This window comes from Cenococcum geophilum (genome assembly GCF_001692895.1).
Source record: "Cenococcum geophilum 1.58 unplaced genomic scaffold K441scaffold_21, whole genome shotgun sequence".
Lineage (NCBI taxonomy): Eukaryota > Fungi > Ascomycota > Dothideomycetes > Gloniales > Gloniaceae > Cenococcum > Cenococcum geophilum.
Window position 1 is genome coordinate 272,239 of NW_027137579.1, and position 72,089 is coordinate 344,327.

Here is a 72,089-nt window from a genome sequence, read left to right on the forward strand (position 1 = left end):
AGCAGTTGGTCGGAGGCGGCTATTCGGAATAGCGGCGGCGGGGCAATCAAAACGGTAGGGTACGGCGGTCGGTAGAGCAACAGTAGAATAGTCGGAATAGCTGGACGACATAGTAGATCTAGTAGATCTAGTAGTAAAATAGATCTAGCGGTGGTATAGATCTAGAATAGTAGAGATAGAGTAGTCGGTCGAGATAGTAAGGACGAAATAGCTGAGCGGAATAGTGACAGCAGCAGCGGTGGCGGCAGGGCAGTCGATCAAGATAGCAGAGGCTTTGGCATCAGGCTCTACATCAAGGCTCTGTCCGTGGCTCTGCATCGGGTCCTACATTCGTCGAGCTCTACGTCCGCATCTAGCACTGCATCCGTGGCTTTATATCGTACAAGGCTTGCATCTGGCTGTGCATCAGCAGCTCTGTATTGCATATTCTGCGTCCGTGTCTGCGTCCGTGTCTGCGTGTATGCGTATATGGCTGCCTTGACTGCTGGCCGAAGACTATCTAATCGGTCGGCGACGACGTGCTGCAACTGATCGTTTGGTCGTTCGATTAAGGTAGAAAGTCGGCCCGGCCGAAGGCTCTGATTGTCCTAATTTGAATGCGGAGACGGCGTTCAACTGATCGAGATTTGATGAGGCCCTGGCTTAACTCAAGGTGTCTTCTGCTGCACGTACGACTGGGGCTTTGCATCCGTAGACAGTTGGTCAAAGCTTCTGTGTAGACGTCCGTTCGGTCAAGGCTCCGCATCTGCCGTTCGATCAAGGCTTCGCATATATAGGCGTCCAGTCAAGCTGCCGTACTGTTGTCCAATCAAGGCTCTGCACCTGTATGCTCCATATCCGTAGACTCCGTATACGACTCCGTGTGAGACTCCGTGTAAAGCTCCGTATCTATGTCTGCAGGAAAGATCATTCTCGTTAACCAATCCGTGAGCGTCGAGACGAGCGGCAATCGATCGATAAGGGGGGTCAAAGGGAGAGGCCCTCGCAGAGGCTCCAAGACGCTGATTGGCCGTGTTTCTGACGCTGTCGGCCGTATACTGATTTCCTGGTTAGGCCTAGTGCCTGTCTGTCTGCTTTGACTGCTGATTGAAGACGTCTAACAGCGACGGGTGACTGATTCGATTTGACTGTGACCGTACGATTAACTGACGTTCAAATAGGGTATTAGGTCGGCCCGACTGAAGGCTCTAATCTAACGACTTGACTTGTACAGGCGGCGTTCGACTGATCAGGATTTGACTGAGGCTCTGGCTTGACTCAAGGTGTCTTCTGCTGCACGTACGACCTGGGTTCTGCATCCGTAGGCTCTGCATCTGCGGACAATCGATCAAGACTCTGGCTGTGCAGTCGTTCTGTCAAAGCTCTGCATCCATGCAATCGATCAAGGCTTCGCATCGTATAATCAGGGCTCTCAGTGTCCACTAGACGTCCAATCCAGAGACCTGTCTTAAGACTTCCTTCTTTACAAGCACTAACGGTAGCTTCCTCTGAACCACTATAACAGGCCTAGCGCTTTTATAGGACGTCCTTGACAGCTGCTTTCTTCCTTTTCTGAACCGTCCTTGCTCTTAGCTTCTTCGGTGCATCCTTAGGCTTTTGCGGCTGCCTCTTTGTTCCCGCTGCTGGCAGTACACTCGCGTATCCTTGATCTTCTTCCGGCTTAAGAACCCTCTTAGGATTGTCTTCTGCTTCTGGTCTCTTTGTCGCTGTCCTGCTGACTCTATGCTTCGTCTGAGTCGTCCTTCGAAACCATCCGGTGGCAGCTTCTCGGCTGTTGTGACTACCTCCGTCGCATATCCCTTGGCCTTATGTCCACAATACAGCCCTTCGTCAGACAACCTCCAAGGAAAAGCGCTGGTTCCTGTACGTCCAATTCCTGTTCCCCTTGTAATCCTTGACAAGGCCCTTTACTAGCTTAGCCAGATACGGCTCGGTCCTGTCTTCAGTCGCATGAGGATGGCTTGGGTTTATCGTGGTCAGCTGTGCCCTATGTACGATCTCTTGCAAGGCATCTTTAGCAGTGTCTCTTCGTATGCTGCTTGTTTTCTAATATCATGCTACTGCCTTTGTACAGGTCTCTTCCTTGCCGCGGTGTCCGTTCTCGTTGTGCAGCTGGCGCAGTACTGAATTCGGATGGCAATGGCAGTCGTGCTGCAATCAGTCGTCGTTCGATTAAGGAATAAGGTCGGCCCGGTCGAAGGCTCTAATTTGACGACATTCGACTGATTTGATTCAGTGACGTGACGTGCTGGTATCGAGGCTCTGGCTTGATTCGTTCCCTCGACTAGTCGCGGCTTCTGCGCAGTCATTTGACTGATCAAGGTTTCCGTGCGGTCGTTCGATCAAGGCTCTGCGTCTGGCTCTGCATCGTACAATCGGCTCTGTATCCGTGCAATCAATTAAGGCTCTCGGTGCCGTTCTTATCGTGCAGCTGGCGCATTTCTAGGGGCGGTGTAGAGTTTTGCCGGCTTTACTGCTGAATGGACCAATCAGGATTTTCCGTGCCGGGCATGGAAAATCGCTATTGGCTCGGTGACAGGCGGTGAGCTGAGCTGACATCTTTGCAGCAGGTCGTCGCGACTGACGCGTCTTGACTAAGAAAGTAAATAAGAAAGGAGCTTTAGGAAATACAGTAATTAAGCAGACAAATAAAAATCTTTTTACGGCCGTCACCTACGTCCCCTCCCCCACCTTAGAACTTGACTGTCCCTTAGTCAAACATCCTATACCTGCTGCGGAGCCTGCTGCGGAGCCTGCTGGTTAAGCGTCCGTCTCCAAGATCGTCTCCAAGGGTCGAACGATTCATTCTCCTTCCTCGTTTCAGCTGTCTTATCCGTAGGCCGTAACCTAATCTGGACGTAATCTCCTGGTCGTACATTCTTCTCCTACGGCGGAGCCTGCGCCACCTGCTGCGGAGCTTGCGGCTCAACGGTTGTCCTGGTTGTTCGGCTGTCTCTAAGGGTCGGGCGAGCCTGCGGACGTTGCTGGCTGGGCGTTACTACTGAGTCTGTGGGCCATACTTGATAGTAGTCCTCCCAGTTCGGACGTATTTTGTCACTGTTCTTTAGCACTACTCCGTTATGGAAAGCAGTAAAATCCGTTTGTACTATAGGGGCCCGTTGCTATGTCTGTTTTTCCTTTGGCCTACCTAGGTCTGTTCCTCGGTACGTACGGAGCCAGTTCTTAATACCCTTTAATCGTCCTTTATTGCCGAGCCACGGAAGTTCAGGTCCAGGTTATTCGTGCGTCCCAGCTACTAGTCTTTCTTGGTTAGACAGATGTACAAGTCCTTGCTGAATAAGATCCTTTAAGCCTTAACACTCGTGCTTGGTGAAACGGTGACTTCCTCCGCATCCAGAGCAGGTCTGTTGGCCTTGTCTTCGCGTGCCTTGCTGACCCCACGCGTCCCACTGCGGCCGTCCAAAGGCAGTAGAATCTTGCGGATATTGGGAGTCTTGCGGATATTGGGAATCTCGCTGAGGTCGATAGCTTTGCGGAATAAAGGGAGCTCGGGTGCTGTTCCGCCAGTCTTCGTATCCTTGTGCTGGGCTTTGAACTGTAGCCTGATACGTGGTAGGTAACCCTCGGTAGTCAAGCTCATTCCTTTGCTGCCGTAGCTCTTGTATAAGCTGGACATTCTGGACATCTTCTGAAAGTATATCCATTCGCTCCGCACCCTCTATAGCCATTATTCTCGACTCTACGGCCTCCTTTAGTTCTTCAAACACAAGGGTACTGGACTCGTCTGCTACGGCCCCTGTCTTCTCCATTGCGTGCCTGCGGTATTTAATGGGGAGTCCTCGCATAAACCACCACCCCTTCTCTTGCTCAGTAAGGTTTCCTGCGGCTATTGCTTTAGCTGAGATACTAGTGAAATCTTGCATATAGTGACGCAGATCTCCTGGCTGCTCCGCTGACTTTCGAACGAAAGCTTCCACAAAGTCTCTTGTCTCCATGCGTCGGTAGTAGTCGTCCGCTTGATATTCAGCCCTAAGCTTTCTTACAAGCTCCGTCTAGTTACCAGCTGTAAATTTAGGCAAGCTTCGGATCCACATCCCTATCCAGTAATTGCAGTACTCCGGAAGGCCCTGGTGCTTCTCCTTACCTGTCGCGTGATGTCGGGTGCACAGCCGTTCGTACTGTTCGATAAACTGCGACACGTTCTGCCCTGCAAAGTAAGGAGTCCCAACAGTTCCTGGGGCTGGCATAGGCTGGGCTATGACGTAGATCTTGTCTTGAGCCGTTGACTGCTGGTTGCGTGCATCTAGAGCTTCCTTGGGAGCTTGCAAGTGGTCCTTACGGTTTATATCCTTCGTCTGCTGAGAGTCACCGGTCCTAGGGGTCACGGGTGAGCGCTGCGGTAGGTCTGCTTGCATGGCCGCGGTCTTGACAGAGGGTGTCCCAGATAGCTGTCCTAGTGGTACTTTGACAGGTGCATGCTTTAGCTGGTCTACTTATATAGCTATGTCCCTAACGAAGAGCTTCTTGACGCCTGAGGGGGGGTCTTCCTGGGAGAGCACGGAATCTTCATCATCTACTGCCACCGGGTCTCGGTACGTCCATCTGTTTTGGCCTGCCGTTGCTCCGCGCGGTAGGGTGCTACTGAGCCTTACGCTTCTGCTCACATCTACCTCTTCGCGGAACGCCTCTAGAGCTGCTGCTAACATAATCCGCATGACTCGAAAGAGGATAAAGCTAAGCTAGAATAGGAAGCTTTCAAGAACAGATCCGATCTCGTGTGCTTGCGACCTTGCTCGGTATTATCTCCTTTGTTCCCAAAGGGCAGTACCGACCTCCTTTACCGCCAGATGTCTTAGACCTCGTTTCCATCTAATTAATTAGCCCTTAGCTTGTCGTCTTTGCATCTTTAATAAAGGTCTGGCCATGCTCGGTAGTAGATCTTGGTAACTCTAACCGCCGGTTGAAGTTGTCTAATTGGCTCGCCAGTTCGCTTAACGTCCTTATACGTAACTTTTTAAGACCATCTGACCCATGCTCTTTTGCCTCTTATTGCCACTCTTTGGCCTATGTGTTGAGTCTGGCTGTCCTGTCTTTTTCCGGGACTGCCTGATTCCCCTTACTGTCCGATACTGCCTGGTTCTCTTCTGCCTCGTCCGTCCGGTGGCAGCTCTTTTATAGCTAGTCGTTCTTTTACAGCTAGCGGATCTTCTGTAGTCGTAGTATGTTTCTGCGTGTCTCCTGTGTATGTAGCACTAGACTTCTAATCTAAAGAGCTTGCCGTCGTCCCCACGTGGAATGCCATAAAATATGTGGGAGGGTACGACCTCTCTAAGATAGGAAAGTCACGGTGCTGTTAGTCTGTCTGTCTGTCTGTCTGTCGGTCGGTCGGTCGGTCGGTCGGTCAGTCAGTCAGTCATAATCAGTTAGTAAGAAAGAAAGAAAAGAGTGTATTTCTGGTAACTGGTAGAGTCGCGGTATATATATGATAGAGGGAAGGAAGGAAGGAAGCCGAAGGCTGTATAAATATAGGAAAATGCCAAGATACTAGGCGTCGTCCAATCTACACCACCACACTACTATAATTGGAGTGAAGAGAGGAATTAGCTAATAACACGTTGTTAGTATATACCTAGCAATATTATTAATATTATTACCTAAATTCCCGTCTAATTTCTTTTTTATAACTGCCGCTTTGCTTTAAATATGCGATTTAGTGATAATGATTCTTCCTTTAGCTTATTGTTTTTGTTATAATCGCCATACTGCAGAGGTTCGGTTCTATATTTATGGCTTTTAGTAAGCTGTTTAGATCCAGACATATCTTTTCTAAATAATAAACAGAAAAAAATTAATAAAACAGTTCTGTACTAGCGATAGGTGGTTAGTCAGTTATATATAGATACTAACTTAGCCTTTATCAATATGGTCAAAAATCTAAAACAGGATCCCTAAAGTACTTCCTAGATAAGGCGCCTAGATACTACTACTAGCAAGTTTTTAGGGCAAGACTATTCTTTACTACACTAATAGAAGAGATATATTTGCAAGTACGAATAATGTAAGACTTAAAGCAAAAGCTTAATAGCTCCCCTTTGTCCTGCGTAGTAGTGCTACTAAGGTGGCTAGTTAATCAATTAACTTAATTAACTTAAGGGCTCCGGTTAATTGAGTTGAAGGCTTAGTTAGCGAAGGTTTTAGTTAATTAAGTTGAGTTAAAGTTGATTGAGTTGGTGAAAACCAATATTAACTAGTTATGTATAGGGTGTATATACGTAAGAGGTTATAAAACACCGCGCTAAAACTGGTGATACATGCTAATAAAGCCGTCTACTAAGCTTTACAAGCTTAGAAGGTCTTAATGTTTACAAATCTTATTATATATAAAGACTCCTCTAAAAAAGCACCTTAGAAATAGGCTATAGAACCCTAGAACCCTAAGTTAGTAGGGTGCTAAGGTGTTAAACTATATTTTAATCAACTTAACTTAATAAGGCCTTTTAAGTTAATTGATTACTAATAACTGCAAGCTCTTGGTTAATTGAGTTAGTTACCAAGTCTTAACTTAACTTAATTAACGGCTGAAACTCGTTAATTGATTAGCCACCCTAAGTACTACGCTAGTGAAAATTGCATAAAGAACTCTTTATTACGCCGCTCTTTTTTTCCCATACGTTTCTTTGCATTGGTGTAAATAATACAATATAGGCAAATTAAAACCACTATGGCATCCCGTACAAATAATATCGACAACTAAGTACTTACTCTAAATATGTTCTCTAAGTAAAGTCCAGTCTTTAAAGGCTAGCTTGCCTTTATACTTATAGTATTAACACCTAGGTTTTTTAGGTTCCTTAAGTTTTATAGTATAAGGAGTAGTATTAGAAATCTAGAGGTTTAATAATATCTAAAAACATATCTTTATAATACCTTTTTATACTTATAGAGTATGGACTGCCCTATAATGCCGGAATTGGCACCTATAGGAGTTAATAGTAGACTTCTGCTAATGTTAACTGTAGCTAAGAAAGGGGTTGGGAAAAGGCACCGACGGATTTAGAGGCCAATTGTTAACCCGTTCTTAAGCCAATGTTAGGCTATAGAAAAAGGGCTAGAAAAGGCACTAAAGCTTTTAGGAGTGCTAAAGGGATATTTTTAGGACTAAAAAGCATCCTCCTAATATCTATCTCGGATTTAACCTTGCTAATGTTTCTCTCCCTAACGTATGTTTATTATATTAAGCTCTCTAATAAACGCAGCATAAGCTTTAAGGACACGGCACTATAGTCGTTGTTATTGTTATTGTTATTATTGTTGTTATTATTGTATTTCATTTACCCTAAACTCTCCCTTATTAGGAAATACAGGCTATAGCACTACTGTATCCTTATTATAGGCTAAGCCCTACTATTTATTTGTAACAGAAATGGTTCTAGAATTAGCTCTAGTAATGGTTCCTGTTAACTAGTTAATTTAAAAATAAAATACATTAAAGTCTAATCTAAGGAAAAGAAAATAAGTAATAGATATATGTTTTTATGTATATTAAAAATACCTCTAATAAATCTTAAGATAGTAGTAAGATAGTAGTAAGACAGCAGTAATATATAAATAATAAATCCTAATGCATAAGCTAATATACTAGCTGATAGTTTCACAACTTTAAATTTATTATAGTTCTTAGGAATCTAGGATTAGTTACTGGCTTTAAGTAAGAAATAGCTATAGTTACTAGCGAAACCGGCTTCCCCCTTTGTGTGCAGTTGCTAGAAGTTTTACGTCGCTTCTTAACTAGGCTTCTTACCTATAAAACTAATCCGGTTAAGCGTTAAGTACTTAACCTCCCCCCTAGTATTACGGAAAACCCACCGTGCCTTTAATACTTGGATTTATTAATATCTTATATTCTACTCCGTTCCTTTATAAACCTATAGTTAATATTAATATATTTTTAAGTCTCTGCTTTAAGTGATTCTTACTTATAAGGGCAAAAATATATATAACTTGGCTATCTTCTCAGTCAGTTCTTTTATAGTAGGGAGAGGTGCTAGAGCTATACTCCCCTACTATATTATGGATATTGGAAGCTCTTTGAATTTTAGGGCTATAAAATGGAAGTTCTGTCTAGAATAATTATCGCATTAGGCTTCGTTAATACTTAACCCTTAGTGACTAGCATTCTAAGAGTTCTGTTTAGAGGGAAAGCCGCCTAATAATCGTGTATAGAAGTTTATAGAAGGTGTATATGTAGGACTTATAATAGGTTTTCCGAATAGGGCAGGGATTTAATTAGCCGATGCTTCTTTTCTATATATAGGGCATTTTCTATTTACCCTAGGAGAGGTTAGACTGCTAATAGTTAGAAATTAGGCTATATATGAAAAATAATCTAACTAAGTTAACTTATAGTTAAAATATTTACGTATTAATATAGTTATATTAACGTACGTAGTTGCGTATTACCGTAAGTGGTTAAAGTAGCGTTAAGTAAGTACTAACCTCTGTGGCGGATTGCCTCCTACACTACATATATTATTTAATAATAGCTTAGAAGTATTATATGGAGCATTATATACTATAAATTACTTAGTTTTTTGTTTAGAATAGCGATAAGATAAGGGGGCCAACGTTAACTTAAAGAAGTTTGGTTGCGGCATTAAGGTATATAGCGCGCCAATTAAGTAAAAAGACGACTATACTTCTGTAATTTTAGGTGAAAAATTTATTAAATATTAAGGATTTACTATAGAGTATACTAATTATAGCACTTATAAAATATTAACGTCTGTGTAGGCTCTAAGTTATTTAAAAGTTAAAGTACCTTTAACTTTTTCCGGAATAGGGGGGTTTTTGTTATACTAGGGTTCCCATTAGTAATAAGGGAAGCTATATATTAGTAATAACGCTGGAGTCTTAGAGGATCTTAGCCTTCCATTAACCTAACCATTGAGCTATTAAAACGGTATTATTATAAACTCTCTAATATAAATAGTTCGATTAGATTAAGTAAGATAAAAGGAATAAATAGGGCGGAAGGGAGAAAGGATAAGTTACGCTTTCTTAGCCTATAGAGGGACGGATATTATAGATGTTAGAGTAAGCGCGAGGGGAACTAAGATATTAAGAGCTACTTAAGAAAGCTGGCTTTGTTAAAATAATCTTCTTATAGAACTAGAAATAAAATTAAATACTGCTTTATACCTGTTTTTGGCACTCTTTAACTATAGCTAGAGTTGTCTATATAGAGTTTTAAAGCTATTAGAGCCTGGCTAGAGGCAGATACCTTAGCTTTACTCTTAAAGAAGATTTAGAATTAACTGTTTTATAAGCTTAATACTGCGCGGAGAGCTAAGCTAGTCCTTTATTACTACCGGCATGCTCTTTTATATTACCCCCTTGTTACATTCTTAAGAAGCCCGCGTCGCCCCTTATATACCTTTTTACCGCCACTAAGATATATAATAGAGGAGGAAGCTATTCTATATTAAAGCCTAACGCTCGCCTTGTCTTCCAATTACTCCCTTTACCCAACCTATTTATAATGCTATTATAACTAGACCGTAGCTTGCTAAGTCGGCCGTATCTTAGCTATGCTGCCTAGCTAAAATGCCGACAAGTTTATAGGTGCTGTAGCTTCTTATAAGCTACTTAGATAGACTAACTAACTAACCTATTACTAATCCGTAACCTTGTTACGTTAGGGGGGCGTAGGGAATATAAGGTATTTAAGCTAATGTAACCCTCCTAAGGCTATTCCTACTTCTATATTCTAAGCCAACTAGCAAATTACGTATTGCCCGCGGCCTACGCTAGACGTTATAAAGTTTTGTATTCCTACATTAATAAAAGCTTCTCCTCCTCGCATAAATTAGCTCCTAGCGGAGATTTCTATAGTTAGGGGCCGCGCCAAGACTGGTGTGGGTATAATGCCTGAGCGTAGACGCATAGGATTACGCGGATTAATTATTACCTAGTGGCTCCTAGTCCCTAGCTACCTTAAAAGTTAGTCTAACGCCTCCTTTCTTCTAAGTTTGTAATAGCTGCTGCTTTGCTAACTATAGTTAGCTACGGTTATTTGTAGATTACTTCCTTATCCTAGCTTAAACTCGGCTTTATTACCGTATAGACGCGTAGTAATGCCTAAGTAGATTTGGAGACGGCCTAGTAGACGCTGTTTCTTATTAGGAAGGTTAAATCGAAGTCTACTACTTTATAAGTTTGGCTGCCTCCTAATATCGCTATAGGGTTATAGTCAGCCCGTAGAAATTGACCAATATCTATAATACGGTAGTTCTGTATAGCTGAGATATAATATATTAAGGCGCCTAATTACCTAATAATAGTATACTATGGTTGAGGAGGCTTGGCCAATCCCTTAATCTAACCCTAGCAGATTCGCCCCTTTTAAACGCCAGCTAAACCTAGAAATTTGCCAGTGTAACTTTGCTAGGCAGCCCTCTAGCCCTATCTTAATACCTAAGACTTTAGCCGCTAGCTTGATAATATTACCTATAGAGGGTGCTATAATCCCTAAGCTAATAGGCGTATAGCTTAGTAGAGCCGTGCTAGGGAACGGCTATTCTATAACGACTCCTGGATAATAGAAGCTATTCTATGCTATTTAGCCATAGGCTATAAGACCTAATTTTAGTATAAATTCGCAATATACTTTGTCTTAAATTAGCGTCGTAATAAGTCAAGTAGGCCTCCTTAATCTATAATTATCCTCTTAACTTTTTATAGCCGGCCACGCCGATTAAGCCTATCTCTGCCTTTATAACCTATTGATTTAGCCTAAGCTGACGTAAAATGACTAGAGTTTGTCTATAGGTCCCTACCTAGACCCTATTAGACTTTATATCGGCTAGGTACTTTTATCCTTCTAATTTATAGGATTAGAAAGCCGGATTTTAATTACCAATATTTACTAGTATATACTAGCTAAGCCTAAAGGAACAAACTTATTAACGCTTGGGAGGCAATAAAAGCAGATTAAGAGGCCAGCTGTAGGTATAGTTGGACGGCCAAGACACTAGCACTAGGCAGCTTATTATAGGGCGAAAATTAATATAGAACACTGCCTATAATTTATAGATAAGAAGAATGCTTCTAAATAAACTTAATAAAGAAGATTATAGTGATACGCTAACGTATATGTTGTAGGTGGCTTAGGTAAAGAGACTGGATTAGGGCATGTAAAGGAGGGGGTGTAAAAGCGGGCCTTTTTATATACTGGGCAAAACTGGCGAGGGCTAGAGCTATACCGGAAACTTTTCTAAAGAGGTAGCTGCTAAAAGCTACGGGATTTAGCGCAATATTTTATAACTTATTTGTATAAAAGAAGGGCAGCTATATATAAAGACGTAAACTATTTTTAGCAGCTTTTAAGACTAAGTTAGTTATATATAATAGATATAGCGACTAAGTTAATTTTTAGCTAATATTACCTTAAGAGGCTATTTTTGGACCATTTAGACCTTATGCTTAGATAATACCCGGGAATCTATTTCCCGGCACCCCTATTATCTAAAAAGTGCTCCTTATAAGGACTGGAAACTCCTCTAACCCTAATTATAAATTTAGAGGCTTTCCCTTAGTAGTAAAGCCTTATAAGGCTCCACTAAAGTACCTTTACTATCCTCCTTAAACTACGCGCTAGCCTTAACGCTGCTGATATTAACTATAAGTATTTAAATTTTTAAAATAGTGCTATAAAACGGAAGCTCTTAATGTAGTTAGATTCTTAGGGAGAGATTTACCAGTTAAAGAGTAAATTGGATTTATAATATTGCGATCTTAGTTTTTATAAAAGTCTAATAGGGTTACCTAACGCACTTTAAAACGGTAACTATTAGATTAGAGTATAGAGGGTAATATTCTGTTATATTAAATAATAGTGCGAAAGGCGTATAATACTTTTATATATAATACCGTAATACACAGTGGCCTTTATAGAGACGTTTGGTAGATAATATATTTAAATATAGTTAGCTAACGCTTATCTAAGTCTAGTAAGGGTGAACGCCTAGACTTAACCTAGCGTAGCTTAAGTAGCGCGCTAGAGACGCCGATTTTAAAAATAACTATATGCTAATAGAAAAGAATTGCTATCTCTATAAAGGAACTACTTATTAATAGGTAAGTGGACCCTTAAACGCTTAAATCTAGATTTAATTCCGAAATTTATTATTATAGAAGCTAAAATTGGACCCTTACTTTTTAGGGTCAACTGGATTCCCCTAACTAAAACCTCTAATATGTTCTACTCCTATTTTGCCTTACTCTCTCCTATTTTCCTTCTACTTTTATACATTTTATCTTTAATACGGCTAAAACTATACCATTATGCTATAGTGCAGACGTCCTTTACCCTACTTAAATCCATAGGCATCTATCTATATTGATAAGTAAGTAGCTATAATCTCCAACAGCTTAAGTAGTGTGGCAAATTCGGAACGTGTTTAACTATATAAATGCCCTCCTTTTCTATTACCTAATACGCTACGGATATATAAATTGTTAAGATATTTTAGGGTTATAGCAACTGGGCTCTGAATATAACAGCCCTTTAAGGTAGTTAAAAAGGAGGCTTTGCGATATATAGCTCTCCTAAGCATAAAGTATGTGCTTAACCAAAGTGTGCCTTAATATTTATTCTCCGCGTTAATCCTTAGCATCTAATATATATAAGCCACCTATTATATACTAGGAGAGTATAACTATTACCTAATAGCAGTCTAATTTATATAAGCTGTGCCCTTATTTTATATAAGTAGTCTTAGGGCTTCTTCCTTTCTAATATACATCCTTATTATTAACGGCGAGGAACCTTTTTAACTAGCCTGGATTAGCTATATCCTAAATCCCAACCTTAAACAGTGGCTATAATTTTAGCTATATGGATTATATAAAAGAGAGCCCTAAAGTATACTAGTGTTTAGTAAATACCTAGCTAGCTAGGAAGCGTATATAACCTAAATCCGCAGCTATAAATTTTATTAGCCCTTGTGCTAATATAGGTAGCTAACTTTGGCGCAGACGGATATTTAGGTTACACTATAGTATATAGACAGTCTTAGGTGTAAATAGGTATTGGTGTATAAAGTAGCCCTTAACCGGCTTCCGTTAGAATACTTAGATAGGTAATACAGGTTATTATCGCTAGATGTAACCCTCTTAAAAAGGCTGATATCCTTAGCAAAGGGTCTTAGCGGGGAAAGGTTAGGTTTAGCTTAACTGGAGGAGGATGACGCCGCGGTAGATATAATCCCCCCCTCCCTCGCATTATTAGGCGTCTATACTATAAATTACGTAGTAGGGCTCCTTAATTTGTTTAAGGAGGCTGTAAGAGAGCGGTATAGCTAGGTACCGACATTAACTGAGTATAAATAGCTTTGCAGTCCCTGCTTTTATTTTATATATCTTATATACTTATAATCTTATATAAATTAAAGTATACCTATTGCTTCGCATAAGGCGACTTTACTTCTATAATATAACTTCCCTATTTATATTCTCTAGCAGTATATTATAGAATTACTAATTTAAAGTCAGCTACGCGTTCCTAGTTCGCTATCGTTAACCATAAAGAGCCGTAGCGCACATAGAGAAGACGTAGGGAATTATATCTAAAACTCTTAAGTCATTATAATAGATAAAGAGTTAGGTACGCTGGTGATTATAGACTATAATAGGAAAAGGGGTTTGTTAATTAAGGCAACTAGAAAGCCTAGAAAGATATATAAGGGGCGTAAGCCTATAAAACTAAAGCGGATAGCGTAGAGTTAGGTAGCCTACTACTTATTATCTTACTTATTAGTTTCTAATGGGTCTCTAGGTAATAGCGCAGATAATTTAATTATTCTAGATAGCGATTATAAGGACTCTATTAATGAGTTAAATCGCGCTTAGGAGTCCTCTTAGTAAAAGAAGATCCTTAATAAGATGGCTAGAAAGCCACCTTATAAAAATTATAGAATTATAAAAGAGCGTATTATTGGATTGTTTAAACTCTTACAGCAATATTTATTATAGGATCTCTCCCCCTCTAACAACTCTATAGATGGCGTGTTTAAAAATAATAATAGTAAAGGCAAAAATGGCGAAGATAGTAAAGATAATACATTCAATCTAAAGAGATATCTTCGTGCGATTCGTAACCATATTATAGATCCCTTTGGTGTAGGTTCTACAGCTACCTTCTAGAAGTCCTCTGCGGTTAAGGAGATTTTAGATAAAGGGGATAAAATGCGACCTTATATAAAGTGCGGAATTGATCGGCCGTATATTTTGCTTTTATTATACTTTATAAAGTTACATCTAATATAGGATGACTTCCTCTTCGACAAGGTTATAGGTGGCGCGTGTGATAACAATAATAGTAAGGGTATAAATGGCAAAGATAGCGAAAATAGGGAAGATGGGGATCCTTACGCGTTTCTGCTAAGATTGTATGTTGATGCGATTTCTGAATATGTTATGGATCCCTTTAGTACTAATAATGTATCTACCGATACCTTAGAAGATAATAACAATTGAGCTAGTAAGCTGCTATTTAAGGTATGCACTCCTTGGCTAGAATATCTTAAATCTACTCTCCTAACCTTTATAACCCGTTAGTGTTTGACTATCTAGGTCTGTAATAACTTTAATTATTATAATATAGGTATACCTAATTCTAGATTATAATAATAAATAATTACAAAAGCTCCGAGAGGTATAACTTTAGCACTTTGCTGTTAATATTTTAAGGGTGATACTGTTTCCGTAATTGTTTTAACAAGTTTGTAAGTTATTAGCAACGCAAAAGACTATATAGGGCTTAATGCTTCTCCTCCTTATAGTTAACTCTAGGGCACTTTAAGTTGGTGTTCTTATACTTTTGACATTTGACAAATTCGCTATTTAGAGAGTGTCCGCATTTTATATTAAATCTAATACTGCGTACATTTAGCCCGTTGGGGAAGCATTTTAAAAGTAAGTGTTGCTTTTAAACAGGATAAGGTTTGGCCTATTACGTTTTATTATCCTTTAGTACCGCGGTATATCTATATAACGCTTCTTAAGACATTAAGACATACTTAAAAAACTAGTTCCGTTAGAATAATCTTCTTCTGGGACCAGAAATAGACTATTAGTAAGATAAAATGCCACCCTATTATAATGTAAAGGCCCTCTTCTGGCCACCCTTGTATTATTTTATAGTAGTAGTAAAGTTACGTAATAGGCGTAGAGCTTTTTAGTAAAATTTTAAAATGTACTAAAAATAATTATTTTAATTAAGTAGTAGTAGGAGTAAATAGTCTAGTTAATTAACTTAGTTATAGGCTTATTTAACTTAAAGGAAATTTTTCTAGTCGTTTCGGGCCCTTATTAAAATTCCGCAGGAAGTCCTTAAAACAGATAATATTTGTACGCTATAATATAGTAACGATAATGATAAGAAGCATCTTAAAATAACAGCCCTAAATTGGGACTTATATTTCCGGAGGGCTATACTTAGGCCCCCTGGGTTTAAAAGAGGCCAATCTCGGCCAAAAGAGATCCCCTTAACTAAAAAAGGTTCCCCTTAAATTTAATATAATCTTATCAGTAATAAAGAAAAAAGAGCTAAATGGCGGCACTTTATTCCACGTACATCACCTTATCTTATTTATATTATTATTATAGTCCCTAACCTTGCCACTTAATAATAACTCCTTAGTTAGCACGGAAAAACTTGGTTAAAATGGTGCGAAGAGAAAAGAACACTATTCTTAATAAAGTGTACCACCTTAGTTCTAATAGTGCGAACATTTATATAATAGTAGAGTTTAATAGCAAATACACTATATACGATAGCTCTCCTGATAAGAAATGGCGTCCTTTAGATAGGATCCTAGTAAGGAATCATTATTAACTTAGAATACTCTTGTCCTCGCTAATGATAAATAGGAACGGTATTATCTAATTTTAGAAAGACTATATCCAGAGGACATTTATTAAAGAATAGCCCGGCGTAAAAAAAAGGCCTAAACAAAGGCAAATAAGCGGTCGACTTCGGGAACCTGCTTTTATAAAGACGCTCTAGCTATATTGTCCTTAAGGTCCCAATTACTAAGTTTTAGAATAAACGGGCGCTAGCGTAGTACCGGGCCTCCGTAGTTAATCGGCCGCTTAGTAATATAAAATGTATCGCTAGCGGGCGGAGGTAATATCGGCAGCGCTTTAGCAGTCCGTTAGCGTTATTATATTACCTAAAGAACTAGCTTATTAAGCTAATTTTTATATAGTTCTTAACGCATCTACTATAGAAATATCTATTAAACTCTTGCTTGCAGAATAAAGTATTTAACCTACTTTTTCTGTGCTATTTAATCTGGCCATAATATAGATCGCTATATATTCGGCCAAACGAAGCTTTAGTAGACAACGGCCGGGTAAAATCCGTAATAAGGACGGCAGTTTGTCTAATGACCCGGTATAGGTAGTAACGAAAGCATTGGCAGAAAATATATATACTGAGACTTGAGAGATAACCGTTTCTTCTGAAAAGCTGAGCATATATGTTGCAGATGTTGAGAGATACCAGCATAGCTTGCCGAAAAATCCACGCTTAAAGTACACTATTAGTAAGAGTGCTTAAAGCTAAATACCGCAAGATACCTTATATTTGCTATTGCTATTTAAATATCTCTTACAGGATCTAGCTATGTCAAAATGTTAAATAAGACAACACTAAACAGATAAGACAATGGTATACAGCGTACGAGAAATTGCGTATATGTTAACTGGAAAAAGGTTTTAGAGTAAAGAAAGTTTATAAAATAACGTCCCTCCCTACAGGTCGAGAAACCCCCCGCGCCGAGATAAATCCATTGTTTAGGCATCTTAATTCTTTTCCTTGTGAGTCTATTAAGTTATAGCCTATGTATTATTTTTCTTTAGACATTTCTCCTTTGGGAACGAGTCTGCAGCGAGAAAAATACGACGGTCTTGGTCATGCCGTCGATTATTCCGTTTACGGCATCTAGAACCGCGACAGCTTTGCACCCCTGATCCACTACAGCCATTAACACATCTTCAAATTTCGGAGCATTAACGTCCCTCCTTGCGGGGCGAGAAACCCTCCGCGCCGAGAAATATGAGGGGTACTTCAACTTCAAGCAACTTGAAATCTGTTCACATATCGATGTTCACTGTAACTACGCATAGGTTATATGCCGTAGCTATTTCTAGACGTATAGAACCCCTTCTATCTAAAATTTACGTAATATATCCTCGCCTTCGCGCCTAGTTTATAAAGAGCCTCATTTTATAACGCAAGAGAGTTTTTTCCCTATAGCACTACTATAGAGCCTTTTCTACTCTATAATACTTATAAACGGTGTTGTCTGAGCCTCAGAATCTTACTACAATGCCAGGAAGTTATATCAGCCTTGTGTCTGCTGTGGCGCGCAAATTCATGCAACGTCGCCACCCTGGTCGGTACTCTAATCGACGCGAGCCCCAACTCCGGCTAGCTTAAAACAACCCCGCACTGCCCACGTAATCAATGTAGCGTAATAATCAATGTAGCGTAATTTACGTACGTCATCTGGTAAGCCCGGCTGCATGGCTGGCTCGGCTGGGTGGCTAGGACATTAGCGAGATGTGTATTACCGCACCACGTAAGCACGCTAAATCTCATGCCAAGACACTTCACTGGCCCCTACGCGCGGACAAATCCGGAGTGCATATTTGCAAGGGCTAAATGTCTTTAAAATTCAGAGTAATCTTCTTTCTTTATAGAACTATCCTTCTAATATTCCGAAATTGAAGAATATGTTGATGGCGGTCGTGGAGCAGGGGTCCAAAACTGACGCGGTTTTGGATGCCGGGGACGGAACGATCAACAGCATGACCAAGACCGTTGTATTTTTCTTGCTACAAACCGGTCCCTAAGGTGTAAATGCCTCAAGAAAAATACTAACATCTATCCCCATGTCGCGAGCCACCCTGTGTAGCGAGCCAAATCGTAGGTACTTTGTATTAGAGTAATTTCAGCGTCCCATCCACATCTTCATTTTTTTTTAATTCTGTGGGAGTCCTGTAGTTTGGCCACCCCTAATCCCCAGGGACAGCGCCCAACTAAAAATTACGCTGGCGTCGCCGCGTCGCGTGGTTTACGGAGAGCCTCCTTTTAGTGGCGTCAGGGGACACCTCCATCACAGCTTTATCACCGAGCTCTCATCCTTCCTAATAGTCATAATATGGTAGTATCCAAGCCTTGGAGCCTCACTAGCACGCTGATGAGTTATTATCAGCCCTTTAGCTGCCATGTAAGGATGATTTATGCAACGTGGCCAGGTCGATCGGTACCTTTCAATCGAAGCGATCACCAATCCGGGCTAGTGGCGAACAACCCCACCTCACATAATCATCGCTGTGGCCCAATTGCCAAGATTTTGCACAGCCACAGATCTAACAGCAGGACGCGAACATCTACGAGATCGACCGTTATAGGCAAAGCGAAAGTGATGAGCTATGAGGATATCGTTGAGGCACAGAAGAAGCGCGACGAGAAGAAGGCCAAGGCGGATGAAGGGACGAAACGAGGTCGTAAACGTAAGGAACCTGCATCCACGAAGCCAACCTCAAATAGACCGAGAAAGGATGAGATGGAAGCAGCAAAACAAGAAATCGGTGCGATGGGGCTGGAAGACTATTGCTCTGTGTTGCGTCTTTAAATATCATGATAGTAGCTCAATGCGACGGAGATTAGCACGAGCAATGGGCGGGAGCAAGGCGGAGGTGCCAAGATCATATGGACACCTTCCAAACGCCTTCTAAGTTGACCAACAACGCGCTAGCGCGGTTCAAGACGGCATGAGCACCAACCAAAGATAATACAACTCAACCAACATATCTTTGCCGCGTCTTGACACAAGGCTATGGTAACAACATGCGCACATCAACCGGCATGTGTCCTCCTTCAGATCTTTATTTAGTGGGTTTCATGCATTCAAGCGATATCTAACACCTTGACATGGCTTCTTGATTTGGGTATACGGCGAATGTAATAATGTACATAAGTCAGGAAAGATATTCATGGTCAGGTTGACACACCTACTCATCATCAATCTTTTTCAGAGCATACTCAAAGGATTATCAAGATGCGAGGTCTCGTTATCTTTCTATTCACTTGTTTCTTAGCAGCCACTAGTGCTTCTGTGCTGCACAAACGGGATGAGTGCCAGAATCTTGATTCATTAGACACACCCAATCTCCCTCCAGCTAGAATGGACATCATGGGTTTTATGGAACCTCCTCATGACATCGGCTGGGAAAGGCTCCAAGACAAGAAAGGTTGCGACAATCCAGACGATTTGTCCAAAGACTGCCTTCAATCAATTGACGCTTCTCCAACGAGTATAGTACCAGACCGTCGCTGGTTCTTCGACAAATCCTGCAACGCCCAGCGAGAGGATCTCAAACAAGGAGTCAAAGATATGTTTGACATTATTAGAGCCATGGTGGAAGATCAGGAACTGCTTCGTCAAGATGCCCTAATAGACTATTGGATGGGAGATACAAGAAGGCCACTCCCGTGGGCTGAAGAGGCAATTAGAGGTAATAATGCTCCACTTCTTTTTGAAAATAGCCTTGGGTTAACATGTTCCCAATAGACATCATCGGTCAAGCAAAGTTATTCTTCAGAAGTGGAACAGGTGAAAATTTCATCTAGGGCCATATGAAACACCTATCACCCATCACTTCCCAACAGGTACGCAACCTCGGCCGTTCAACTACCGGGCCATAGGCTGTTGCAAGAAGCCGTCCAAACTGTGATGAATACCAAATCTTACATAGACCAAGCTGCAAAACATAGAGAACGATCACATCACAGTCCAGTCTACACGACACGCGTCGGGTAACTCAATGCCCTCCTCGTCTTCTATCTCAAAAACGCCAATCTTTATAAGGGGACCATGTCCAAAGCCCGGCCGCTGTAGGAGCACTCCTCTGACCTCTGTGCGGCTGTTCATAACGCAGACAGCGAACGTGTCCAACTCGAATTTGGACACCCACTCATCAATACCCACGTCGTCGACCTCAATAACGCTGCCCTCGTCATACTCGGGCCCCGGCATATTGCCTTGTACCGTTCCCTTCAAGGGGCGGGCGCGGGGGGCAATCTGGCATTTAATGGTCTTCGCGCCTTCAGGAACCGCGCCAACGGCCTGAGGTGACGACTCCAGCTGGCCCTCGCCCTGCGGGACAACGGGCGGCTCAGATTCCCACTCGCAGTTGGCAGCCAAGACAACGACAGTCGGGAGACGGACGTCGCCGCCCTTGTTGCCCGTCCAGGGATCTCGGCCCATTCCGATCCTCCAACCCGCAACAGACGGATGGTCCACGAGCTCGCGATGCTTTTCTGGGAAACTCACAAATCGTGTAGCCGAGCCGGGGCTGAAGGGCAGCATGGATCCGGAAACTGAATGCGTTATCCTGATTTGAGTTTCGCCCTTGTGAACAGTCTCCGGCGGTGCTGTCACCGTTGGTCCTTCGTTCCGGCACAGGAAGAAGGAGCCTCCTACAAGGTGGAAGAGCTCATTGATAAATCCAGGCTCGTAGAGACCAAAAATCATGTTATCCGGTGACTCGGGGTCGGAGAATTGCTGGAAGTCGTTGTGCCTAAACCACAGAGTTGCGCCAGTGACAGACATGATGGCCTGAGAGCGTGAGTGTTTGCAAACTCTCTTGCCGCCCAGAGTCAGAGCAGAAAGTCGAGACGGCCGCGCAATCTGCACCATCCCCGTCACGCTGAAGAGGACGTAGATCTCACGCGGGCCTGAAGGTAACTTCATGCTGACCTGGCGTATCGCCTCCAGTTTCTCAGCTTTGGATCTGGAATCCTTAGGGTTGTGGAATGTAGTACTCCGGCACATAACTAGGCAGGCAATGGTATCGAGAGTCATGGTAACATGCCACACCACGAGCGGCTCCAAGTTGCGGTTTAACAGAAGCATGTCCGGCCGCATCAATACCTCCTGCAGAGTCCACAGCGATGAGAACCAGCTGATGAACTCGACGTCGTCGCCGCTCTTCGCGTATATGTCGCCCTCTAGCAGGCCACAGCGGCGGTTCGCATGCTCACCGGCAGCCTGTAGAATCAGGTTGTAGAGCGGCATCGATTCTGTGTGCTCCTCGTTGGTGGAGTTATTGTGAAACTCGACGGCCAGGTAGGCGAGCGCCGCCGCTGTGGGTCCCCAATCCTCGACGTCAAAAAGCCATGCTACGGCCGTCGCAGCATTCCGGAAGATGTTGGCTTGACGAATGAGCTCCATCCGGCAGATCCGCTGCTGTTCAGGATCATCACGATCTTGTGGGATGCAGAACAGATCGATCCAAACGTAGTCCTCTGGAAACGCCGCATTCTCTATCATAGCGGGAAGGGTCGCGACGTCGAACCGAGTGTTCGCCGGTACGGCCCAGGGCACTCCAGGAATCTCTATGTTCTCACCCGGTATCCGCCAGCGGCCCCAGGTGTGGCTGATAATGGCATACATTGGTGAGATCCCTAGGTCGGATACCTTGACAGTCCTCTTCTCCTTGATGCTCCATAGGTAGTAGGGCGGTCCCATCAGATCGAGTTGCTGCAAATTCCATAGGATTTCCCTCAAATCAAAGTTTTTGTCATCACTGGATGTGTCCGAGTCGTCTTCCAGCTTTTCCAAACTGGTAGTCAACCATGGACAGCCATCAACAACGGCTCCAGGATTGTAGTAGCAGTGTCCAATGGCCTTCTTCTCTCGTGGCCACGGTTCCCTTAGCTGCGAGCTGTTGATGGCGACCCGCAAGTCCCGTCCAGCCATATGGACGATGATCCCTTCTGGCTCATCTGCTTGGCCTATCAATTTCATGCCGTTGGCGACGCACTCGTTGGCGACTCGCTGGCAAGCAGCCATGATGCCGGCCGACCTGCGCTCCTCAGTCCTCATATCCTCTGGACATATTTCAAGCAGGAGCTCGACTTTGGCCAGGTGGAAGAGCTCTCGGTTGTAGGCGGTGATGTCCGTCAAAATCGGGTCGTCATACACTCTGCCTCCCTTCTGTCGTTCACGGTGCGACCGGATCGCAACGTAGGTGAAGTACTCGCCCTCATGGGTCTCGAGCACTTGTTTCTTAACCGTCTCATAAAGGGATTTGTCATCCGTCCCGAGCAAGAACTCTTCGAATCCGGCGGTTTCTTCTTCGTTTTCGTAGTAGTAGCGTAGTTCAAATACAGCGTACGCTAACAGCATGCCCTTTGTAAATCTCGTCAATATATCCTCTTTGATCCATCCGTCCCACCATTCTTCGAGCAGGTAGAGCACTCGCTTCTCGACGTCGGTAAGTCGTCGTAGAAAGGTAACCTTCTGTGGATGCTTCGAGTCGCGGCCACCAATCGCGAGCAGTCGATAGAGTTTCCAGACCATAACGAGATACCCATAGCCACGGAGGGGAGGCAGTGGGTCAAAAATCGATTCTATGCACTTTCCTAAGGACCGAGACATGTTGCACGTAGGGACCAACAGATGGTCGATCCTATGATTATTCGGTTGTCTTCAAGTTGTTGTTTAGGTATATCCAAAATTGAAGCCGAGAACGAAGCGTGAGAAGCCGAACAGCGAGATCTGTGATTCAAATTCAGGGGTGGCTTCAGCTCATTTGGATGCCAATAGTGGCTGACAGGGCTACGACGTAGGGCCTTGGCAATAGGTGGCTCCATATCTCATTGTGATAACTTTTATTCCTAATCGCCATCAACTGTGATCAGGACTGTTAGATACTTGTTAGTGTCGGTATAGGGTTAGTTGTAGCTGATTCGAGATAGTATCTAGATTGGAATGTCATTTTACCCCGGAAGTCCTGAGTATTCATCGTTCAAGACGAGGTAGAGGGACAACTTGGATACAGACGAGGCAGAGCTCAACACTCCTCCAAAGTAGCGAAGATACTATCTACTTTCTCCCTTGCCACCTTGACACTCTCTACCTCCTCTACCACCAGTGTGGCAGCAACCCCATTCCCAGTTGAATCACTCAACCACACCTCTTCGCCAATTTCTAAATACCTAGCCAGTCGTTCTTCTGTGCTACCGCACCCGTTGAATCCACACACTCTTATCAAGTGCATCGCGATTATAATGTATATTTGGTAGCTCAGCCACAGGTATTGTGCCTCTTGATCCATCCACAGCAAGGCTAGTAATCCCGCGGGAAAGTAGAGGACAAATAGGTATGCAATTCCGATTGAAATGATCTCACGCCACCTGGTATCCCGCAGCGGATGAGCGTAGTGACGGAAGAATTGAAGAACCTGTGGGTGCTATTAGCCATAATGTTTAGGCAAGGATTCAAACAAATACATACCGCCTCCTCGGAGCCTTTAATAATGAAGAATCCCCTAACCAGGTCATCGATCTCAAAAATCTTTTCCTGAGTGGGGATATCTTTCTCTGATATTGGTCTCAGGTGTTCACGTTTCACTGCCACGATCGCAGCTAGCAACTTCAGCACCAACGGTACCATGACGAAGCCAGCGAGCCATGGAACGTGGATGTAGAGTCCGGCGATCAGCGCCACTGCCACTGCCGTAAGCTCACTACAAAAGATCCCCACGACTGTCCGCCATGTCAAGCAGTCCTCGCGCACTGCACGTACACGCCGCGGCACAGACCCGGCTCGCAGACCCAGCTGGTACACTGGTTGCATTGCTCTCCGCGCCGCGCCGTCACCTCGCCGCCGAACTGCTTGCATAACCCGCATCCACATAGCATTGCGGGTATCCTTTTTCGGCCCGGCCCGGCCTTGCGACGATTCGCAGTACTTGAGGCCACTGTCAGCAAAGAAGGCGGTGCCGAGCATGGTGCCGCGCTGGCGACCGGCATAGAGATCGTGGGAGCGGAAAGTGTCGAGCACCGAGAGCGCGGCACGGTGGAGCGGGCCGCCCATGGGGAAGAGCAGGACGAGCTTGATCAGGACAAGCGGTGTGAGATCATTGTAAAAGCGGGCGGGGAAGAAGAGACGCTCGAAGATGAGAGTTTCGGCGACTTCAGCGCCCAGGTAACCGATAACAGAACCGAGAGCACCGGCGAGAGCGGCCATGTTGAGACTGGAAGAGACTATTTCGGGGTTTGGTGTTCGGAATGGCTATGGAGAAAGGAGGTCAGCAGTGTTGAATTTGCAGTCATTTGAGTGGCGGGCGGGATGTGCTTCCATGAGGAATGCAGCAACTAGGATATTTCAGGGTGCATTGTACAAAATTATATGACACCGCATGCTGACCGGCAGTGCTGGTGACCTTGGAAGGTTGAGCGTTCTTAGGTAGGTACCTTCAGGTTGAAGTTTGAGCACCTGCCCAGGTGCTGCTGATGTGGACAGACGCATAAGCAGTGGCAGTGTAAAGCTGAGTAGAGTTGAGCCGACGTTAAGCCGAGCAAGATTTTGCTGATATAATATGCCAAGATTGGCTAACCTATTTGGGTGTAAGCTTAGTGTCGCACTGGGCGTGCTGAAATGACAAAAAGTCAGATGAATTTTTGGCAAGCAGCAGCGTTGTTTTTCGTTGTTCTTATTTAAGATCTGGGACACTTCGGCCCGCAGGTGTACAGTTAGATTACTAACTTAATACAGTTGTTTCCTCAGGCTCGTGAAGATAATACCTGGCCTGCGACACCAACAAATCTTACTGTTATCACGGATGCTACTAGCGAGGGTTAAAGAACTTCTATAGAAGTATTCAATTGTTGCTATATACGGTATCAAGTGATATATTAAGACGTTGCGTAAAGAAGAGAGGTATCGCGTAGCGCGCGGTTAAGAAATAAGGGGAGAGGCCAGTGCGTTTAGCGCGAGGCCTCTGCGTCAGCACGTGACCTATTATTTGCAGTTCTGCCATGACTGGTAGCCGTCGATAACGGTTAATGGCGTGGCCGTAGGCCGGGTACGATACTGTAGGAAACAGTATCGTACAGCTGTTAGTACTGTGCAGATCAGTACCGTGACAACTATCACGTTGCTGTTACGGACGCTTTAAGTACGATGTTACGACTACTTGGGGAAGAGTCGGAAGAAGCTAGTTGGTTGATTTAGGCACGGACTAGGATGGAGCCGATAGAACCATGTGACGAGAAATGGTAACCGAAGTCACGTGAGGTAATCTATAACATGCGGAACGTTAGTCCCCCAACGCAAATTTTAACCCAAGTATAATAAGCCAATTAATTAACCCAAAGCTTTAATTTAGAGCTTTATTATATAAACTTTAATTAATATATATAGAGATAAGGTTTTCCAGGGGGAGACCCCCTAGGACCCCCCTATATAGAGCTTTTGCTTAATTTAGAAGTAGTAGTAAGATTAAGGCGCCTTAGTTACTACTAGGTAAGGATCTACTACAGTAACCGAGGCGCCCTACTTGAGCCGGGCCTAAAGAATATATTAGTCACGAATATAGCACATATTTAGACTGCAGAGCTTTAATGCAGAGCCCTCTACGTAGGATATAATATAGTAGATTGTAATTCCAATTTAAAGCTTTATATACTAAATATTTTTAATACCTAATAACTATTAACTACGTCATTACCCACCCAGTTCGGACGTACAACAACATGATGGCTTAGCAACGACACAATAGCTTGGCGCCAAGTAATGGGAGGGAGAAAAGGGAGGGGAGGAGATTAGGGGTGGCTCAGCCACTACAAGAAGGTCATAATATTAGTGTGGTGTTAAACTTTAAAAATCATATCCTAGGAGCTTAATCAACGACCCCTATATAAAACGTCAACAACATTTAATTGTAGAGCTTTAAACCGGCAGATCTCTTAGGAATGCCTATTGCAAGCAGCTCCAAATACAAAATCTAAAATATTTAGTAGTAGTATAAGTATAGGACAGGGTATATATTTGCGTTCCCAAATATCATCACATAACGCAATTTTTGGGTGACGAAAACTAGCTATTAATATTACTCGACTAACACCTACTAAAGGTTCCTCCGTCCTTCCTATCTTCTCTCTCGCCCGTCTCCTCGTCCAATACTATCTATATCACCACGTTAACTAATAAATCCCTTAGTGGGGACTAAGGAGTATTAGAGCACCTCTAGCTCTTATAAGGAAGAAGAAAAGAAGAAAGGAAGGTATAAAGGAGGGAGTATTTATAGACGGGAGGAGGCCTATAAGTATAGGAGATTAGGCAGCCATAATATAGCCATTAACGTTACTCGACTAACACCTACCAAAGGCTCCTCCGTCCTTTCTATCTTCTCTCTCGCCCGTCTCCTCGTCCAATACTGTCTATATCACCACATCAACTAATAACGTGACTCACCCCCAAGCGAGACAACCCCCCCAACGAGACATGCGCGTTCGTACGCGCTCTTCTTCTTCCCTCCCAAATTACACCCAAACCCGAAATTCCTTGTACAAATCAACATGTCCCTTCCCCAATTAAGTTCTCGTGAAGCTGAAGTCTCTATACAAAAAGCTATACAAGACGTCGAATCAGGCGTTGAGCCATCAATTCGCAAAGCCTCCAGCGTTCGCGCATTACCCCATTCTACCGTTGCGCATCGTCTTGCTGGGCGTCTCCCTCGACACCTAGCTCATAAAACGCTACTGCATCCTTATCAGGAGGATCAAATTGTCAAATGGATACACGAATGTCAGTCCTGGGGCCTTGCGATAAAGGTTAATATGCTTCCTGCGATGGCGAGCTCGTTCTTGGCAGAAGGCAGGGTAATAGGCAAACACTGGGGGGTGAAATTTATACAACGCCACGGGCTCTATACTATTATAAGTCGTCAATTAGATTGCCAGAGGGCCTGGAATGATGATCCAATCATTATCTACGATTGGTTTAAGTTCTTTCGAAGCGTACGAAACAAATATTCAATCAAGCACTCAAAATTTATAGCCAACTTTGACGAGAAAGGGGTTATGCTAGGCCAAGCAGCAACGGCTCGAATAATCGTCTCTGGCAAGAATAGTAGGGAGAGGTCAAAGAATCGGACTGTTCGACAACCAGGATCTCGAGAGTCAGTCTCTATTATAGAGACAATTACCGCCGATGGCTCTTACCTACCTCCGTTCTTAATTTGGAAGGGGCAGCAACACCAGGAGACCTGGTATTAAATTACTGAGCACGATGAGCGCCTTCGCGGATATGCCTATGCGACCTCAACTAATGGCTGGACGGACGACTCGTTAGGCCTACATTACATCGAACACTACGATAAATATACGAGACAGCTTGTGGAGGACGCTGAGGGTAATATTTGAAGCTACCGTATGCTTCTAATGGATAATCATTCGAGCCATCTTACCTGGCAGTTCATCCAGTATGCACTATCGCGCAAGATCGTCCTAGTAGCTCTCCCGCCTCATTCAACGCATAAGCTTCAGCCACTAGATGTAGGCTGTTTTGGACCTCTTCAACACTACTACGGCGAAGAAGTAGACAACTTCTGTCGATATGGCCATACAGGGGTGAACAAAGAGTATTTTATGAAGCTCTACCCAACGGCGCGTACAAAGGCGTTCACCCATGNGACGATTTGCAACGCCTGGAAAGCTACAGGTCTTCTACCATACAATCCTACGGCTGTTTTGAAGACCCTACCACATGTAGAGCCCCCCGCAAGCCTACAATTAATTACGAATATAAATCCTCAAACGCCAAGGACACCTAAAACGGTAGAGGACCTTTAGTCTCTACGAAATCAGATTGCCGAATTAACTACCGAGCGACTAGACGGTATGCTTGAATCCCCCATTCAACGACGTCTTGAAAAGCTATTTAAAGCTGCTATAGGCTTTGCGACTGATGCGCATATACAGAGAGAAGAGAATAAGAAGTTTCAAGCATTCAAAATGGATAAGAAAAGTAGTAGGAGACTCCTTAGCAAGGGCAGAGTCCTTACCCAGGAAGACGTCGATAGATTAAAGGCAGAGGACCTAGAAAAACAAGAGCTCGCCGCCCAAAAGTTAGCTCAAAAGGAGTATGAGGAAGGGACCTCTCTACCAGAGCTTAGCGTTGCTTTGTATACTAGATCAGTATTAAACCCTGGCGAACGTAATCAAGACTGGGCAGCCTTTGCGCACGTCTTTTGGTGTAATGCTCAGCCTGTGGAGGACTTTGGTGATAAGCTAATCTGGAAAGGAGCTTCAGAAGAGTGTGGTGGTAAGCCATCTAATTGGCCAACGCCAGGTGCAATATCACGCCCACAACGTACCCGGAAACTTCCAAGCCGTTTTCTTCTGTAATAAGAAGCGTATTCGCTTCAATTTGGGCTATTTGGTTTTTAAATATAGGCGTTGTTGGCTTAATTATTAATATAAATGTATTTGGGTGCATATGTCTCGTTGGGGGGGTTGTCTCGCTTGGGGGTGAGTCACGTTAGGTCCCTTAGTAGGGACTAAGGAGGAGTATTGGAGCACCTCCAGCTCTTATAAGGAAGAAGAAAAGAAGAAAGGAAGGTGTAAAGGAGGGAGTATTTATAGACGGGAGGAGGCCTATAAGCACAGGAGGTTAGGCAGCCATAATATAGCCATTAACATTACTCGACTAACACCTACCAGAGGCTCCTCCGTCCTTCCTATCTTCTCTCTCGCCTGTCTCCTCGTCCGATACTGTCTATATCGCCACGTTAACCAATAGGTCCCTTAGTGGGGACTAAGGAGGAGTATTAGAGCACCGCCAGCTCTTATAAGGAAGAAGAAAGGAAGAGAGGAAGGTGTAGAAGGAGTATTTATAGATGGGAGGAGGCCCTACGAGCACGTAATTTAGTAAGTACTAATAGTATAAGATTCTCGTACAAGATGGGCTTAATTACTTACCAAAATATAGGGTGTCTCTATTACTGCAGTAGCTACTGCAGTGGTAGAGACGCCTTAAATATTTAATGTAACCGACTACTGAGGCTGTCGATAAGTGGAAGGTAGGCTACCGATATAGTGCGAACGATGTAGTTATTAATATCGTTTATGGCCTGTTTTTGCTTCTAGTGTACGCGTAGATTGTCCTTATATTCGGCATAGAGCTAGTTATAGGTAGTGAGCTAGTTTAGGTCTAGCTTTGCTATTAATATAGCTATAGGTAGTATATCCCTTAGTATAGGCCGACTTAGTAGTTCTAGCTTTAGAAGATTTGGAAGATCGTCTTTCTTCTTAGATAGGTCGATATACTACTATACCTCGTTAGTTTTAGCTATGTCTTAAATAATAAAGAACCATTAAATCTAATCGGATGGCTTATTAAGGATAAGGTTAATTTTTAATTCAGTAGGGGTCGTCATTTTTAGAATTTAATAGGTCAGGAAGGGTCTAGGTTAGGGTCCAGCTAGCGTCTTAGCAGAACCTTATTTGGACGTTAATTTAATTCATTAGTTTAGATCACCAAAATCCAAAATTTTATTACGGGGAGCGTAATTAATAACCCTTACTAACAGCTCTAACTACGTCTAATTTTTAATTTATAAATCGGCAGATCTATAGGTAATAGTTATTGTAAGCAGCTCTAGGTGCGGTATATATAAAATCTTAACTATAGGGTAGAGAAGTCGTGGCTGCTAATATGCAGTCCCAAGTAGCATGTATTCTCGGAGGTCACGTAACTCCTTATATAAGCGACATTTCCGCCCTTTAAAAAAAACTTAAAAAATTCTAAAAATTAATCAACGCTATAGACAGCAGTAATATTAATCCGGCAAGACTGCTAATTCTCCCTATATACTATTATATGTATATCTAACAGCTCCAAAAGCGGTAAGAAGGTAGGACGGATAGGGGGGTTGAAATTTAGAAAATTGGATTTCGCGGTTAAGCTGTTTAAAAATTAAAAAACTAAGATAAATGCCGTATTCTCCACTTACCTCCGAGCCAGTATATAATTTCCTATTTAGGAAAAGTCGTTTACAAGTAGTTGCTACTGCCTCTATATAAAATCTTCTTATCGTGCCTCTTTAGTCTTACTTGTAGATAACTAAAATCGTTCTATATTAAACCCACATTCGAACATAAGCCCTAAAAGCTTCTTAACTCGTGAGATTGCTACATAGGTTAGCCCGGCTGTCTTATCCTTTTCCTTAACATCTAGAACCACCCGGTTAAGTATTAGGCCCTAGCTTTTATATACGGTAAGAGTAAAAGCCAGAGTAATTAGAAATTAATGCTATAAGCAAGAGCCTCTTATACCCTCCCACTTATAAAGCATAGAAAATATAAGAACGACTTTCTTACCATCCTACTAAGTAAATAGGGCAGGTCCGTTGTACCCATCTACCGCAATTAGTAGTAATTAAGGCTAATCCTTTTTAATATCCGCGTGTCCCTTCCATACAATATCTTTAACTATACTAGTAGTACCGTTTACTAAGCCTAGTTCAACCCAGATATTCTATATTAGCATTACTTTCGCGCCAATACATAGGGCTAGATTCTCTATAGTATCGCACTAATTAGGAGTAACTTTCCGCGCACCTACACCAGTGTTAACTAACTTAATAACCACCACTAGCTGTAAAAGGTCGCGAAGCCGAATAGTGTTATACTTACCTATAGCAGCGCGCGTGCTATATAGCCGAATTACGTTATCGAAGCTCGCAACCTCATTGGTGGATAGGCCCTGCTTACACCTAGTTAAAAGAAGCTTCTAGGTTAAATCACTTACAGAATCACTATATAGCTCTATAAGGGCTGTCCTAAATATAGAGCTCTTAGCGTTATTACCGCCCTGCCGCATAACTTAATCTAGGACAGCTATTCGGTCAATCGCCTTATAGGCTCCCTTTCTATAGCTGGCGAACTCTAACGGCCTAGCGGGTAGATTGCTGTATAAGGCCGCCTAACCTATAGGGGGAAGCTAATAGAAATCGCCTACTAGGAAAATATTTAAGCCTTTAAAGTAGTCGTTGTTATATATAAGGTAGATCTAATAGAGGCGGCGATTAATCTAAGCTAGATATACTTGCCCGATCATAGATTTCTTGTTAAGGACGAGATAGTAAATATTCTTAAAAGCTTGCTATAGAGGCGTAAGACTAGTAGTAGGCAATTCCTTAAACGGGCGATTTACTGGCAACCTTAATAGATCGTATATAGTTCTGCCGTTAATATTAAAGGCAGCTACCCTAGTAGGGGCCGCTTGAGCCAATAGCATTAGCTTGCTATTAGCCCTTACTATATTACAGAGCGTAGTAGAGAGGACAGCAATAAGATATAATTTACCGGTTCCTGCCTCTCCATTAACATTAATCCGCAGTAGGGGGGGGCTAAGGCCCGCTTAGATCTGCCTATAGTAATTAACTATAATATTATAAATATAACGCTGACCTAGTTATAAGGAGGACGGAGTTGCTGTTTAAAATAGGCGGCTCTATAGTAGAGACTATAGCCATGCTTCCTACCAATAAGTCCTCTTATTAAGCTGCGGGTATGTACCCTAATGTGTACTCTAGTTGTAGTTATAATTAAGCTCCCTATCACCAAGCCTATTAGGATCCTTAATTTTAACTCCGTTAGTATTTTAAACGCGGGCATGCAGGGCCTTAAAGGACTAGTATAGCTCTAAGTCATCTATAAAACCGCCATTAAACTTATTAATATCATTAGTAGTTTCGCGGCCTTCCTCTAGTTTCTAATTATAGAAGTAGTTAGGCGGGTGCTAATAAGAGTTAACACAAGCCTAATAGGAAGCCATATAATTAGGGGCCCCAAATCCATTAGTATAAGTAGCTACTTCCTTATACTCCTTCTACGGGTGATAAAGAATAAGCTTTACACGGCAGAACTTAGGATACTATAGATAGGAACAATCGCCGTTATATCGCGGAAAGTACGATATAACTTAAGGCCTTACTCTTAGCCGACGCTTATAAGTAGAGTAATTAAAATAGAGTAGAAAATTAAGGAAAGTAACGTCCTCTACCCCATCTAGGCGGCGCTTATATTTCTTATAGTTAGACAGTCCGCACCCTCTTAGTTGCCCATTATTAAGCTTATACATAGCGCTTTAATCGTCCTCCTAGTNGNAGTTTAAAGTTANTATATTCCTANAGCCTTNNNAAAGGGGAATNTTAAGAAGTANATAGNATACCTCCTACGCTAACNAATTNCNTTTAGCAATAAGCTTATTTATAAACCTGGCNANNACNNAACTAAAGGNATAAAGGCTATTNGCNTGCGGCTNTACTNATTAGAGTAACTCCTAGTAGGAAGTTAACTTCTTCTCTTCCTTGCTATAATATTTGCCTATATAGTTAACTATTACTAATATACTCATAGCAGGTAACGTATTAATATTCGCCATCCACGCTAATATTATAGCTGCATTATAACTATTAAGAAGCTTATTATTACGCTATGGACAGAACGTCCAGTAATATGGATTTTAATCCTTTAATACAGCGGCCTTATTACGGAGAAAGCGTGGAAAATAGAAGCGGCACTCCTTTACTCCAGTGGAGCCTTTCTTCAATCTTAAGCAGTAAGATTCGGTGCAATTACGGTACCGTTAAAATTAATTAAGGCAGGCAGTAAAAAGCTCACTAGTATTAAGCTGTTCTTCATAGCTAAGAGCAAAAGGATATTGGAGATCGGGAGGCCTAGATTAATTAGGATTAATTACGGATATAAAAGTAGCCCAGTACTCAGCAAAAGCCGCCCTTAAGTCACTAGCTAATAAATCTGGCCTTAGGGCTGTTAAACTCTATAAAAAGCCATATATATAGCCGCTACCTTATACCTACCACTCATATTAAGACCAAAAGTCAGTACTATTAAATAGGCCTATAAGTACGTGCTTCCTAAACAGATTAAAGCAGCGATGCAGCCAGTAAGCAGTAATATGCGGATTATCGTTAAGATTTTAAAAAGCAATCCGGTAGCGCTAAGCCTTATTAGCAGCCTTATATTCGTTAAATAGAGGTATATAAGAGTGTAGATCATACCAATATAGATTAGTAGCGCTAAGTGTAAAGAATAGAGACCCGCTCTTAATATTCTTAGCATAAGCTATAAGCTCATTTCTCTTCTACCTCCAGTAAGGTCTAGTGCCCTTAAGGTTCCGTATATGCCGTACAATCTTATTCAGCAACTAGCTACCCCTATTACTATTTATAAGATTACTAAGCTTATCTAAAGATAGACCATTCTTATTTAATCGGCCGCAAAGGAAGCGGGTGGCGTTAAGGGCTTACTCTCTTATAATCCGATTAAACACATAGTAGCGAAATAAGGGGTGGCGGCCAAACCAACCGTCCTAATACTTAAGCATATGCTTGGCGTACGCAGCCAGGGTAACTGTACGGCTTCGTAGCATGTTAAAATTAGCTTTACTATAAGGAAACAGAGTAAGAAAGGCGCCGCGCATAATAAAGCTAGCTAATCGCTCAGAGAGAGGTATCTATTGCACAGTGGGAACCTCTAGGCCCGCTCGTAGGTCTTATTAGTATTAAACCTCGCGACCTAAAAGCTCCAATTCATTAAGGTTAGGTACTAAATCAGGAACCAAAGTATCCAGTACATCGTCATTAAATTCACCGTCTAGTATATTACTGCTAAGCTCGGTAGGCAGAGGATTAATAGCAGAAGGACGTTGCATAGGAGTAGTAGGGTAAGCCGTTAGGCCACTAGAATTAGACTCTAACTCGTTAATATAAGGTAGCTAATCTAATATAGAGCCATTTTCGGGTAAGCTGGTAAGCCGAGTGCTACATATTTTAACGTCGCGATAATTAGGATAATTGGCCTTTAGAAAGTAAAGCCACTATGCTATAGCAGAGCGCCTTATAGTATACCGCTTAGTAAACCGCTAACCTAGGTATTCGCTACCCTCTACTGCCGCAGGCCTCACAACCAGTATATCGAGTTCAGTAGGTAGCCGTAGTAGCTGCCTCTAAGTCTTTAGTGTGTTCTAGCCAAAGCAGCAGACATAGCCAGTATAGCGATGTTACTGGCCGCGTACACGCACGACTTGCAGATAAACGTATACGCGCGCAATCAGAAGCTCCTCCACCGCGGTAAGTATAGGTAGGAAGCCAGAAACAGGCCCCGGATCGAGCCCGTTACTTTCACCAAACAGGGGAGGAAGGGTTGGATATTTAAGGCTATCGGCGTCCTTAATACAGGCTTTGCATATACCTATATTGTTACCCTCCGTAGCTAGGCCCATTTAGAACCACCGCTCCTTACAACAACTACACGTCTTCATACATTTAGCCTATAGTATACTCCTAAACTTCTTAATTCGCTCCCAATTAACAGCCGAAACGGGTAGTAATGTAGCCGTAGTCAGAGCTTACCGCGAGAAAGGTGGTATTAGTGGTAGGGTAGGTATTAGCGGTAAAGCAGGCATAGGAGCTAGTTCCGGCAAGGACGTATTTAGGCCATCTAGGGTGCTTCTTCTACTGTATGGAGCTTTATCTGTAGTATATAGCGGAGGAGTAGGCGAGTAAGCTTTACCCCGCCGATTAAGAATGCAGTGCTCCCGTTATATTACCCTAATTGTCTTCCGCCATTAAGCTATTTCAGGGGTATCTTAACTGTTCTAGCCGCGAGGTAAGAAGACGTCCTCAGTATCGGTTTTAGGTAAAGCATTTTACTAGCGCTTTATAGGACGAGTCTTAATAGAACCAAGCTCTGCTTTCCGCCTATTTAAATCATATTTAGAGCCCTAGGAAAGTAAGTAAAAGTAGAAAAAATATACAGGGAAAACGCGCCTTTAACCAACACAATTAACATTACTTTAAAAGCTTAGTAGATGGGCCGTTTTTAATAAAATTAATACGGGGTTGTATTAAACAGCACTTACTACACTTAATTAGAGCAGGTTCTACCATAGTTAAGACGCATATAGTAGTATTAATAGAGATGTCAATAAAAAGGTTGATTTATTAATAGTGAGATCTTAAATATTTTGATGTTCGTCACGTGTATTCTACAGGTAGATACCGCCCGCAGTTTTTTTTTGGACCAATTAAAAGCCGGCTTGGCAAGGGTTTGAAATCCAGGACCCGAAAATATAGACCACTCGTACCTCAGGTCAATAATCTATAGGATCTGTATAATCCGTAACAGAGTAGATAGAGCACACGTATATTACGTATAAGAAGGATTTTATAGGAGTACGGTTGTGTATTTAAGGACCCTTAATCCCTACCTAGATAGTTCCTTCCTTGTAGTAATTCTTAGAATATAATTAGAGTTAATCTATTAGGCAACCACTCCACTAGTTATTATTACGTTGTTAACTTCTATATTTACTTTACCTATATACCTAGCCTAATAACAAGCCTACCGTAGTTCTTACTATAAGGTTCTATTATATAATTACTACCTAGTTATAGTATCTAATATAGAGAGTCGAATAATATGCTACTAAAAGCAGCCACTATAACGCTATTAACGGTGGTAACTACTTTAAGGTTAGGTAACGACACTAGTATAGTAGACACTAACTCATAGTAACCTATAACGGTTGGATAACTATAAGAGATAGTTAATTAGTTAATAGAAAATAATATAATATTGGAAAATAGGATTAACGGGATAGGCGCAGTAAAGGTTAAGTTACTATTAATTAAGGGGTACTTAGGAGGGAGATTAAAGCTTAAAGGATTCCTTATATAAATGCACTTTAAGGTTATATAGGAGGGAGCAAAGCTAGCAATATTTATGGATTAATAGCGTATACAGGACTGTTCTTAATAGGAAGGGCACTTAAATAGTTTAAGCCTTATCTTATAGAGATATAAGCAAATAGTATAATAACCACTAACTAAAAGGTACGGTTTATATTCTTAAGCTAGAATGGATTTATAGAATAATTTACCTAGATATTTGGAGACCCGAAGGTAACAACTATAGCAGAAAGGAAACTCTAAGACATTATATAATAAACCTTAGCAATTAAGTATACAACGTAGTTCTAGACGTTAGCGATATAAGTAGAGTAGAATAATAGGGCGCTTATAGCATAGTATAAATAAGGACTTAAGGCTAAAGTCTAGGACGCGATTATTCTAATAAAAGATGCGGATACCCTAAGAGAATTAATAGATTAAGCGATTAAGATTAATAATTAGATTTACTAAAGGGAGTAGGCTAAGAGAGGTTAGGGTAGAGTTCTATAGTTATATAAGGCGTAGAGTATATAACAACTAAAGCTAAGTTAGAAACTATAGTATAGCGCAAAGTTAATAGACCTTAGTGGTATTAAAAAAGCCTATAAGAGATAGAGTAAAAAACTGTGGAAACCTAAAGGATAAAGATTAAGTAATTAAAGGTCTAAGGAGCAGAGGCCGAATTAGGGATCTTAGCAGTAGAAGATATTCAGGCGGACTCTATAGCAAGAAAAATGGTTTAAAGAGGGAGCTTATATAAATTGCGGAAAATAGGGTTATTATATTAAAGACTATAGAAGTAGGCAGAGTTACTATATAGTAAAAGGTATAAGACTAGTAGACGATATATATATATAGAGGGACGATAATATACTGCGAGGAACGAAAGAATGTTTAATTAAAAGTTTTGCGTTCTGTTATAATAACGCATACCGAATTTATAAGGATGCTAAGTATGGCAAAAGCTACTAGCTATAAGAGCTAGCACCTATAGGATATAGAGGAACTAATGAACTAGCTCGCAGATCGGATATTAAGGACGACGATTTTAATATAGGCGAAGTATTTCGTAACGACGAGGTAATAAAGGCAGCTTACTAGGAGTATGCGGACCTAAGAGATATTACACCAAAAGTAGAGGATAATTCTACTATAGAATAGGGAACATTAGTAGGGATTAAAACCCTACTAGATATAATGTCTATCGCTTCGCGAGACGTAAGAGAAGTAGGGCAGCGAACTACTTTAGCACTTAATAAAGGCAAAAAGCCAAAGGCTTAAGATTCTTAGGATGAGATAAAAGACGACCAAGATTCTTAAGATGAGATAAGGTAAGCTTAAGGACCTATAACGGACGATAACCGATAGAGTAGAGTAATGGCTTAGTTTAGTAATATATAAATAAGCTTAGGACGAAGTTTCCTAAAAACATAAGACTCTTAAGACAAGATAAGTAAAATTTAAGACTCTTAAGATAAGATAAGAACACTAAGTAAGCCTAGTTAGACTAAGGCTGGAGTAAGGCTTAAGATAAAAGCAAGCTTGGGATCGAGAATCTAAAGGGGTTAAGAATTTAGAGTATAAATAAGGACACCCATAAATAAGAGGCAAGAGGCTTCTTTATAGATTAAGGAATCTGCGGTATAAATAGTAACTAGACTAGGAGACAGATATATAGACCTAGAAGACCTACTAGGAGAACACAGTATTCGGCCTAAAGATTAAAATATTAATACTAAGATTAAGAAGTAAGAAGACTTTAAGGATCTAAGCGTAAGACGCAAACTAAAAGAAACTATAAAAGAATTTAGACAGAGAATTATCGCATAGCGAGAATAGAAACTAGATAAAAGATCTAGTATATTGGGACGTATAAGGGATAGGGCACTAGTATAAGAATTACTAATAGGCCTAGGGTAGGCATACTAAGAGCTAAGTGGCTTACCGAACTAGAAGATAAAGAGGATCTAGGGATCCTTACTAGGTTTAAAGAATAATATATAAAGGGCTGTTATAATATAGTAATAAGAAGATACTTCCTTACGGACAAGCCGTATATACTCTAGTAGCTGTACCAAAAGTGGTATAGACAAAGGCATAACGATAAGTAGGAAGATTTCTATATATAGTTAGATAAAAGAGTTATCCAGGACCACCTAATTATAGAAAAGGCTATAACGTATATTAAAGGAGCCTTAATTATAATATTAAAGGATCTAGAAGAATGATTAGAGGACTAAAGAAGCGAAAGGCGTATTTTAGTACCTGCGAATAAGGTTATAACATTTAGATTAGCATAATAAAGGTTTAAACTTAAAGATAAAGACGAGTTAAGAGTTAACCTAAAGCACCCAGCATACTATACGCTATTATAGATTGCATACGTGGATAATATATGCGAGATGTATAAGAATCCAAAGGAAAAGAATTAGAAATACCCTATAAGGATATACTGGATAATAAACGAGTAATAGTATAGGAATGCTAAATATATGCATAGATGGCATCTAGCAGAAGTTTAAGAGGAAGGAAATTTAATACTTTAACCAGGAAGATTCCTTATAGAAAAATGCTTAGATAGACAATAGTGGTGGGAATATCTAGAGAATATATATCTATAGTATATTAAAGACAAAAAACAAACTAGGTATTAGCTAAAGAGTAAGCCAAGCGTAATAGGATTAAGTAGCTAATAGTTAGGAAAAGTAGAGGCCCACGGAACTAAAGGGAGCCAGTAGTAGAGCCTTAGACCCTTAAAGGAATTTAAGGACGACACTTAAATTTATAAATTAAATAGTAAGATTAGTAGTTTAAAGCGCTAATAGATAGTGGAGTAACGCAAAACTATATCTTACTAGCAGCAGTTAAAAGAATAGGACTACCTTATAGATAGAAGAAGTAACCTTACCTATTAGTTATAATTTTAGGAGATCTAATAGCCTATAAAGGAGGGATTATTAATCTTAAAATAGGACCTATTTAGTTAACCATTAAGGGAAGACGGATTAAGATATCTTTTAATATCCTACTATTAGGACGGGATAAGGCAGTATTAAAAATGCCTTAGTTATGGGAATACAATCTAAAGATTAATTGGATTATAGGTTAGGTTAATATTAGGGATACTTAACGCCGCAAGATATAACAATAAGCTAAGTTGGTATAGTACTAAGTAGAAGCGACCTATAAAGAAATAAAGAAAGGCTTAAGTTACGTACTAAAGAGATACTATAAGTATGGTTAGAAACTATAGTTACCGGAAAGTAAAAAGCTAGTAGATTATATAGTATAGGACTATAAGATAGAATTAGAACTAGGAATAAGTTTAAGGTTCTTTCNAATCTATAAGCTTACTAAAGAAGAGGGTAGAGTACTAAAAGAGTTTATCTAGGAAAACCTATAAAAGGGATATATTAGACTATTGCAGTTATTAGCGGGTTACCCAGTACTATTTATATTAAAGAAAAATGGTAAACTAAGGCTGTATATTAACTATAGATAGTTAAACAGCATTACTAGGAAGGATAGGTATCCTTTACCCTTAATTAGCGAAATCTAAGATAGGATAGGCAATGCGTAAATCTTTATAAAGATAGATCTAAGATAGGCGTACTATTAGATTAGAATTAAGGAAGGCAATAAATAGAAGGCAGCCTTTAGGTTAAAGAAAGGACTATATAAGCTATTAGTTATGCAGTTTAGGCTTATAAACGCACTAGCAACATTCTAAAAGCGTATTAATAATGTGTTAGGAGAGCACTTAGATGAATTTATTATAGTATACCTTAACGACATTATTATCTACTTAATAACTAAGGAAGAACACGGGGAATATGTTAAATGGGTCTTAAAGAGACTATAGAAAGAATAAATACTAGTAGCAATTAAGAAATACGAGTTCTTTATAAGGAAGACTAATTTTATTAAATTTATTATTAAATTAAGCTAACCTAGTATAGATCTAAAGAAGATTAAAGCTATAGTGAATTGGTAAGAACTAGAGAATATTATATAGTTAAGAATGTTTTTAGGGGTTTGTAATTACTGCAGAAGGTTTATAGCGCAATAGTTAAAGGATATTAAACCATTTACGCGATTAACAAAGAAAGAAAAACTATAGGCATGGGGAAAGGAACAGAGAGAACTCTTTAAGAAAGTTAAGGAGTTGTTTACCCAGGAGCTAGTTCTTAAAATCTATTAATTAAGACTAGAGACGGTTATAGAAACGGATGCATTAGACTATATACTAGGGGCATACTTTATATAAAGGTATTAAGATAGATAGCACCTAGTGGTATACTATAGTTAAAAGATAATACTACTAGAGTTAAACTATAACATCTACAATAAGGAGTTATTAGGTATAGTTACAGCACTAAAGAAATAGAGAGCATTCTTGCAAGGCGTGGAAAAACTATTTATAGTTAAGATAGATTATAAGAACCTAATGGGGTTCCTAATAATAAAAGAACTTAACTAGAGATAAGTTAGATGGGCAGAGATGCTTATAAAATACTATTTTAAGATTTAGTATACTAAGGGTATAGATAACACGCGAATAGATGCTCTAAGTTATAAGGCTAAACTATAAAACAATAAAAAGCCATTAGGGGCTTTACTGCGAAAAGATATAGACGGATTAATTAGGTATAATTATCTAAAAATTATAATAACTTAAGAGGAATAAGATAGAGTCTATAAGATACTAAAAAGCTTTTAGGTATAAAGAATTTTAAAAGCATAACTAGAAGATTTATAAATAGATATATACAAAAATCGTAAAGTAAAGTATATCCTAAAAAGCATAGCGGAGCAATTTATAAAAGAATTTTATAAAAGATTAACTTAAGGATATAACGGAGCTATAGGCCTAGTATTAAGACTCTAAGAGAAGTATATTATTAACGGAATTTAAGGCTTAACGCGAAAAGTTATAAAGGAATATCTAGATTACTAAAGGAATAAACTAATAAGGCATAAGCCGTATAGAGGGCTATAACCTATTAAAACACCAGAGAGACTATAAGAGGTCATATTATAGGACTTTATTATTAAGTTACTAAAGTTAAAAAACCCTATTACCGGGCAAAATTATAACGCGATCTTAGTAATAATAGATAAGCTTACAAAGTAGGGATACTTTATAGCGTATACAGAAGAAATCTTAGCGGAAGATATTGCTAGAATTTATATTAAAGAAGTATTCGCAAGATATAGAGCACTAAGTAAAATTATATTAGATAGAGATCTAAGATTTATAGTAGCATTTTAGGAGGTATTCTTAGCGGAGTAAGGAGTTAGAGTAGTAACTTCTACCGTATATTATCCGCAGACAGACAGTTAAATAGAAAGATTAAATTAAACACTAAAATAGTATCTAAGATATTATATTAATCACGCACAGAATAATTAGGTATTATTACTACTAGTTATATAGTTTGCATATAATATAACACCTTAAGAAGGAATAGGCATACCACTATTTAAGGCAAATCATGGATATAAGCTAAGGATATTATTGTTATTACGATAAGTAAAGAAAACGAGTAGTATAGCTAAAGAAAGAATAAAGACGTTAATAAATCTTTATATAGACCTTATAGAATTAGTAAAGAAGGTACAAAAGAGAATAAAAAAGTATTATAATACTAAGAGATCTAAGGGACTAGATCTTAAGGAGGGAGATAAAGTATAGCTACTACACAAAATTTTTAAGAGTTGATGACTAAGTAAGAAGTTAGACTACGTTAGACTAAGACCTTTTAAAATTATATAGAGGATTTCACCAGTTATATTTAAGTTAAACCTACTAGCTAAGATAAAGATCTACCCTATATAGCATATTATAATGCTAGAGCTAGTATATAGGAATATTAAGCCACTAGTTTATAAAGTAGATATATATAAAGGGTAGGAAGAAGACGAATAGTAAGTTTTAAAGATTATTAGTTATAAGGACATTAATAATAAAATATAGTACAAGGTTAAGTAAATAGGCTACACTAAGACTACCTAGGAGCTATTAGAAAATTTAAAGAACGCTATAAGAAAGGTATAGGAGTATTAGAAGAGATTAGGTCAGGCAGTATTAAAAAAAAGGATTACTAAAGAATAAGTTACCTAAGGGGGACCTAGGAAGAGCAGTTACCAAACTACTTAGATCTATTTCCTTCTCTATTAAAAAAAAGTCCGTTTTTTTATTACTAAGTTCCTATAGACCCTATTCTATAAGCTTTTACTTCTTAGAATAAACCTTCTTATAAACCTTCTTAAGATAAAGTAAATAAGTAAATGCCGCGATATAAGTATCTAGGGCCTTCTATTCTACATCCTAAGAACATTTTAACTTAGTAAGGGCTTAAGACAGTTTACTATCTAGCCGCGTAGCAGCAGATTAAATATAAGACCTTAAGATAAATTAATTAGGGAACTAGACGACTATTAAGAGTAATAGGTCGCGTATATTTAGCATTAGAGGTAAAGTAAACATTGCAGGACGAATAAATATTCGCTTTAGTGCACTCTAAGCAAGAAAATGGTTATCGTAAAGATAGGTTCGCCAACGCAATATAAACTAACCCCTCTTTTAAATAATAAGAATACGGAGACGGTATAATCTTACTAAGAGATAATATTACAGCAATAGTGCGAGTACGACGTTGGGCGTATAAAGAAGAAATTGCTTTAAGTATAATAAGCAATAATATTAACCAAATTAATTAGATAGATATTATACCTCTAGTAAATAACTTAGAGATATTTAGAATCTTTAAAGATAAAGATAAAGAGGAAAGAGATAGTGTTATGGACGCTTTAAGTATAATATTATAACTACTAGGAGAGAAGTTAGAAGAAGCTAGTTAGTTAATCTAGGCACGGTCTAGAATAGAGCCGGTAGAACTATATAACGAGGAATAGTAACTAAGGTTATATAACATGCTATATATTAAATAAGAGGAATAAAAGGAACTTACGTACCTTATATATAAGACGTACATTATATATAAGAAGGATTTCTTAGAAGTACGGTTATATATTTAAAGGACCACAGTCCCTACTTAGATAGTTCCTTCCTTATAGTAATTCTCAGAATACAATTAGAGTTAATCTGTTAGGCAACTACTCCACTAGTTATTATTCGTTGTTAACTTTAATTTGCATCACCTATACACCTAGCCCATTAACGAGCCTATTGTAGTTCTTGCTATAAGGTTCCGTTACAAAAATGGCTTTTATTTCTAGGCTCCAAAATAATAGTAAAGCTTTATGCTTATAAATTTGCAGGGGGGAAAATACAAAGCTAGAAATTTTAACGCATAGAAAATTTTAGTTAGTACAAGCAATTATAGGGTAATATTTATTGCGTATAGCTATATTAAAAGGGAAATGGGTTTAAAATAGCGATATATTAATTATAATTTTATTAATATACAAGGGAGAGACTTTTAAGAGGTATACTAAGAAGTTGACTCGTTTTGGTGGGTGGCTCGCTATGGTAGGACGGACGTTATATAGGTTAAAGCTTTGAAGACTTATAAGGGAAGGACTTAGGACGTATAAAGGATGGATTTATCTTAGTGCGGGGGGTTTCTCGCCCCGTAGGGAGGGACGTTAGAATGATAGCTCTATTATAGAAGAAGATAATCCTAAGTTTTAAAGACGCTTAGCCTATAAAAATATGCACTCCGGATTTATCCGTATAAAGGGGTCTACCGTATATCTTGGTATAAGGGTTTAGCGCACTTACGGAATACGGTATTAGATATCTAGCTAACTGTATTATATTCTACGCTAAGCCTAAATTACACTATGGTGATTATATAAGACGTATAGGGTTGTTTTGCACTAGCTAGGATTAGTAGCTACTTTAATCGGAAGTACTAATAGAGGTGGCAATATTGTATAAATTTGTACGCTATAGTAGATATAAGGCTAATAATAACCTCCTAATATTGTAATAAGGTTCTAAGGTTTAGATAAGACCGTTAATAAATATTATAGAGTAGTAAGAGCTTAACGGTAGTGCTGTAGGGAAGGGACTCTGTATTACTATAAAAGGAGGTTCTCTACGAACTAGGCGCGAAGGCGACGATATATAACGTAATTTTTAGATAGAAAGGGTCCTAGATATCTAGGAGTACCTATAGCATATAACCTATATAGGGCTATAGTAAATATTAACGTGTGTATAAATTTTAAGTTGCTTAAAGTTAAAGTACCCCTTATATTTCTCGGCGTGGGGGGTTTCTTAACCCGTAGGGAGGGACGTTACTCTTCTAATTAAAATAATTTTTAGTAAGATATCTAATATAAATTCTAGAGTAAGTAAAAGTTTAATATAGACTACGCGAATGGGGTTTATAAAACCCCATACTAGATAAATTAATACGGACCCTTAGGAAAAAGGATTAGAGGCTGTAATAAAGTAGAGTTCTTAGGCGGAGCAAAGCTCTCATTAATTCTAAGAAATTATTTCCTTTTTAAAAATTTAAAAAAAAATATTGTCTTAGAATTTATAAGAGCTTTACTCCGCCTAAGAACTCTACTCTATCGCAGCCTCCGATCCTTTTTCCTAAGGGTCCGTAAATACAGAGAGTGCGGGAAGGTTGTCCTTTTATAGTCGATAGACCCTAAAAGCGAAGGTCCTATTTTGGCTGCTATAGGGATAAAATTTCGGCATCCCCCAATTGGGGTCCAAATTTGGGCGTTTAAGGGTCTTATTCTCTAATCTATACATAGCTCCTTCGTGGTTATAAATAACGAGGATTAATTTTCGGCGTCTAAGAGTAAACCTCAACCCGCTAAGTTAAGGACCGTATTAAACGCCGAAAATAGTCCCCTATCCTACAATTCGGGCCATATTTTTAGGGTCTAATTAATCCCCCAATAAGCTACGAGGATCTTCCTCTTATGTAACTATTACTCTTTTCCTTTTCTTTAGATTAGTCCTTAATACATTCTCTGTCTAGGACTAAGGTAGAGAACGTCCTCCCTTAAAGTTTCTGCCAAGTCGGCCTATTAGATGAGTTTAACTTATTAAGCTCGCCAAGCTCGCCACTTATATAGTCCTTCTTCGTTACGTAATCTTTAATAATCTCTAGGCTCTGCTCAATTCTCTTAACTGAAATTTAATGACATTAGTGCTAAAATCTCGAATTATCCCATTATTAGGAGACATGTACGGTCTATATTCTACGCAGATACCCTCTTTAATAAGGGTATCGGAATATACGAAGCTTAGAAAGGATCTAAGCCGTCGCTTAATAGAGAGAAATGTAACGAAGGCGAGCTTTAATAAGGCTTTAACAGCTATATGCTCTTAGTTAAAGATCAGCGTCGTATTTACTAGGAAAACTTAGACTTTAAGTAAATTGCTAAAGCTATTAGTTAATTCTCAAAGTTAAAAAGTGTAACCATCTTATAGGGAGGTTATTTCCGCCACGGCTAGAATAGTTAGTTTAAGCGTACGGCGTTTAAAGACGCATTAAAGACACCTTACTAACCCATTAATATACGACTGCTTAAAGCTTTCCTAAGCGGTCCTTTTATTAGGACGCTTAACTTAACAAAGTTTAAGGTGGGGCCTTATACTAGCAAACCATTACAAATATTAGAAAGCTTAGATATATAAACTAGGCTTATTTCTTACTTATAATTCTAGAGCTTATACTAGAGCTAGAGGATAAATAAGGCAGTAATATAATAAAATACTAAGATTTGCTAGCTACTAACGTGCTTAAGAAGTTTCTTAGTAAGCTTAAGAATCTCCATAAGTTAAGTATTAGTATCGATTTACCTTTAGAGGACGATAACATTATAGGTGCTAGTATTATATAGCCGGCTCTTAAAGAACTCACTCTAGGATGCCTTAACGCTACTAAAAAGAGCCTATTATCCTTTCTAGAATCCCTTACACTAACGCTTAGGTACCTTTAACTACGGCACTTTAGACTTCCCTTAGACTTCTAAATATCCCTTTTAGAAAAGGTATAAGATAAGAATCTACTGGCTAAGCTAGACAGGGTAAAGGTATGCGGAGTAACTATAGTAGGCTAAAGTGGGCACCCCAGATATAAGAATTAATTAATTACTATTTTAGAATATGCTACACTTAAGGAACTAAAGAGCAACTTAGTTACGGTTAAACTTAATAGGTGGCTAAGGAGTTAGATATCCGGAAATAGATATTCTCTAACGCTAGACAATATAAATATACAATATTAGATATAATCCTATTCTATTTATCTATATACTATATAATACTAGTTTTAAGGGTAATAAAATTATATTTAGCATTATACTATAGTATAGAACTATATTTATAAGAATTCCCCTATAGATTTACACAGTGGTGTTAAAGAATAATAAATACGAAAATATACCTATCTAAATACATATGGTGGTGGGATTGTATCTGTTTTTAGGGGTTGTTAGCCGCCGCTTTTAGCGGCGTTCTCATCTTGCTTAGACCCTATTACATCGCCGCTTTAAAGAAGCTCTATTTACTTAAGCACTTCTTATCCCTACCCTGTCTATTGTTCTGGAGGGGTTAAAAATAGGATATAAGCTTTAGCAAAGCTTATTAGCGCTTACGTTAATTTAACAATAGCACAGCCCATATAGAAAGGCCAGCGTCTATTTAAAGAAATAGCCTGCTTACCCTCTCCCCGCACTCTCTCCCTTTACTACCCTTATTCTAATTCCTCTCTCTTTCCCTTTACTATCCTTATTCTACTTCCTCTCTAGCAATTTAATCCTTATCTATAATGCTTACCTTACCTATTTAGCAAACTCGCCGTCGCTAGAATAGTAGTATACCTATTAAAGTAGCTGCTCCGGCTTATAGGACAGAGAGGAGAGGAGCACTCTACGCCGCCGCTGTTTATTAAAACTTAAATTTATAACTCTAAAGTCTAGACTCGGATATAGACACCGACCTAGATATATATATTCGTTTAGAAGATAGTATAGATTTAAATTCTAGAGAACTAGATATAGAATTAGATGCGGAGTTTAATATAGAGTTAGATGCGGGATTAGATATAAAATTGGACTCTAAAGCTAAGGAAATACTAAAAGACATTGCTAAATTAGAAGAGGAGGGACCTATAAAACTAAACCATACTTCTTATACCAAGAAACTATAGAAGAGGGAAGGCAAAATCTAGAAGATATAAATTATAAAAATTTCTGCTAACTTATTATTATACCCTCTAATTACTACAAACTAGGTACTGCCTAAAGATTAAAAAGAAAACCTAAAAAACCGCAGACGACTAGCTGCGTAAATGCGCCCTAATAGTGTTTAAAGTATATCTCCGTTAGCGGAAGAGACATTTTTAAATTAAAAAGGAGAGCTTAATGCGGAGCTATTAGAAACGAATTAGCATATACTATATAGACCTTACACGCCATAAGATAGACGGTAATATCCTTAATAATATTTATAATATAAGTTCCTACCCCTCCTTTAAGGTAGGCTAATAGCTATAGAAGTGGATTCTAAGCCTTAAGCTTAACAAGTTAGTAAAGGAAAAGTACGTTATATTCGTCTAAGACCTTTATACTATCCTTTACGCTCTTTAAATTAACAATACTAAGCCACTCTATGGCTTTATTTAAGTCTAAATTTCGCTTCTTCTCCTACTTAGCATAGCTATAGCTATAAGACTAGGCGCTCTAGTGGAAAGCGCTAGTGTTAAAGGCAGCAATAAAGCCGTCTGGTTTAAGAATATTAACATTATAGTTGTTCGCAGTAAGAAACACTCTAATAAGAGCACGGTTGTGGTAAATATAAACCTAGAATATATTAAGAATATAGAAAAAGATAGTAAACTATAAGCTTTATACTATATCTAAACAATATATCCTACTAACTGTAAATCTATAAAAAGAAATTTACCTTCCGTCTAGAAGACCTTCCTACATTCTATATTATTTCGCATATTTTAGCTATTAGCGTTAGTTAAAACGTATTCCGAAATAACTTTATAAGTATTTAAAACATCTTCAACCTTAAGGTACTGGCGCAGGACGAAGTACTAGATTAACTATTTTTCTGTAACGTCAGCTATATAACTAGGGGTGGCAATATTATAAAAGAAAAGGCCTTTCTATACGCTAAATACTATAATATATTTATACGCCTAGGGCTTATTGCTAGGGTTAAGAAGGCACTAGAGCTGTACTAGCTGCGACGGGCTTTAGGTAAAAACATTAACGGTAGAACTACTTAATAATTACCTCTAAACCTGGTTATATATTAATTATATAGATAGACGCTATTACTCCAAAAGAGCGGAACCAGACTATAGGCCATCTTAGTAGTACGTATAAGAGGTATTATATACTAACGCATATTGCACGCAATTACCAGAGTATCTATTTTAGAAGTCCTTTATAGGATCTCCTTATTAAATCTATCGCGAGAATGGGGCTGTTATGAAATCGACAAGCGCCTATAGAGCTCAATAATAACTAGCTAGAAGAAGTCCGTAATAACCCTAAGCTTAAAGCGCTTTATAATAAACGAAAAGAATATAAGAACCTTATCTATAATAAAGGCCTCTACCTCGTTACTAAGGTCAAAGGTACTAAATTATACTAGTAATATAAAGAGACTAAGCGGAATATTGGTATAACGTATTAAAGGTTACAGAGGGAACGATTAATAACTGCTATTCGCAAATTTTACGACTTAATCGACACGATTGAAATAGCCAGTTAGCTTAGTAGGAAGGGCCTAACTAAGGTATTAACACTGCTAAGGTAGGAATTTGAACTTCTAGAGCGGGCTACTATTACTAGAATACTCTTTACACCTTTTAAAAATAAAAAAGCCTAGGTTAAGTTCATCGAAAACCTAGCTTAACTATATTATTAAGAAGAAACAGCTTAACGTAAACCTTCAAAACGGAAGAAAATAGACTTCATTGTTTTTAAAAATAAGAAAATATCTTATATGCAAAAGCGAAAGAATATCAGTCTTAAAAGTACCTTAAATTACCAAACTCCTAATTATGCGTCCCTAAAGGAAGAGTCGCCGGATAATAAATATTGTGGGACTATTTAATAAGAGCTTGGCACTTTAGACGCCGCTAAAGCCAAGACTATTTAGTTATATCCTATAGAGCTTTCCTACCTAGTATACCTTATTTATATAGGCAATAACGAGTTCTTATACAAAAAACGGATGCGCTATATACCGCGAAAAGACGTCCTAAAGAAGTACGTGGAAACCCACTTTTAACTCCCTAAATATTAGAGAGAGTTTTAATATCGCCACCCTAAATATTCTATTAAGCTAAATAGCATAATATATTTTAAAAGATATATATCTAATACGTATAGAGTATCTTACTAATATACGCGGACTCCCCCTTTACTAGTATATATCGCAAGGGGAACGCATTGTTATTACTATCTCTATATTTAAGATAACAAGCGAAAAAAAAGGGAAGAAAAGAAGGGAAGAAGGAAGGTAGTAATAGGTAGCTCCTTCTCTCTTTAGTAATAGATTATATTATATTAAGAAGTTTTCCTTTAAAAAGAATTCTTAATTAGAAGGAGCAGTAAGGGAAGTAAGAGAGATAGGGGGTAACTTAGCCGCGAGAGTCTATAATAAGGTCCTCTTTATAGCGAAAGGCATTAGTATTACTACCTATTTACCGTCCATTTAGCATTTACTTGTCGCCTATAATAAGCAAACAGCTTATATATAACGTTTATTACTTATCTAGTTCTTTATAGAAATTTTAATTACTAGTAAGCTAGCAAACTTAAATATATATTAAAAAGAAAAGCGGATTTATAACGCAGCTAAAACTAGCCTTATAATTTAACATAAATATATACCGCCTAAATAAGCGGATCGCCTCTCTTACTCTTATCTACTTCGTATTCTAACGGCCTTAAACGCCTTATAGTTCTTATTCCAGGTTCTAGAATATCTTCCCCTTAGACTTTAAAGGTCCTATAGATCTCGCTTTACGCCTTTAGCTTATGCCACCTTGGCCTTACAGCCCTATATATACCAGCTTAAGGGATAGTCGCTTATAAATCGGCTTCCAGTTTTTGCACTTTAGAAATTCTGCATATAGTTACCTATCCTACATATTAGACGTATTAATTTGTTAATAGTAGCAATACTCTTATACTATTATAGGTATAATAAATATGCAAGAGGGTTTAAGTAGTAGAGAATAATATAATAAGACACAATCTATATATATATATAAAAGAAAAGGGATATAAATATAATTTTTTTTTTAAAAGAAAATAAAAGAAAGCAACATTCTAGGTAACTTAGACGGCTTAACAGATATAAGAAGATTAACCTAGGGTTTGCTAGAAAGCTATACACACAGTTTATAAAAATCCTATTTAGCTCTAGGTAATAGAAACTAGTCGACACTAATAGAGGAGTAAGATATTAATTAGAGGCTTAAACTAAGTAGGATAAAAAAAATCTAAAACTTAATAAAACTAGCTAGCAACTGTAATAATAGTATAGATTGCTATAATAAGAACGCCTTTAAGCCAGTCTATTTTAGTATTAGTTATAGTAGATTACCTATATAGAAAGAAAAACTTACTAGATTTGCTATCTTAGATAAAATAATTTACTAGGAGTATGGCAATAAACAAAATAGCGATTAGAAAGGTATTAAAATAAAGCGTTATATAATCCTGGCCTATAATCTAACTAAGTATAATAATAAATAGGAGAACTAAAAAAGTAATTTGTATACTAGATCTAATAGTAATATTAATTACTAGATTTATTTTATCCTTATAAGCTACTATAACCGCTATTATATACTTAGCAGCGTTCCTAATAATTAGGAGTAGAATAAGACTAACAAAAGTAGTAGAGATAGTGCCGCTTACCGTAATATTACTAATATTATTAACTATAAACTCGGAACAGAAGGCGACTAACGCGGTAGAGATTTTAAGGGTTATAATTACACCCCAGATCGTTAATTAGGGCTCCTTAATCTCGTTATTTTCCTTTTCTACATTTAAATCCTGCATAGGCTGTTCTTGGTTTACTCCGCCTCCAAATATAGCCGGCGCTCCAGCGCCGATCTATGCAATACTATAGAGAGGTATACCCTACTTATAGGAGGACCTACGCTTAGGAGCCCTTTAGCTTAGAGTATTATATATTTCGGTATATAACTTTAATTAAAATATAAGGTAGCAAACGTATATAATTAGGAGGATAACAGCTATTCTATAGGAAAGCTCTAGATTAAGTATAGAGCTATTAAGGCTTATAGCTGCGTGGGTTAGTACTTATTATAGGTCTAAAGCTATCATTAAACTTACTTAATAGCGTAGAGTAAAAGGCAGTTAGAATAATTAAACTGCTAATGCATAGAGCTAGAAGACTGGCTATAGTACCTACTACTATTATATTAAAATGTTATTCCACCCAGTTAATACCTCTAAAGAAGAAGTATATACTAAGGATAAGGAGTAAGTTTAAAAGCATACTACTAATTAAGGAAGTTTTAATAATAGTAATCTGGCCCTTAGTTAGGGCTAAGATAGAGACAATTAATTTAACAGCGTTTCTGCGCTAAATATTAAATAATATTAGAATAAATAAGAAGCGGAGAAACGTACCTAAAAGTTGCGTTTAAAAGACTACCTAATATATTACTAGCACGGAGCGTAATCTCTTTAATAGCGTAACTAAGCATTATAGTAAGCGGAATAATAGCAATAAAGTTAACAATAAATATAGTAATACTATTAACATAAAGATAATTGACTACGAAGCTGACGGGAACGGCAAAAAGAAGTATATTTATTTATAAGCTAAATAAGACGGCACGAACCTAATCCTTAGTAGGTATATTACGCTTTAAAGCTACTTTCAGCCTTTCCTCCTTAATTATTAGCTTAAAATATAAGGATCTTCGTAGGCCTATACCGGCCTCTTTATTAGGTCGTTTATTATTAGGCCTTATCTAAGCTGCTTAATAGGCTTTTAAGAGTGTTACTAGATTTAAATATACCATTATAAGCACGGGTTTTAATTTTTCCTAGAAAGAGCACAATGGAGAAGGGCGATTTTATAGTTTAGAGGGTACTTACATATAGCAAAGACTAAGAAGTTCAATAGTACTTAGGCTAATACTGACGCTTTAAATCTACAATAGTGCGTTTAGCTTTTTTTTATAGTTAATTTTACGAGTAAGGATCCAAAGTAAATTCTAAAATAGTTACTATAAAGGAGAGGAGGATTAACGCCAATAACTAGACAGAACGGCTAGTAAAAAAAGAGAAGGTAGAGTGTTCTAATAGATAAATAATAAGTAAAAAGTAAACCGACTACTTATAGAAATAAGGACGCAGTAAAATGTATAAATAAGGGTATAAGTCTATATGCCTAAGTACTGGCTACTTAGTGTCTTAAATATAAGTCCTCCCTTAACGCAAGGTAGATTAATAGGAGTTATTATACCGCCTATATAAGGCGGAGCGCTTATAAAGGGCTTAGCTAGAATACTAATTAAACCACCCTATAACGCATTAATAGCTCCTTTACTATAGATAGGGAGTAAATATACAAGATTAACTGGCTAAGATAAGTCTACTGCTTAAGCAGTACCCTACTCTATAAAGGGTGGGCGTTAGGAGTGGATTATATAATACTATTCCTACTAGGTAAGGCGTTATTAGGGGGTTATTATTAGCTTCCAGTTCTAGTTTATAATTTTATACAAACGCCTCCGAACCCTATACTATTAAGGCTATTTAAAAGCTAAGTTGCCTGTTTACCTTATCTTAACCTTAAGCCTAGCTCGTTAGCTATTAAGGCGACAGAAAGTTGTATTAAGGCGTATAATAGGGCTTAAGTAAAGCCACGCAACTGGATGGGTATTACTGTATAAAGTAACGCTTAACTAGCTGCCTCTATATCGCCATCTTAAAATAATTGGAAGAAAGGGGTTAATGCTAGTCCTTATCGTTTAATATAACCCTCCTATAGAGGCATAGCAAAGGTGGGTATAGATAGAAAGGATTATACTTCTATTATGGCCGTATTATAGCGCATTTGTAATACTATGCTAGTATCCCTAAGTTAATAAATCGGCTCGACTTTTAAGGCACAGTTAAAGCGAAGTCTACTATTAGCTCTCCTATTAGCTAGGTAGTAGAGAGGAGCAGGATATAAAAGGCCTTTATATTCTTTAACTAGACCTATATTAAGTATAGTATCCTTTAAAGAAATCCCTTCTTACTTTCTCGTAAATACTTAAACTATTAGCTACCTTATCTTTTTAATAATAAGCTACTTAGATGCTATAATAGAGGATACTATATTATATTAGGCTAAGGTGCGCTCTAAATATTAAATCCTTTATAGGATACCGCTAACGGAGCTAGGATATACTATATACTTCCCATCCCAAGGGCTCCGATAAGGCCGTTAATATAGTAGGGCAGGTATGCAATAGTTGCTTCCCTATAGTTTTATCCATTCACTAGCTTACTAATACAAGTAGGATACCTAGTTAGTATCGGAACGTAAGAGTAATTTAGAGAATAATAAGGCCAATATAAAAGGAACTATAAGGAAATACTTACTCCGCACTAATAAGATAAAGAAGTCGTCTTAATATAGTTCGTTTAGTAACTCCTTCTAATAAAGCTTACCGACCCCTAGCTTACTCTATTAGGGGCAATAAAGAGACTAAGTAGCTTAGTTAATTAACTTAGCTACAGGCTTAGCCAACTTAATAGGAGAGTTAGCAGTTTTAAAAAATGCGACCGCTATATTATAAATTATTTAGGGAAGGTTAACAATTAAATTAACGGCCTAAGAAGTAACTGGAAAGAGACAAGAGATACTATTAAGTGGCTTTAAAACGAAATCTATACTCTTAAAAAGGTAGTAATAAAACTTTAGATTATAGAGATAAATAAGTTACAAAGGCAAGAAACAAGGTCACGGCATTTAAAAGAAAAAGGGCATACTTAGCCTAAGGATAAAGAAGTCTACAGAATTGAGGAGGAAATTTATTAGCTTAAATAGTACGCTCTTTAGTCTTATATCGTTTACTTATTAAAGAAAATTTATATATTAGATTTAAGCTAAATAGCCCCGCCCTTTATAGTAAGTATTTGCCGTATTTATATGCTTAATTAGCAATAAATTAGCAGATTTAACTAAGCTTAGCGTCTAAAGCAAGTAGAACTACGTTCCACTATCACGTATATAAGTCTACTAGCGTCTTCTTTACTAGTAGAGAATAGCATTGTCCTTAAAATAATAGAAAAAAAGGGGGCCTATAAGGGTTTCTAGGTCTAAAGGCTATAAAGACTATTTAATTTACTAATACGGTAAACACCCCGGCTATTTTAACCCGCGGTGTTCTACTATTACCTATTACATCTCCCGTATAAATTTATCACGACGTCCTCCTGGCTACTTATTTAGACCCTCCTTAGGTACCCATTTTCTTTTCTAATTTAGTAAAATAACACCTAGTATAGCCCGCGGTTTTAAAACCTCAGCCCATTTAAAGTTAATTATTATTGCTTTACTAACCTCTATATTCTAAAGCATATTATAAGGCATTATATCTTAGTACAAAACTCCTAGTTAATAGACAGCCCGAATTAAGCGCTTAACCTATTCTGTTAGGTATAGCCTATTATTACCGTTAATACGTTAAAAGATCAGTTTCCTTCTAAAACTAAGAAACATTATATAAACAATCTCCGCAATACCGTTATAGAAATACGGACGGTTAAAATCGATATTTCCTAAATACACTGGTATATATGTACCCTAGATCGGATAAAGGCGCTCGTAAATAGTGGCCTCCTAATTTAAGTGGCCAACAAAGTTAATAACGGTGCATTTTGCGGCTAGGGTATATCCGTATAACGTTAACCTAACCTTAAGTAGAGCCCCGCGTATTCTATATACGCCTATTAGCTTATAATTAGTATCTAAATCTTTTAAAAGTTGCTAGCGCATAAGATTAAGGAAGGTAGATTAGTTAATCCAATAACGGCTCCCACCGTAATCTTATACGTTTAGACACGTCTTATTAAGCAAACCCCCCTCCACTAAGCTAAGAAGACATTTTTAAGTGCAATACTGCCTACCTTTACCTCTATGGCGGGAATCGCGACTAGATAATAATCTGCTAGTAGGGTCCAGGGCTTAAGGTAAAGGCTAGGGTAAAGACCGCTAAGATAGACGGCTTGGAGTATTAGGATTAAACTCGTCATCACTAAGCTTACTCTAATTCTGCGATAGGTGACACTAAGGGGGACTAGTTAACGTTACTCTAGGTTAAAGCTAGATAGGTAATATATAAAGAAAATCATTTTACCTAGGTGCCTAGTACTTTAATAACGGCGCATTATATACAGGAATTATATCTAGTAGATTATTATAGATTACCTCCTAGCTTTTTAGTTAAGCGGCCGCGTTAGTCCGCCAATTTTAATTCCAAGGCGGCGTCTTTAGCGCCTAAAGGGTAAATGCTAGCATCTATCTAATGGCGGTTAAATATAATTAATTTCCCCTATCTAAATCTAGTGCCTATCTAGTCGTCTCCCTAACGTCACCCTTAGGGACAAATAGGAAGTAGTAAACCGTTTTAGAATTATAGGGCACTCGCAAAAAAATAAATACTTTACTAGTGTAAATACACCTATACTCTAGTCCAGCCTAAACCATATAAGAAAAGGCCTAAGTAATAATAGCAGCGACTAGGCAACGGAAGTGGTCTTATAGGCTATCGATTTTACGGTAGCAGACTACTTCCTTAAGTTTTATATTATTAAGACCCTTATAAATATAGCTAAGAGTTAGTTTATAGGGAGCCTTATACTTAATAATTGTTAGTTATACAAGGTAATATTATATAGCTACGGTTCGTAGATAGTATGATAATTGTTCTTCTTTTTGTATTCATTAGGGGGGGCGAGGAGCTTAAGGCTCCTCGCCACACTAGTGCCGCGGCGACACGTAACGGCAACTTACCGCATATAACGGCAACTTGCCGCACATAACGGCAACTTGCCTATATTCCTAACACTAGCAACTCTTCTTTTGCGGTTGCCATCTATATATATATACCGCTCGACTAGTGTAACAAATATCAATTCTCTTTACTTACTATTGCCATTATAATATAAGTCTCGCTATCCTAAAAGTTTGCCTCTTAGCACGTGGTGCTTTCTTACTTAGGAGTCGCAGGTAGATATCTTGTTTAAAGGGCCGCTAAGGCGCTAGTAGTAAGCAAGCCAATAGCGATTTTCTATCCTGGGGATAGAAAATCCTAATTAGCTAGGTTAAGTTAGGGTCTGCAGAATCTAACTAATTAGACAACTTTAACCGGCGGTCGAAGTTCCTGGATATCTTAAGACCTTACGTAACTAAGAAATTTCTAGGGACTCCCTTTTAACCTAACCTTTAACTTGTATACGTAGAGTATTTGTGTTAATAAACGTCTCTAGTACCTTATTTAGGTTTACCTTCGTTATTACATCTACCAGGTTATCTTAGCCATTAATTTATTAAATTTTAAAGAGTTCTCGCCGTTTATAGGATTATTAAAGTGCCATAATATTAATTATAAGGCGCTTTTCCTTTATAGTACTAAGCTTAACTAGGTACTTATAGAGGGAGTATAAATTGGTATATACGATTATAGGGATAATAGAAAGTACGAGTTAATCTATAATTATCTTTAGGGTAGTTCCAATTGTAATTGCCATATTAACTCCGCTAACCATTCTATATATCTCTAACGCTAGAACGCTTTAAATAACGCACTTACTCTTAGTTAAGCTTTAATAGATAAGATTGCTGTAGATTATAAAGTTATTCTCTCTAGTAAATTCGTTTATAATAATAATCTTATATCCTAATTAGGAGCTAAAATCTTTATTATTTATAAACGATCTATTAATAAATATAAAGAGCTTAGCGGTAGGAAGATTAATAGGTATATAGAGTAGTCCCTAATTAAGATAGTTTATTTACTAGGAAAGACGTTTATTTAGGGCAAGAACGTTATCCTTAGTTAGTTCCTGGTATTAGGTGGTAATAGAGAGATTAAATAAAGCCTTAGGTTAATAGATAAAAGTAACATAAGCTCTATAAGCGCGTTGCTCCACATATCCTTACTTTAAAGAATTAACGTTAATAACGTCGATCTTCTTACCTTAACCCTTCTAGCATAAAGCAATAGAATCCTCGTTTAGGGAGAGGATACATTTATTAAAGAGTAATGGTGTTATTAAATTAAGCTTTTCCTTTAGTTTTACTATAAGATTTACCTTTACTAGTTTATCTTCTTTAAGAGCTAAGAATCGGTCGTCTTCCAAAATAATTATATTATTAGTTTATATACCAACAATTCTAAATAAAGTTCCTATAGTTATAATAAGGAAGTATAGGTCAAATATAAATGTAGTTATTAAAAGCTTCTCTTTATAGTGCTTGCTGTAGGTAGCCCACTAATAAGTTCCTGCCTCTGCAATTCTATATAATAGCTTAAGCATAACCATAATTATATCTTCGGGATATTAGTGGCAAATTTGCTCTAGAAGGTATGCCAATATTAAGCGCTAAAGGTGCGTCTCTAATTAGGTGTAGGCCTAGGTAATATCTCGCAAATAGACCGCTATTCTATTCTTTATTAAGGAGGGAGCTAATATAATAATAACTCGTTAACTAGCTTGTTAAATTATAGGAGATTATATAAAAATTATCTCCTTACTATTATTATTACAACCTTAAATAATAAGCCTTAATTTCTTAAATAGGGCGTTAGTAGCCTTACCCTTAATCTTATTAACTATCCTTAACTTAAAGATACGAACTTTATTAAACTTAGTAGGGTTATACTTCTTAAATTTAAAGACTCCTCTTANNATAAGACNNTNNATNTCCTNCTTNTTNNATNCTTNNANAGGAGCTCCTNNGGNTATAATANNNCCTTNNTTTTAGAGCTGTTTTNCGAGCTTAAAGTTAGCCTTCTCTTTAGCTGTTATAAAGGCCATTAATAACTTAACTCTATTCTTAATAGTAGCAACAAATTATTCTTTAAAATTAATAAGATGTTAGTGATTTCGTAATCCCTTTAGGCAACCTCTACCGCGTTATAGTTATAGCGCATCTACTATAATTATATTGGGATTATAGTCGCCTTCTAGAGTATATTAATTGTGGTTCTCTTTTAGGGCATCTTCTAGGGCATCCTGTAAAGGCTTAAAATTATTATCTTTATAGTAAGGCTTAATAATAGTTAAACGGAATTAAGTGGGTCTATAAGGCATCTAAATAGTATAAGTTTAACTATTAATTGTAATAAGTTAATGTGGGCCTAACTATCCTTCCTTTTTATGCTATACGCGTACCTTAAACTAGAGTGGCAGATTAATTATAGTTAAGGTATTTAGGCTATTTCTTATTCTTAGTATATTATTAACCTAGCGTGTAGTATAGAGGTGTTGTACCTCCTTTATTACCTTATAAATTGCCTTAGCTTATTATATAACGGAGGGAAATAGTAAAGAATTATTAGTTATTCGTGGGTAGGCGCTAAAGACTAGTAATGTAGGTATGAGTTTATCCGGGCCAGCGGAATTGTTAATAGCTTTAATAGCTATTTATAAGGTAAGTTCTTTACTAGCGTCCTTTAGTTCTAAAGAGATAATCTTATATACGCGGCGTAATGGCGTATAATATCGCTCTACTTTTCTAATACTATTATATGCCTTAATAGGGACTTCCTTAACCTTAATTGCTATTGCCTTTATTTATTATCAGAACTCTATAAATAAGAAGTTCTTTCCTACGTTATAGACAATTTAATTAGGGGGTCCTAGGTAGATATTAATTTAGTATAATTAAAGGGTATCCCATGCGTTCCTAGCTAATATATCCTTTAAGAATTATGCGGCTTAGAAGGAGGTTAAGAAATTAATAACTTAGAGTACTAGCTTGCTGCTAAGATATATAACGTTAACGATAATACAGAAGTTAAAGTCGTAGTTATCTTTAAGGGTGAACTTAAATTGGCTAGGGGACCTCTAGTTTATTTGGCAGTGGTAGTAGTATTTTATAAGATACTTAATTGCCTTAACCTTAACTTTATAGCCTACTTACTAAAGAACCCTAAGTAATTGGTAAACTAATAGGTAACTAAAACGATGGTATAGTTGGCGTAACTCTAACTTAGTTAAATGGATCTAAGCAACACTCTTTTCTAGTTATTAAAGGAGCAGCTAAGGGTGACCCTACTTATATATAATAGGCACCCGATTATCTCCCTGCATAAGTATATTCTTAAGGTTATTAAGCTTAACGCCTAGTTTATTTATATCTTTAATATAAAATAGAAATAGGGTATTTGTGGGGATAATATAAAAAGCAATATACTCTAAGGGGGTTTAAACCCTAATTATGCTAAAAGAGGTTGTAGTACCCTTGCTAAAACAAATTATGTGTTGGCCTGCCGTTAAATAGTTAATCTAAACAGAGCTATTAAGCTACTAAAGGGCTTAAACTTAAGGTTTTCCTACTATAGATACTCCTACGGCTTTAGTATCCGGTATAATACTATAAAAGACGTTCGCCGAGTATCTGTTATTAAAGGAAAATGTAAAGCTCTCCTTTAGCTTATTAAAGATATCTAACTTTATAATAGAATGGAGCGTAGATTAGTTATTAAGAATAGTGACGGTTTATGTACTATTTACCTCACTATACTTAGTAAAGTATTAGTTAGGTAAGTAGTCCTTAATTTCCATATCTATAAGGAGCTGTTCGGTCTTATTAACCTTACCCTTAAGATCTTTTACGCCTTTATATTAAACTAGGCAGCTTTAAAAGTAGGCCGTAGTAACCTTGTAATTTTTAACATTTCTTATACTCTAACGGAACTTATTATATACCTTCTTTTACTTATTAAGGAAGTGTCTAGTTAACTAGCAATTTAGCTTCTTATAAATATAGCACTTCTTTTAGTAATTACTTTGAAATAAACCTCTATAAGGACTTCTATAATTACCTTATAGTTAACATTAATTGTACTCTCTTCCGTATTCCCTACTACGGCCACTATATATTTAATTAGTCCAGTTATAATTATATTAGTTAGGAATACTTAATTAGGTAGGGTTTTTGGTATAGAAATATTAAGGTTCTTATATTTATATTGCAGTACCTATAGCGGAGCGTAGTTTGGTATATACTCCTTTAAACGTATCTATAGGTTTATATAGCACTAAATTGCACTTAGGAACGCTACGGTAGGCTAAGATAACCTAGTCCCTTAGACTGTTCTTATTTTAGTAAGTTTTAGTAAAGCTACATTAGATTTTCTAGAGCTTATTAAAGAGTAGTTAAAGGTACTCTAAATAAGTCTTTATTGGGTTAAAAGTAATAACTCTTTAAAATATAGTCTCTCGCTATTTGGATATATAAAGTTAGCGATTCTTATTAGTCTTAAAGTAGGCTTTAGTAAGCTAAAGCATTATATTAAAGCTATAGTTTTTACCCGTAATATAGTTATAATAGAATATTGCTATCTATCCCTTTAATATAATAGAGAAAGCGTAATGGTACTAGTGGCGTTAAATTTTAACCTTATTATAACAGTTATAAAAGACCTATAGTTTTGCTCCGAGTATGTTATATAGTTCTCCTCTAAACTTCTTCTCTTCGTCCAAATATACCTTTATTAAATTCGTGACTTCTCGTAGTAAAGGCTTACCGGTTAGCTAGAGTGGAGGAGGTAAAAGCGGAGTAACTCTAAATGGGAGAGCACCTCTAGGTAGGAGAGTAGCTCTAGGTGGGGGGTTAGCGTTCTAGGGGTTTTAATATGAATTAAAGTTGCCTTCCAAAGAATATAGGTTATTTTTAGGTTTCCGTAGTTAATATATAATCTTAGCTTTCGTCTATATTAGTTCTTCTATACTAATAATAACGGCCTAAATATTGCTTGTAATTAGGTTACCGTTTTTAGTAACGTATACCCCATTCCTATAGAGGAAGTCTTAAAAATCCTAAACAATATTAACGTTGCTAAGTGCCTAGGTATTAGCAGTCCATTCTATAAAATCCTCCCTAAAATACTCCTATAGTTATAAATTGGCATAGTATCTATTTTAGTAAAATATAATATAGTATAGGAGAAAGCCGTTAACTTGTTTTATAGTATAAGTTATTATATTAAAGGCGAATTCGTCCCAATCTTCATCAATAAGTTTTGTGTGCTTAGCTACCCCTAGTAGTAAGGAGTCTTTCTAGTTATTTAAAGTAGGCGTAGCTATGTTTTTAGAGGGAAGGAAGTGTTATTAGTATAGGGATTGTCGTTTAGTACGCGTTTGTAATATATATTTATTATTTAGTACGCGTTTATTGTTTAGTACGCGTTCGTGATATATATTTGCGGTTATAGGGCTTAGGACTAGTTCTAGCCTTAAATCGCGAAGACTTATAAAGCGTGTTGTTCTGCGTAATAGACGCAAGAATCTATAATCTTAGAAAGGCTTAGGACTAGTTTTAGCCTTTAAATCCTTAGATTTATAGAAGAGTTCTATTTAAGGTTTAGGACTAGTTCTAACCTTAAAAGATAGCTTCCTTTAGCACGAGTAGTACTGGTATAGTGGCTTATCTCTTCTTAGTGGAATACCTAGCTGTTCTGTAGTATAACAGTAAAGTTAACTACTAATTAGTGTTAGTTACACAAGGTGATATTACGTAGCTACGGTTCGTAGATAGTATAATAATTGTTCTTCTTTTTGTATTCATTAGGGGGGGCGAGGAGCTTAAGGCTCCTCGCCACACTAGTGCCGCGGCGATATATGACGGCAACTTACCGCACGTAACGGCAACTTGCTTATATTCCCAACAATAATAAAGGTAGTAATATAATGCTCTATATTCTAAGTCTTACTAAAAGTATTATATACGCAGAACTAATCTATATAAAGACGTGATAATCTTACTAATTCTACCATTGCTACAGCCGCAGGCTTAGCTAGGTTAGCCGAGTCTAGCGGCTTTATTTGCTTAGCCTGGGCTTAGAGATAGGGTGACTACCGTTACTAGTTCCTAGATATACTTATTCGTTATATATCTTTCTTTATTTACTATTCCGGGCTAAGAGTATTAGTATAATTTTTAAACTTTACTAACCCTTTTAGGCGGAACTTCCGCCAAAGTGTCGGATTATTATAAAGTTATTTAATAATCGATAATATATAGTCCTTAACAGTATAGCGCTAAAAGTAATTTAAGTCTAGCTTAGAACTTATTATCCTCTAGTAAATAGCCTTCCTAGACTCTTCTAATATATATAGCGAAGTAAAGTACAGTTTTAGTATAAAATCTAATCCTATAAGGTTGTTCTAGATAGCTTCCTACTATACTAAAAAATCTTCCTATGCTTAAATCCTTTTAGGGTAAATCTTATTATTTGTATTAGTAGGGTCGCCCCATATTAATAACGTCGTATTAGTTTAAATAGTAAGGCCTAAGTAGAGATAGGTATAATAGGCGTTAAGAAACTTGGGTAGTGTTATCTTATAGGTTTTCCCCTCAGCTTCTTCCTAGGCTCGCTCTACTTCTTACCATCTACATTATTCTTCTTCCTATGCGCGCTCTGCTTCTTCCTATATACGCTCCGCTTCTTCCTATACACGCTCTACTTCTTCCTATACGCGCTCTGCTTCTTCTTATCTACGCTACTCCTCCTCCCATCTACGCTGCTCTTCTTATTATCCGTATTGCTCTTCTTGTCGTCTATATTACTCTTTAAGGAAAAGCTATTTATAATTAGGTAACTGTTAGGCCATATTATAGTAGCGATAATAATAATAACGGGAGAGCGTATAGGGGAGAGTTTTGTTTACAGCGGATGGGCGATTTAGGCGGAGCGGATTAATAGAAACATTTAAACAGTTTTACTAATAATCTAGAACCCGTAATAAATAGCCAAGTTAAAGACGGATAAGCTCTGCGCTAGCGTCCTCTTTAGCCTCGCTACATTTAAGCCTTATACGTTACGTGCAAATCTAAATTAATAAGAAGTAAATCTTATAAAGATCCTAAAACTAGAAATAAAAGAAATATATAAGACTAGATCTAGAAATATTAAAGAAATTCCCACATAATAACTCCTATAAACTTTATAACGACTTAAAGCCCCCTTATATATACTTAAAGAAGTCCCTATATAAATAGCCCTATAAGCGTAGCTATAAGTNTAAGCCCCCTNNCGTAACCTAACTACNCCTCCNTACTATACCNGAATAGANNAANAACNNCTATATATAATAAGNAGAGAAANNACTTAAATAAAAAGAAAACACTATAAAATAATATATTTATATCCTTAAGGTATAAATCTATAAGGACCGTAGTCTTAAACACGACTAATAGTTACTAAGGCGGTATATATTCCAGGTCTATAAAAAATGCAAAAAATCCTAGGTCACTAGTATAGATTTATATTCCATTATCGCTTTTAAGGTAGTAAATAAACTCATCTAAGGGAAGGCATAGATTATCGCGAATACTTTATAGCTCGCTATAAGTCAAGCGGGTAGAGACTTTAGTAGGAATAGTAAAATATTATTTTATTTCGCGATAGGCTAAACAAAGAAAGGCCAAAGTTTTAACCCTTTTACTAGCTTTTATTAGAACTCTTTTTTGCATTTATATCCTATACTTATAGATTTAGGACTATAAAGCCAAGGCCACCATATTTAATTGTCGCCTATATAGCCTCGTCGCTTAATATCTCTTTATTGCTATCTACCTATATTTCTTAACCTTTAGTACTAAAATAATTTTCTCCGCTATATAATATCTCTACGTCCCATTCTTAATCCTTATCGCTAGATTTACTCTCTTAACCAGTTAACGCCTCTATATTGCCGTTACTATCTCTAAAGCCGATTTCTTTATCTATAAACGCCCACTTACTAGCTAACAATTTAGGGTCGCTACGTTTATAGGTACTTAGGGTTTCGGGATACCACTTAAAGAGAAATTGTAGTTAATATTATTAGGATATAAAATAAGCCTATAGGCCTCTATACTAGCTACTTAGCGCCTTAAATACAAGTCCTCCCTTAGCGTAAGGCAGATTAGTAGGAGTTATTATACCGCCTATATAAGGCGGGGCATTTATAAAGGGCTTAGCTAGGATACTAACTAAGCCTTTTAGCAGCGCACTAATAGCTCCTTTACTATAGATGGGGAGTTAATATACAAGATTAACTAGCTAGGGTAAGTCTACTGCTTAAGTAGTGTCTTATTCCATAAAGGACAGGCATTAAAAGTAAATTATATAATACTATTCCTACTAAGGGAGGCGTTATTAGGGGTCATTATTAACTTCCGATTCTAGTTTATAACTTCATACAAATGCTTCCAAACCCTACTAAGGTATACGGCGTCTATTAGGGATTGTTAGCTATTTAAATCTAGTAACAGCTTAGCTAATAGCTACTCCTAATAATGCCTTACTTATAGATTACTCTAGGCGCCTATAATCTCGGGCGCAGATAATACATAAGCTAAGAGTAATTATAGCCACTAAATATTATACTATAGATACTATATAAAGTGGAAAAGGGCGGCTAGTATACTCCGCCTTTCCCTTCTACTTTCTGTCCCAACTTAGCCCTAGAAGAGAAATGGAGTATAAACGTCATACTCCTAGTTCTTATATGCTATTAATTCAATTTACCTTTAAATTTAACCTATTAACTATATATCCCTTACTATCCTTATAAGAATACCAGACATTATATATAATACCTTAACTAAATTTAAATATATTGCTAATATAGCCTATAAGCCCTTAATTAGTATTTATAAAGACATTACTATATACTACCTCCCTAAAGATATTATATCTAATCATCAACCTACTAAAAACCCTAGATTATCTTAAAATTACATTAACGCTAAAGACGCGGCATCCAATAGCAGGAGAAACAATTATAGCTTTCCGGTCGTATATAGGAGTAGATACCTTATACACCTACCCAAACACCCAATAAGGCCAGTTCTTACAAAAAGGACAATAATATAAAGGGTAATATATAAGAGGATACGGTTTAGGCGAGTGTATAAAAAATATACCTTAATTACCTTAGGGGTTTAGAAGGCTATAGCGAATCTAAGATAGACTTACCTAAGCTAATAGAGGACCATGGCGAGGCTAAGATAGACTTACCTTAACCGAAAAAGAACTATGTTAAAGGCTTATCCCAGCAAATAAATACAGTTATAGGTTCTAAATATATTTCGCTGGTACCTAGAGGTATATTTACAAGACGCCTATATTATTTTACAACACTAATAATTAAGTAGAGAATGGTTTAGTCCCTATATATCTATCTAAAGTGTTAACAATTTTTAATGCTAAGATCTTAAGCGGATAAGTAAAGTATCTTATATCCTGGTTACCTACTTATTATATAATAGAGGACATAACACGTCTTCGAAACCCTAGTTATAGAGGAATTATATCTTTATATAGTCCTATCGCAGTAATATACTAGTATCCTACCTGGGTTTTAGCGGTGGCTATACCGTAAAAGAAACTTTTATTTTACTATATTAAGAATCCTTGTTATCTCTACCGTTATACTAAAATATATAAACCGCTTAAAGATATTATAATAGAAATAGCTAAGAGGGGCAAACTATATAAGTAAGGAGATTAACTAGGAGAAGTATTAGAGGATCCATTAGAAGAGATATCGAGGAGAATAGTACGCAAGAGAAAGGTAAATTACACTAGAAATGGAGATTCTAAGAAGTCTAAGGAATAAGAAATTTCTTATAAAGACTTTTGCAATCACGTTAATTTCTTTTAGCATTTATTAAGGATTAAGGCGTTAATTAGGATTTCCTTAGCTTGGTATTTTGTTTCTATACAGTTACTTCTATATTAAGAATCTCTTATTATTATCCGTATATAAATAAACAAATTCTTATATATTGGATTAAAGTTAGAGACTTACTTATAGTAAGCAAGCTTAATAAGTCCTCCACCTTTATATGCTTAGCAGTGATAAGTCAGCCGCTCTATAACTCGCTTAGTTCTTAAGGTCGTCGCTTTCCAATCTAGATGTCTTAGAATTAACCTTTATTAACCTATCCTCTTTAACCTAGTTAAAATATACTAGAGTCTTCTTAACTGGAACAGGATAGAACCTTTCCTTTAAAACAGTTAGTATATTCCGTATAGTAATAGAGAGAAGAGGGCCTACTAGGTCTTATGGGTTTAGAGGCCATAAAGATTAATCTATAGACATATAAATATAAAATCGACTATTGCGCCGTATAAGGATATAGCAATCTATATAAAAGTGTCGCTTTAATCTATTGGCCTTTTCTAAGAAGGTCCCCTTTTACTTTTAAAAATTCTTATTTACGGCTCGCTTTAACCTTAATAGTAATCTTTGCTTTAAATATATAACTATAATAAATAATTAATGGGTTAGTAGCTCTCTAGTGTTTTTATAGGATAACTAGCGTATAGGTTAACTGAATTTTATATTAATAAGGTGGGAATATTAAGAGTAAATATAGGATATATCCCTTAATGTTAGCCTAAGTTATAACTTTAAAAACTAAATCTTGTTCTAAGAACTAGGTCTAATTCTAAAGACTATATTCTAATTCTAAAGACTATATCCTAAGTCTATTTTTAGGAACGGGCTAGTTAACTATTAGGAATATCTGCTAAGCTAAATATACTAAACACGGCTAAAAAAATTAAGTGGTTAAGCTAAGCGGCTTAATGGTCTTAGAAGAGCAAGCATAGGGCTATTTTTACCCTAGCTTAAATCGCGATTTTAAAGCCAAACCTGACCCTAGGAGACAGCTAATTAACTATTATAAAAAGGGTACGATTCTAAAGGCCGGATCTAGTTTTAAGAAACTAGGTCCTAGTTTTAAGGAGTAGGTTAATTAACCGCTATAAGATAAAGTTAACTATCTGTATTTAACATATTAGGTTTAGCTTATTTTAGGACCAGCTATATAATTGTCTATTAGCGCTTATATAACTAACCCCAGAAAGCCCACTCTTAGGAGCCCTATTATATTAGAGCCTTACGCGTTACAGAACAAACTAAAACCAATTATCGTGGCTTAGTATTTAACTAAGCCCTACGAAACCTTAGTCTAAGCCACATTAAGTCGGCTTAACTTTTCTACGCCCAATCTTTAATCTTTAGTATTCACTCCCACCTTGCTTCCTTCCTTACACTTTTCTCCCTAGTTATTTCCTTATTGCAAGACGCGCTTAATATATTCTCGGCCTCCCTACTGCTATTATACCGTCCTTATATACTAGCCTCTTTAATCTTCCCTCTTTGCCTACCTATCCGCCTACCACACGGCCCTCCTAATATAGCTCTTAACGCGTTTACTCGCAATAGTAAATCTCTCTAGATTAAAGATAGTTAAAACGAAGCCTATTAGGGAAGAACTAAATAACTTTCGCGATTTATTTAACTTAACTTATTAGGATTTAGGTATCCCTAGCTCTCTAGCGTGGTATCACATACACTTAGTTAGATCGATAGTGCACGCCCTCCCACTAAAGAAATCCTTTTCGTTTTCCCGTTTTTCGGTTCCGTTTTCGGTTTCCTAAATCCTAATCCCAACTTCAAAATATCTTTTCATTTAATATTTAGTAAAAATAAGTAACAATAGCCCAATAGAATAAATACCTCTTACGCCACCTCCCCCCCTATAGACATATTTTAAATCCTTCTACAGTAAAGGGTAATCTACCTTATATTTGCCAGTTTAAGTCACGGGACTTATATCCTTAAAATATACTTTAAATACTACCACATAGCTAGCTACTTAGATAGTAAGCCTTCTACTACCGGATTTCTATTACTTATTTAGATCCTACTAGTATAGAGCTAATATACATATCTCTCTTCGTCTAGAAATGCCACTGCTTTTGTTAATAAACAAATTACTATAGCGCTCTAAAAGTTTAGCGTTATTATAGGCTATAGAATATAGACAAGAAGCGGAGTCTTATATTTTACTAGAAGTAGAAGCTAACATCTAAGCGACAGACGATTTCAATTGGACGCCGCTATTACTAGCTATAAGTAACGGTTATAAGGCGGTAGTAAAGATACTTCTTATACGGGATAACATCGATCCAAACTCCAAGGATAAATTTAGGACTACGCCACTATTATTAGCTGCAGAATATAGAAATAAGGCAGTAGTAGAGCTACTACTTACGCGGGATAACGTTAACCTAGATCCTAAAAGCGCTCTTAGAGATATACCACTATTATAGGCCGCAATAAATGGGTATAAGGGGGTAGTAAAGCTACTACTCGCGTAGGATAGTGTTAGCCTAAACCCTAAGGGCTTCCATAATTAAACGCCGCTATTAGCGGCTACGGAACGCGGGTATAAGGCAATAGTAAAGCTACTGCTTATAAAGGACAGCATTAGCCTAAACTCTACTAATATTAAAGGTCGGACTCCACTCTTATAGGCTATAGAGAGTAGATAAAAGGGAATAGTAAAGCTACTGCTTATATAGAAAGGCGTCGACTCTAATTCTAAGGATAGCTATAGTCGGATACCGCTCTTATGGGCTACTTAATAGGCACGTAAGACTGTAGTAGAACTGTTGCTTAAGGACGGCGTTGACGCGAAATCTAAGAATAAATATAGTAAAACGCCATTGTGGTAGGTAGCGGAGGGCTAGCATAAGATAAAAGAAATATATTTATTAAATACGCGGCTAATAGGGTTGATAGATAAGATATATAAGCTAGTGGTTTAGCTACTGCTTGAAAAGGATGACGATATAGACTTCGACACTATATATACTTAACTTTCTTATAAATTAGAAAACTAGTTACTAAGAAAGAGCAAAGGCTATAGTTAACTTCCTTATGCTAAGCAAACTGTTATCGCTAACTCTAACATCGTTCTCTCCCCCACCCATCTTTATACCAGCTGCCTCCCAATTTCGTATCGCTATTAAGTTATAGGGACGTAGCCTCATCCAAGAGATATCTGGCGATTTCTTGGCAGCCCTAGTAGATCGCGTAAGCCCCGCTGTATTAGAGCCTTACGTGTTATAGAACGAACTAAAACTAATAGTTATAATTAGTTATGGACTAGAAAACGCTATATATCCACACTAATTGTTAAAAAGTCGCCGTCCATTTCCATCATTCACCATCCCTTTTTAAATTTTTTTTATTTAGTGTCCTTTTTAAGTAAATTTGCCGCATTTAAGATCCTAATTTATATGGTCTTGGCGCTTAAAGCAGCCGCGTTACTTTAACGTATATATTAACCAGCACATAAATAAGTTACCTAAGGGGCCAGCAGACTGTCTGGTGTATAAGCATACCTCCTAAAACCCTTATAAGTTGCGAAGTCACTTAGACAAAATCTATAGAGTTTATCCTATAGGCATGGAAAAGAGCCTAAAATATAAGAGAGAGAGAAATGACGGCGGAGGAGATATATAATTTTACGCTAGCAAGATATAATATTTATTAGACATTTAAATAATATAATGCTATTTTACTTTATAATTATTCGCCGTATATTCCTATAGAAACTAAACTATAATAAAAATGTATTTATATCATAGTTTCTAAATTTATTAATTTTGTTTTTAGAATATATTCTATAAATAAAATATAGATCTTAGTTAAATAGATTTAGAATCTAGTTTCTTAAATAGCTTAATTTAATATATATTGCTAGCTAAGCCGTTTTTACTAACTTCCTTATATAGCTCCCTTACTCCCTCACTTACTTATAAAGCTCCCTTACTTCCTTATAGATCCCCCTTACCCTATTACAAAGCCTCCTTATCTCTATACAGTTATTTAGGAAAAATATATATATTTATCTTTATAAAAAGCCCCCCAAACTTTCTTAGACTATGACGCCTATACCCTAAACGTAGAAGATACTGCCTTACACGATTAACTAACTGGGCGTTTAATTAGGGGGACGAAAATCAGCATACCAACTATTAATTACCTCTGGCGTATTAAAGTGTTCCTTAGGAAAGCCTAACTAAGCTTAACTCCGACTAATCCCAAGTTAATATAGATAAAGAAGATGTTGCTAAATTAGAGCGGCTGTGCAATTTAGCTAAGATATCTGTTAATTAAGGCATCTAGTAAGCTAAAATTTAAGTAACGCAGTTTAAGTATACTAAGAAATTAACTTAACAGTAGCTAGGATACTCTTATATTACTTTATATAGTAAGATAGAATTAATATATCTAAGTAGGAATTATAAAAAAATCCTTCTTCTCCAATTACCTACTAATATAGGCGACGCGCTGTTTCTGTGGCTTAGGACAGGTTTTAAATAGCCGCACTATAGTAATTAATTGTCCTATATTCTTAAGGTAAGGTGGATAATATACACATAATAGGACCTAAGCTTCTAGGCGTTCCCAAAATTAATCCAGCGTGACTTTTATAGGGCTCTTCTATATACCCGTTTAGTCATGGTTTACTTTATAATACTAAACTATATAACTTTATAAGCCTTAAATCCTAATATAGCAGATTCTTTACGTAATTCCCTTTTATATTAGGTTCCTACTAACCTACCAAAAGTTTTAACTTAACTCTTTAAGCAACCATATCTTCGTCTGCTAAATATAAATAAAATGCAGTATATTAAGGTATATATATAACTATTAGATTACACAAAAACGCTTATTTACCCTAACTAAGTCTATTACTAGGCCACAGGCCGCTGCTATATTACAATCACCCGCTAACCTCCTTGTCCTTAAATAATTATACTATATTATATATACCAAACGCTAGAAAGAGATTAAACAGATACTAAAGGATAGGACAATAAATAAGGCTATAGTGGTTATAGCACTTAGCCAACTAAGCTCTTAGAATAAACTTCCCAACTTTAAGGATTCTAGCGGTAAGATTACTGGCTTTAAGCTTTAAAGTAGGGAGTTACTTAGAGTCTAAATAAACGTAACTCAGCTATTTAGGGAACTTAGTGGCGGGATATCTTATATATCCATCTAGGGAACGGACACTAAATAATATATCCCGTTATAGCTCCATAGTTCCTTAGGGTATTAGTTAGGTTATAAGTACTACTTAAACTGCGGGTATACCTATAGTTCTAGTTATATATTAAGGTACTCTCTAAGCGTTATATACCGCTATTGTTCTAATTATATATTAAGGTACTCCCTAAGCGTCTACTATTGTTCTAGTTATAAAGCGAGGCGCATTAACTATAACTCTTAATCAGAGTATATGTGCGCTTAGCATTGGGGATCCTTATTATTAGAGTTACCTATTAGTGGATACAAGAGGCTAAACGTAAGGATGTCCGCCTTAATATGCGAAATATTTAATTAAATATCTATATGCTATTCCGCTTCCTAATACGGCTATTCCCCTAAAACTCTTAGTAGGTATTCTAACAGCTACTTTATAGACTTTACTAAAACGAAAACTACTTTGGCCTAGAAGTAACGAGCTTATAAAGGCGTATATACCCAACAAGTTACCCTAATATTTATAGTTTAACTAGAATAAGATTCTACAAACTGTACTATCTTTACAAAGATATCGTTAAAGGTATAAACCCATTAACTTAGTAGCTAGGGCTAACATTTTAAGGCAGATCTTGTACCAGGGCATTATATTTGCGTATAATAAGAAAATCTTACACTCTTCTCCTAGTAGGGCTGCCCTCTCCTATCTAGAAAAGATTAGTAGTTATATTAAACCACGGCAAGACGTTATACTTAATACTTAAATAAGGTCCTAGTCCGATAACCAAACCAGAGCAGAAGTAGTTTAGCTTTTCGCCAGCGCTAATACATTGCTTATATTTTGTCTAGTCCGTTTTTCCTAGTATATTACTCCTAATAACAGCCTTTTTTCTATTTGTCTTCATCTCCTAGTACTTCTCCTAGCAAGTTATATATTTCTCTAGGCATAAGAGGAAAGTGTAGATCATTCTATAGCGTATGTAGTCATCCTTTAGATATTCGATATCTTTAAACATCAGACGTATAAGGTAGATATCGGTAGTTGGCGGAGATAATTACTTAGGAAGTATATCCTAGAAGGTCCATAGCTCTAAATTAAAAGGCTAATAAGATTTCGGACAGAACTCGTCTGTTTATATACCGTCCTTTTCTATAAACTCAAACTTTAACTCTCTATTATTTGCTGCACTATACAGCATTTACGCATCGTGTAATACTTCTACAAAAACTCTAACCTTTTAACGCTTATTAAGATATAATAAGTTGTTATACAAGGAAAAGAAGGCCTTAAGTAAGGGATTAGGATTAGCAAGAGCCTTTTTCCGCTTTTGTTTTTAGGTTTTCGCCATTAGCATCTTTATCGCCCTATAAGAGTTTGCTTACCTCTTCACCACCTACTATATACCTAGGCATACTAAACT

The 72,089-nt window shown here is 37.7% G+C and overlaps 5 protein-coding genes across 5 annotated transcripts; 2 read left to right on the forward strand and 3 right to left on the reverse strand.

Moving 5' to 3' along the window:
• Positions 1-3,563: 3,563 nt before the first annotated feature.
• On the reverse strand, positions 3,564-4,314 carry K441DRAFT_111595 (uncharacterized protein; the record flags this gene model as incomplete). Its single annotated transcript, XM_067639965.1, has 1 exon — positions 3,564-4,314. A coding segment is annotated over exon 1 (393 nt), but the record flags the coding sequence as incomplete, so codon positions are not given.
• Positions 4,315-17,876: 13,562 nt separating this feature from the next.
• K441DRAFT_659772 (uncharacterized protein) lies at positions 17,877-18,666 on the forward strand (the record flags this gene model as incomplete). Its single annotated transcript, XM_067648590.1, has 1 exon — positions 17,877-18,666. The coding sequence occupies exon 1, from the start codon at positions 18,264-18,266 to the stop codon at positions 18,663-18,665; it is 402 nt and encodes a 133-aa protein (XP_067503987.1). The 5' UTR covers positions 17,877-18,263.
• Positions 18,667-19,557: 891 nt separating this feature from the next.
• K441DRAFT_659773 (uncharacterized protein) lies at positions 19,558-22,616 on the reverse strand (the record flags this gene model as incomplete). Its single annotated transcript, XM_067648591.1, has 1 exon — positions 19,558-22,616. A coding segment is annotated over exon 1 (2,656 nt), but the record flags the coding sequence as incomplete, so codon positions are not given.
• A 19-nt stretch (positions 22,617-22,635) lies between these two features.
• K441DRAFT_636232 (uncharacterized protein) lies at positions 22,636-24,342 on the reverse strand. The gene is made up of 2 exons (XM_067646467.1): positions 23,334-24,342; positions 22,636-23,280 (listed from the first exon to the last, which is right to left on the reverse strand). Exons 1-2 carry the CDS (start codon positions 24,066-24,068, stop codon positions 22,891-22,893), a joined length of 1,125 nt encoding a protein of 374 aa, XP_067503989.1. The 5' UTR covers positions 24,069-24,342; the 3' UTR covers positions 22,636-22,890.
• Positions 24,343-27,587: 3,245 nt separating this feature from the next.
• K441DRAFT_659779 (uncharacterized protein) lies at positions 27,588-28,319 on the forward strand. The gene is made up of 2 exons (XM_067648592.1): positions 27,588-27,722; positions 27,806-28,319. The coding sequence occupies exon 2, from the start codon at positions 27,839-27,841 to the stop codon at positions 28,229-28,231; it is 393 nt and encodes a 130-aa protein (XP_067503990.1). The 5' UTR covers positions 27,588-27,722; positions 27,806-27,838; the 3' UTR covers positions 28,232-28,319.
• Positions 28,320-72,089: the final 43,770 nt, after the last annotated feature.

What these genes read in the sequence shown, in the direction of transcription:
- K441DRAFT_636232 (XM_067646467.1), bottom strand. Translation starts at nt 24,068, where the DNA reads ATGGCCGCTCTCGCCGGTGCTCTCGGTTCTGTTATCGGTTACCTGGGC. An exon ending in TTAAAGGCTCCGAGGAGGCG is followed by an intron (nt 23,281 to 23,333) that starts GTATGTATTTGT and finishes TAGCACCCACAG; the next exon opens with GTTCTTCAATTCTTCCGTCA.
- K441DRAFT_659779 (XM_067648592.1), top strand. Translation starts at nt 27,839, where the DNA reads ATGGATAAGAAAAGTAGTAGGAGACTCCTTAGCAAGGGCAGAGTCCTT.